Genomic DNA, 71522 nt, shown 5'->3' with positions numbered 1-71522 from the left:
AATTCAAAATGGGCTAATCGAAAATTAATTTAGATGACTAAAAAGTCGAATGCCTTCACTTACAATGGCATTTTTGTACCAAAGTGTAACTTCATTTCTCTTCGAATTGAAAACCCTCCTAATAAGTCAAAGAGATTCATAATTTTAATTTTGTATATATAGTATAACTATTTCACCAAAAAAAATTCAGATAAACTTCTTACTCCTATCGAGGTACGTCCTTGCTCCAAGCTCCCACATATTGGCGGATACATGATTTTCAAAAAAATAAATTATTATTTGCTCTATCTATGCAATTTTTCGTCCTTCTAGCTCCGCCCCTATCCCACTTCTCCTCCACAATGTGGTCTCCACGCATTTATTTTCTTCTAAGGAATACAAAATGATGAGAGGTCAGAATAAAAATAAATATATATATATATATATATATATATGAGAAACTAGAAAATAAGTTAATTAATATAATATAAATAAATAGAAGTGGATAATGAAAAGGGATAGGGATTGAATATCCACACATGATTATTGAGGAATATAAATAAATAGGTGTCGGTGATATATAATATTCATCTTTTTTTCCCTTTAATATATCCACAGGAAGAGCCAAACAGCACGTTACGCCATGTGAGATTTATGACTTACTCTAAAGATTTAAAGATAGCCAACTCATATTGTTGGGTCATTTAGTGATATAGTTAAACGTTGTCTCGTTTATTCTTTTATATGTCCTCATTTTTATTATTTCTTTTTTTATAATATTTTGTACTTTTTTTCTTGATCGGAGGATCTATAGGAAACAATCTAGACGTACACTTTATTCTCTTTTGACCACACTTTTATGGGATTACAAGTATTATGTTAATGTTATTTTGTTGGTCATTCTTTTCTCTCAACCTGTAGAAGGAAATTTATCGATGAATATGGTGCGGGCCATTACTAATCTCCTGTATCAACAACTTAGGGTACAAACACCTCTTGTATTATGATCAGTCTAGCAATAATTGAATTATTGCTAATCACGATATTTATAAAGATTTTATGCTAGTGTTTGTTGGAACAAAATTTACTTTTCTTAAAAGATGGATGATCGATCAGTTTGCTTGTAAATATTTAAGCAAAGTTTAAGTAATATACGTCGTTAGTGTAGAGAAATTTACACCAATATGTAAAATTTCATATCCTATATTTTAAGGAGATAATAGATTATAGTTTATATGAAAAGGTGAATTACACTTTTTCATATTAAAGGGAAGAATTAAATAAGAATTAGTAATATTATTATAGTAATTTTGCATTACAAAGAATTAAAAGAATATACATTATAAAGTCTTCATTTGATTTTGGTTTTAGGTCACTAATGTGTTTGAACCATTTTTATCTATTTCGTATAATTTTTAGGAGAGCGGTCCTTCTCCGAACCTTACGTGATTGGTTAATTAAGTGTTATAGCTCACAACTAGCTAGATAGCTAGATGCACGTGGCATCATTAGTTTTGTCCGATACCCTTATTTTTAGTCTTACAATTAATTAATATTACATCCAAACAGACAGGCTGGTTGTTACAACTAGCTTAACAGCTTTTACTTAATTAAGTTATTTATAGTGTAAAGTTTTTAGTTACAGAGAATAACAACTCCATGCACATGCAAAAGTGCACCCTACTGACACGTGAACAGGGCCGGATCTAGAGAGTCGGGAGGGTGTTCATCCTATTTTCTCGATAAAATATTTATATTGTATATATAGATTTTGAATCTCTTAGATATAAAGTTGATTTAGTTATTTAGGAGTTCAAAATTAACGATCTTTATGAAGTTTCAAATTCAAATCTTAGGTATTTTTATTTTTTGAATTTTCTAAATGAAAATTCTATATTTGTCACTGCACGTGAAGTCATTTAATAGTCTAAAATAATCTTATTTTTATTTTGATATCTTGTCCGATATACAAAATAGAGCCTGACTAATTTGAATTCCTGCATTGACCTGATCTGATTTTCCTTTCAAACTTTTGCTCTATGACATTAAGCCTTAATTTTTAAATGATTCAAACGATAAATTATTAAGTGGTGTATTTATTATTTTACAATTTATTTACGAATCTGAATAAATTTGGATTATTTAAATTTTGAAAGAGTGTTAAAATTATTTAGAGTCTATTAATTAGTTGAAGATTTGATCATCAATGATTTAAAGCTACAAAATTTATCTTTTCCATCTTAAAAATAGACTTTAAAATTTGGGATAATTATTGTTATACCCCCCAAAAGGATATTATTTACTATTGGATACCCTATTACTTTCATACCCCTTGTTTTTAACTATCTCGCGCATTTGATACCATGAGAGTATATAATATACTCTGATGGTATCAAGCAGTTTCGCTGAAACACTGTCTCTTCCTTCTTGATACCATTAGAGTATATTATACTTTGATGGTATCAAGCAGTTTCGCTGAAGCACTGTCTCTTCCTTCTTGATAAATTGTTTGATGTCATCAAAGTATAATATATTCTGATGGTATCAAAAAGGAACAAGGGAAGGGGCACTGGCGTAAATACACGTTTGATACCATGAGAGCATATATATACTCTGATGGTATCAAGAAGAAATCAAGAAGAAACTGCTTGGTACCATTAGAGTATAATATACTCTGATAGTATCAAAGAGGAGCAGTGATACTGACGTCAGCATGACATCATGCGTGAAATTAAAAGGAAAAAAGTGGGGTAAGAGGGTAAATAGTTTGGGTCATGAGTCTATTAAGGGTAAATAGTTTGGGTTAGGTCTAATTTGGGTAAATAGTTTCACAATTGATCTATTTTGTGTAGTTTTCCCTTAAAATTTGGTGGTATTCTACGAGATGAGTTCTATTCCGGTTAGGGTTTTTGGAGACTACTAAATCATAAACCCTAGTTCGTGCATATACAAAGAGGTAATATATTGCTTAACTCAATTTTAAATCATTTGTACAAATTAAACTTCCATTTATTTTATTTCAATATTCAACTCGACGACATATTAACGCTCAAGATCTTTCTTTTTCTCCTTTTAATGTAATTTTTTGTTGAAAGGAATATCCTTTCTACCAAACCAAAATATAGATAACTAAATTTTGTTGTCAATATATTTTGGCATTGCATGTACGCAACTCTCTTTTAACTTGATCTTACCCGATATTTATGTCCTTCATTTTTGAACATGTATAAATAGTCACTTAAATTTATATAAAATCGAATAATTAAATACACACGTTTTACATAGCATCTCACACAAATCGACACGTAAAATGCCATATAGATGCATATGCCTACACTTATTCAACTTTATACATATTTAAACATAAATATCAGCGGAGATCAAATTCAATATGACAGATTTATGTTATTATCAAATGGATACAAATTACTTTCTGAATTAAGTCACTTGTCTATCATATGAACAACTTGAAAATAACTAGACATAATTTATGCAAGCTCAACTAGGGTTACACATGTCAATTTTTCTATGTTAAAAGTACAGATTTTACAGCTATTTCCAACGTATTTATGACCATAGCCATATATGCTGTAGTGACAAAATCTGCAATGAAAAAGTGTTTTATAATTGTAGCCTTTTTGAGGAGTGATTCATAATCATGACTTTGAAAGTTGGTGGTCTTGATTTTTTTTCCTTTCCTGCTTGTCTCGTGGGATAATTCTTAAATCGAAAGTCTATTAAAAATAATTTATCTATCTTTTAAGATAGAAATAAGATCTTGCATATATATTATTTTTTTTGACCTTATTTATGAAATTATATTAAATATGTTATTGTTGTTGTTGTCGTCGTTGCGACTTGTCTCATGGAATAAATTTCATGGTCAACAAATTTTGTGTTTTGACTTTGTTTACTAATGAATAAGCGATGATTGAAAGTTCAAAATTATCCATTTTCAAAGACACTAAATGTAATTTTCGCCTTTTTTTACATGTTAAATTCGTGGCTAAATTGAGTTCCCTCGGCTAGTAGTATTTCCCCACACATTGCATCGGTAAGCAGATTCAAAATTTTAAGCTTATTAATTTTTAATTTATTGATTTTGATATTAAATATTGAGACAATTTCCAACTATTCAAATAACTTGATTCTGTTCCATTCATGATCATTTTGAATTTTCTGTGTTTTTTTTTGTTTAAACCAATTTATTATTTATGTATATTCTTCTGGAGGATTTTTAACTTTTAAAAATTATTGTGCATGGGGTAACAAAAACACTCAATAATTTAAGTGTGAAATTTGCAAAACTATAATAGTTTTGAAAAATTATGCATATTAATTAACTCTAAGTTCAAATGAAATGTGTTGTGCCACTTGGCATATTTTCAAAGTGATTTAGGAGAGTGAAATACACATGTCAATAAATATTGAAGTAGGAGGAACTTAATCTCTTAAAGTTATAACAGAAATATTTGATAATTTAGATATAAAACACGAAAACATAATATTATATATTCGATAATTTAAGTAGAAGGGAGAGGGGGGAGCGGAGTTTAGCCATTAACTCACTTATTTATATATTCACTATCAAATGGCTCAAAGATAACTGGAAGTACATAACACTAATAATAAGGCATGAAACTTTCTTACATGTTAAAATTCACACCGCTAAGTTCTTTATACTGACGGTGCATATAAGTTAAAATTTTGTGGCTATAGAGGCCTCTGGTCCACTGGTATTATTCCCACAACTTTTCTTAGAAATTTCATCTCTAAGAGTTAAATTCAAGATTTTAAGTTCGTTAATTCTGAATTTGCTGTCCTTTTTACTAACTACATTCAAAATAAATAAAGCTAATAGGTTCGACATCAGACACATAACATGTATTGTAGATCCACCCTTGGTCTACCCCACCATAAATATCCTCTCTTTATAAATTAAACCCACCCCAATCTATGCCTTTAAATTTTTTGAGCATATACAAAAAATAGGAAATGGTGAAGTCACCTTGTTGTGAAAAAATTGGGCTAAAGAGAGGAAAATGGAAAGATGAAGAAGATGAATTATTGGTGAAGTACATCCAAGCTAATGGAGAAGGTTCATGGAGGTCTCTTCCCAAAAATGCTGGTAATTAATAAATGTTTTTTGTCTTTTTAATCATGTTAATATATAGCTTATTTGGGTTTCTCATTTGGTGTTCAGCATCAACTAGGGTTCGCTATCGATTTTTGTTCATATTGGAGTAAAAACATTCCTTAATAAAGGTGACTTTTTATAGGGTTCGAATTAGAAACCTTTGATGAAAGAGTATTTGACACTTCATCACAACGTTTGTTGGTAATCATTTTAATAATAAGTCTCTTTTTTTTCCTTCATGAGAAATTTATATGCCAGTACTCTTGGCCTCTAGCTTAAGAGGACTGACTATCTTTCTCTGTAACATTTTAAAAGTCAAAGAAAAATCTCTATTTTGAAAATGATCACGTTATTGACTGATTGTTTATCTTTTGAGTGGGTTAAATACCTCTAACAAAGTATAAAATATAGAGAGTGTCTAGATAGAAATTTATAGGTTAATTTCTTACAAAATATTTATTTTATAATTACATTTTGTTTTGCTTCAACAATAGTTTATAAGGATGAGAGTTTGTTTATTATCTTGTGTATGTTACATTAATTAAGATATTATGATTATTTACCAATTATGGTAATTAATGCAAGTGTTTTTACTTGATTAAATGAAGGTTTATTAAGATGTGGAAAGAGTTGTAGATTAAGATGGACAAATTATTTGAGACCAAATTTGAAGAGAGGCAATTTTACTGCAGAAGAAGATGAAACCATTGTCAAATTGCATAGCTCAAATAGGTTATTTTTTCTTCATTTTTTTCTAAAAAATTGTATTATTCTAACAACATAGTTTGTTTGAATATATTTTGACTGCTATAACGAAATATTGCTATAAAAATATATAATATGACAAGATATAAAAAAAAATTGGATCCAAAGAAAACTTAGCGGTTATAGTAAAAGGTTTGTTATAGAGAGGTCTGACTGTGTACGTACAATATTTTATGATCCCATTTTTATTTTAGATATATATATATATATATATATTCCAGTCTTTTCTTTTTGGTCCGAAAGAAAACTATTGTATCAATTAACTAGTAAACTATTGATTGAAATATATTCCAATATTGATGCATGACAATGAGGGGATTTCATGTTTTTTTAATGAATTGTTATTGACATTTTAGATTATACTATTCGAAATCAAGACGTACATTTTTAGTATGTTTTAAAAAGATTTGATATATATGATATTTGGTTGCACATTGCCACAATCTCCATGATCACTTTCATGTTATGTGTTATAGGTGGTCTTCAATAGTCCAACTTTTGTCTGGACGAACAGATAATGAAATACAGAACTATTGGAATTCTAACTTACGTAGGATAATTTACACCTTTAGGAACCTCAAAAAGCTTATTAAAACCACTGCAAATGTACCAAAAATTGCAGTTGATGGTGATTGTGATGTATCCTCGAGAAAACGAGACACAACTATAGGGTTGGAAGGAGGTTCAATTGGATCTTTTTTTACCCGGAAAGGATATTGTTGATTATATAGCTCCCTCTCGAAAAATCAACTCCTCATTATGTCTTGGTAGCATGGGCGATACTACGTTGTCTGAAGGGAGTTCAATTGAATCTCTTTTGCCGGAAGATAATATTGTTATTGATAGAGGTTCCATTCGAAAAAATGACTCATCATGTCTTGGAAGCAAGGACGGAGCTATGTGGTCTGAAGGGGATTCAATTGAATCTTTTTTATCGAAAAATTATATAATTGATAAAGGTTCTATTCGAAAATACAACTCCTTATGTCCTGGAGACAAGGTCGATGCTACGTGGTCTGGAGTGGGTTCAATTGAATCTCTTTTGTCAGAAGATATAAAAACCAACTCCTCAGGTCCTAGAGGCATAGACAATGCTACGTGCTGTGAAGAGAATTCAATTGAACCTCTTTTGCTGAAAAATTATATCGTTGACATAGGTTCTAATCAAGAAACCAACTCCTCATATCCTGAAGGCAGGGACGATGCTACGTGGTCTGAAGAAGGGGGTTTATTTGAATCTCTTTTACTGAAAAATACAAAAATCAACTCCTCGTGTCCTATGTGGTCTGAAGAGGGTTCAATTGAATCCTTTTTGTTGGAAAGTTATATTGTTGATAAAGTATCTAATCGAGAAACCAACTCCTCATGTCTTAGAGACAAGGACAAAGCTATATTATCCGAAGAAGGGAGTTCAACTAAATCCTTGTGGATGAAAAATTATACTGTTGATCTAGGTAAATGGATATATCTTATTTATACATGATCTCATCTATTTCATTTCATGTGAAGGTGCTTGACTGAGTATGAATTTTAAGATAAAAGAAAGAAAGATTTTTTTAAAACTTGTACTCTTTAACTTCTCATGATATTTCTTTAATTATAAATTAAGTCATTAAAAGGATATCATTTTTTTTGGAACAACTATAAATAAAGAAGAAAGAACATCACATAATATAAATTGTTGAAGTAAAATTTCAATTACGTTACTCTTTTAACATATTTTTTTTCAAATCTTCTTATTAGAATTTCTGACTCAGTCATTTCCTGATGAAATTAAAGGACTAGCCATGCAACAACATGAATATCATGCAAAATCAACGATACATGAGCCAAGAAGTGAAGAAGAAGAAGACGGAGGAGGAGACAAGAACAACAAAGACATTCATGTTATACCTAAACAACAAGTGTGTAATGGGATATGGACCTTTGAGGACCAAGGACAACAAATACAAGGACCATATGAACAAAATGAAATTGTACTTAGTACAACATAATAATGAGTGTTTGCATGATTTTGGTAATAATAATTGGTCTGATATAAATTTTGATTATTTCTTGGAAGAAGAAAACATGGAGTTTAGACCCATTGAAGAGTGTAGATCTTGGGAACATGACATGTTACTTTGGCTATGGAATGATAAATAGAACTCTAGTACACTCTACTTGTTTCATTAAATTTTAGAAACTTTGTATTCATTGTTTTAACTTATTTACACCAATAAAATTATTAGTAATTCATAAAGCTTCTTTTTAGTTATTTAATTTTCATCTTCTTTGTTCACTAACATGTAAAAATTTACTTTTTATCCCCCCACACAAATAAAACATTCCTTTTCTCCGTTTCAATTTATTTGTTTGGTTTTGATTTTGTACAGAATTGTAGAAAGTAAAAAAAAGCTTTGGAATTTTGTGGTGTTAAACTAAAGATATGTAAAATGTACCAAAATGTCCTTACCTTTTATCTTGTGGTCTGAAACTAAAACTACGTAGAATGTACTAAAATGCCCTTTCATCTTATGGTCGTCAATCGTCATGTAGAAAATTGAAATTAAAGAATTGTAAAAAAAGAAAAGAGACTTTTAAATAAAATGAATTAAAAAGAAAAATAAGACAAACAAATTAAAATGAAAAAAGTAATGAAGACTTATTTTTTCGACCCATGGCCAAGTCACTGTCACTTTAATTTCCAAGCTATAACCAATTAACATAAGTCCAAATTTCTATCATAACATAAATTTTGAACACCATTAATCAAGATCATATATTGTATAATTACAATAAACATGAATTACAAAACAACATTACATTGAAAAGAAGTATATACCTCATGTCTAAACAAAAAGTTGCATCCAAGAAAAAAGAAGAAGAAAAATTTCAATGTTGTAAGACCATCATATATTTCATCACTATTGATAATTCTGAATTTCAGATCGAGGCTTATCTGTCATAAATATTCCGTCATAAATTTGTATTTTAATGACGATGCACTATGGAAGAATATTTATTCTTGATCCAACGCAAGCTATCGCGTATAGAATTCTTGATTTTACCTTCAATTGTATAAGATTTGTAAGAAGCAATGCGTTTTCTCCTCTTATCTTCTAATTTCTTGTATTGTTTTGTTGGTAATGTATATGAATTTGTATTAGATTTTGAAGATGATATTGTAATCTTTGGTGGATCTTCCATATGATCATAAATATCATGAGATTTGAATTCTTTCAATTGCATAATTGATTGAATATTTCAACTTTTGGTTCAATTTGGTAAAAAGGTCCAATAGATATGCATGTGGATATTTATTCATTTGTCCTTCCTCATCACTCTTATAAAATAATAATGAATGAAGGATAAAGAGAGAGGGGATTTGAAGTTTTATTGTAAAAAGAATATAATGAGGAATGTTTGAAGGAATGAAAAACAAACTTACTAGTGGTTGTTATACTTTGTTTGACTAAATATAAAATATAAAGATGAAAAGGACAAAAAATGTGTGATGAATTTTATATTTTATTTCTCCGATGTTTGATATTCATTTTAGATCTAATTCGATTAATATAAAATCATAATTTTGAAATTCTGAATCAATTTTTAGTTGTATAATTCTTTTCCTAAAAAGTCAGGGAAAAAAAATAACTAAAAAACTTCTTTTCCATTGTACATTTGGTTGTGTTTTAATGATGTGCATAAATATTTGTTTTTAGTGTCGTCATTTAATTTATATTTGTAGCTTCAAAACAACTACAACTTCATACATTCACGACAGAAGTTGTGAAATTCGCATATGAAGTTTGACTAATTTTAAATATTTTATCTGAAATGTAATCATGAAAAGATCAAAAATTTTGTCTTGTCAAGACCAATTTTGCCAAACTTGAATTAAGATTATATTCATGATAAAGCTATAAATATATAATAATTTGCTAAAACCAATTTGAAATAATTATAATTGAAGTATATAAAGAAAAATTTAACGAACTTAAATCATGTGTGTGCCTAAAGTACCATAAGTGTTGTCATTTTTGACAACTAAAGCATTTAGTTCTGATTTTGACCTATCAAAATCATATGACTATGAACGCACATGTTTGATCTTTCCAAGCATGTCCTTTTAATGTTTAATGCAATTTATTTTTTTTACGTTGTCGGTGAATTATTGAAAATAATTTTTTTATTCTATGAAGATAAAAGTAATGTAGGTATACATTCTATTCTTTTTAAATTTTATTTGTGAAATTATATTGAATTTATTATTATTGTTTTTTTTTTTTGATAGAAAAGGAGGGATCAGAGATAATATTGTTATTGTTGTTGTAATTTGACAGCTAACTTTTTTGAATCACTTTAGTTATGTGTAATTGAACTTTGAACTGCAGACATTTGTGTTTGGTATTCAACTGAATTTTTTTTGTTTGCTGTGAATAAAAATTTGTTCATCAACCTTAAACAATCCAACACACAATTCAACGTCCAAATCTACTTTAGATGAGCTCAAATTTGAAACATAAGTTCCCGAACATTAATTTATCGAAACAACAACATATCTAACAAATTCATTCTGCAACAATGATAATTGTCAGTGTTTTCAAGTCTTTTTCCAACACCTCCCACTTGATTTAAAATTCACTTTTAATTATTTGAAATTTCAGACTCACTTTTTCAAAGCATTATACTTTAGTTGCTATAAGTTTTATTAAAAAAAATACTATCATACATTAACTAAGTAAAAGAGGAGTTTATCTGAAGCTACATAAATACCAAATACCAATTATATATCTTTTTTAAAAAAAAAAATAGATACAAATTAAATGGGGCGATTAAATAAGATGCCCCGTGAAATTTTCACGTTGCTTTTTGACCTATCGAGTGGAACGAACCCACTCAATCTAGCCCATAATCGGCCCAAGCCCACACTTCTGGGCTGGTGGGTCAAACTGGTTCTCTGATGGGCTCGGATCCATCCATCTCCTCTGCAGCCCATAACTCAAGAACAAGTTACCTATATGCTCGGTCGGTAAAAATAATTACAATTTGCTAATTAAATATAAAAAAAATAATATATATATATATTTATTGATATTATTTGACTGGACGATTATTTAAATTTATTTTTCAAAAAAAAAAAAAGAATCATTATAGTTTTCATACTAATTTAGAGAATTTTAGTAGCTCATCTTCTCGTGAGGATTTGAATGTCCACCTTGGAATTTCCTCTCCATTTTTACATTATTGGTGAGCTGTGTATATAATATGAATATGAAAATAAATTAATAAAGATAAACGAAATGATCAATATGAAAAGAAGTCATTGCCACTTTTCGTTTTTTCAATTATTCTATATTGTTAATTTGTTATAGATGACCAGCTCAATTAATAGATTTTTTTATTTATTTTCTTAATGCATGGCTAATAATTAAATAACTATATTTAAAATAATTAATAAATGCCCAACTGTTTTACATGTTCAAATAAAATAAAGCTACTTATCAAATTGATGACTCAACCTTGGTCATGGGAGCTTTACTTGGGGTTTAATATTATTAGTGACATTCTTTCATAAAAAAAAAAATAATTTCTATATCATTAAAAAAAATATGTGACACAATAAATTAAGGCCTATATTTTCTTGAAATAACAGTAGTTTAAAAAGATTATCAAATATAACCATAGCTTAGTTTTATAGCAGATATATGCCGATACACTTATCACCCATTCCAAAATAATTAGATAGAAATATTGCATATGTGTAGATACTTATTAAACGCGCACATAATAATTTCACTATTGTTATGCGTGTGGGTTCAAGACTTGGAAACAGCCTCTGACAGAAATGCAGGGTAAGGCTGCGTACAATAGACCGTTGTGATCGAGCCGTTTCCCGGACCCTACGCATAGCGAGAGCTTTAGTGTACCGAACTGTCCTTTGTTATGCGTATGAATATAGTGTATATTGCTATAGAAATATGTATATGTATGAATATACTTATTATATATACAAAATACAATGTATTTTGCTATATTTTGATGGTACACTTCATAATTTTAGATTGTATCTTTTAAATTTGAAATTTTTTCTTTTGTATTTTTTAATGACCAACAATTATTAGCAAAATCTCATTATTTTTTCAGAACACAAATAGTCCAAATTACACGTTGCACGTTGCTTCCACGTTTTCTTCTATTTGTAATCAATCACATAAAATCACTTTATTATGATGATTAGAAAGTAGAAACTTCCTATATGTACGTATTTTAATTATTAATTTCTGTCGTGTTTTTTTCTTTTCTTTCTTTTGAACTTTTTGTTAATTTTGGCTCTTTTTTAAACTCGTGTACTCCTTCTGGTGAATTGACCGTACCCCAAACCGACACAGGTGAACAAATAGAGTATATTAGGGCGCTTGAGAGAACCATGTCAAAGGAACTCGGCAAAATGACCCCGTAACTTCGGGAGAAGGGGTGCTCTCCTATCTTTTGAACTTGACAAAAATGATTTTATTTATTTTAAGGCGGTTTTTAGTTTTTATTTTTAAAAACAATGTTTTTTAATTTAAATCTCTAGAGCAAAAATGGCAATAACATCAACCATCAAAGGAAGTGATGCAGTAAATGAGACTGTTGTTTTTTTAATTAGAGATTTCAAATTCGAATTATAAATATAAAAAAATCTTTAATAGAAAGCACGTCCGATCGAATGAAACCTTATGTAGCACAAATTCGAATTAATCACCTAACACAAATACTGGACATCAAATAAAAAACTAAGGAAAAAAAAGACAACAACATCGATTTCTCCACTAACAAAATAATAATCATTTTCAAAATAATATTGTACATCGTGGAAGCTACTTGTCTCCATTTCCTTTGTCATCAGACAATTTTATAAATTAAAACCCCCACCACTTAAATAAATGAGAAAATGACAAATTTGGTCCTTTATGTTTAAGAGTAGATTTAAAGTGGCTCCTCAAATATACATTAAGTTTGTTAAAAAAAAATTATAGCACTTTTAGTCTTTATTAATTATTTTATAGAATTTTAGTCTTTAGATTTAATGGAAACTATGGGGGGGAATTACTGGGAAATCACATTTGTAGGCATAATTATTGTAGTTTCTACAATTTTTTTACTTAACTCTGTGGTACTTAACTCTATAGTCTAGCTATTTAAGGTGTAATTTATATTATTTTCGTATATCAATTTGATGTTTAGTGCAGTTATTTGTGTTGCATTTTTTTTTTAAAATGTGATAAAGATCTTTTGATGTTTGACTGAGTATTTTTTTTTTTAGACGTGCTGAGATTTTTTGATATTTGACTAATCTTTTTTTCTTTTCTATCCATTTTCGTTATCCATTTAGGAAGTTATGAAACAAACGGATTATCCTTGTTTGTTATTTGTAGTACTAATAGTCGTAGTTTTACTCTAGCTAGTAGTTTTTTGTCCGTTGAGTTTGGTTATTCTCTGCAGTTTGTTTGCACTTTGATTATTATATTATCTTATTATGATTGTTATTCAGGTTGATTTGTTAAGTTGTTCATAATATTTTCATTGCTTGTTCATTTCCATTATTTTTTTCTCTATATCGATTTGGACTTTTTTTTTTCCTCTGGTGAGTTAAGGATCTGTCAGAAACAACCTCTCTATAACCTCCAAAATAAGGGTAAGATCTAAATAATTTTTATCTTTTTCAAACTTCACTTCAGTCATTATTAACAAACATAAATTGTTAAACATTGACAGGGACTAAAAATATTAACCTTTTATAATCTTAAAAGGCAAATATTGCTTGGTGTATATTTTAAAGAACTTATCCCTAGATCCATAAACACATACATAATTTCTTAGCTAATCAACTCTCTATCTTCTCCCCCCCCCCCCCCCCCCAAAAAAAAAAACAAAAAAACTTTAGAGCAAAAAAAGAAACTTTATTTAGTGATGAAGAATAAAGTGAGTTTTTTTATTTGTACTTCGATTATTGTATTATCTTGTTATAATTACTGTTCAAAATGTTTTAATCTGATTGTCTATAGTATTTTGTTATTACTTCTTAATTTTCGTTATTTCTTTCTCTATATTACTTTGGACTATTCTATCTCGACTCCTTAATGAGCTGAGGATCTATTGAAAATTACTTTTCTTACTCAAAAGTAGTGAATAAAATCTGTTGCATATATTTTACCATTTCAAATTTCATTTAATAAGATTACACTAAATTTATATCAGTTTCTATCATTTTAACAAACATAAATAGTCAAATATTTGACTGGAACTAAAAATGTTAAATTTTTTATAATCCTAAAATGCAAATATTGCTGTATATTTTTAAAATACTATTTTGAACCCACCATTAAACATAAAGGACCATTTTTGTAATTTTCTACCAAATAAATCCCTAGATCCATAAAGACACATATAATTTCTTGGTTAATTCAACTCCCCATCTTATAAACCCCTCTTTTACAAAACTTCATAGAGAGAAAAAAGAAAAAAAAGATGAGAAATATTTCATTTAGTGATGAAGAACAAAGTGATTTATTGCCAAAAACAGTCACTTTATGGTGGAGAACACCACAAGATTTTGATGAAAATGGTCATCTTAAAGTGGACATTTCTGATCTATCAAAACTCACACCAAGACTTAAAGTCCTTAGAGAAATGGAGAGATTGTCTTTTATTTCATCTGAAGGACTTGAAGATCTTAGACACAAACTTATTACTTACAGGTAAGTTTTCTATTATTATTCGTTTTGGAATCCAATTAATTCCATTCAGTTAGTGTTTGATATTAGTTTTCCAGAATTAGAACTCGAGACATCTGTTTAACCATATAGAAATAACGCTCACCGATAACTTTTAAACTCTATAATTGAAAAATAGTCACTGTCATGTCATTTCAAAGGTGAAACTCTATAAGAACGTTCTCGAGTTTCACCTGTGAAATTTAAAAATTTATGATATTGACTATTTGAATTAAAAAAGGTAGCTATTTGTAAATTTTAGGGATTAAATATCTATGTTTATAATTTGCTCTAGGTAAGCTGAGCCAAACAGAGCTAATTATTTTTTTTGGCTTATTTTAAGAACAAAATGGTTTAAGTCGGTTAAGTCAAACACTCAAAAAAAGAAAAGTTGAAAACAGTTTATAAGTCAATCCAAATAAGAGTTAGATTTCTCAGATAGTTATTATACGGCTACTAAAATTTCAAATGAAATTGAATATTACAGGGCAGGGGATTTTTGGTTACCAATAGGGGGAATAAAGAAGGAAGATATGGAAATAGCAGCAGTGATCACAATTGTACTAGTTGGATTATCTGCTTCTGGAAAAAGTTCACTTGTTAATTACATGTATAGTGTTCTTGGTAGATCTGGTCTCATCCCATTTGCTCAAACATCAAGTATGTTAACTTATTATTGTCTTTTCTATTACCATATTTGTTAGTTACGAATTTACGTGAATTCAGTAATTTTTGCTTAAGATATGAAATATATATTAGAAAGGGAAAGAAGAGCCAAATAGGTCTAACCAAAATAAGTCAAATTTACCTACCATTATGTTTCTCTATCAATAATGCGTCGCTGTTATATAACGGTTGTTCCCAAACAAGGGAAAATGGGTCAATTTTGCCTATTTTGAATAGTTCAAGGTAACTAAAATAACACATTAGTTTTGTTAGCATCAATTTACATTGGGTGGGTAGGTGGGGTGGGGGTGGGGGTTACGACATTTAAACACAATGTGAAAATGTCCCACTAATTTGCTGTCAAGGAGGGTAGAGGTATTGGCTTTTTTAATAAATGTATACAGCATAGGTTGTGCTGTGAAAAATTTATGAATCCCACCACAAGAGCAACTTGCTTTGGAGGGACCAATGAGTAATGTCTCGAGTTCGAGTCCTAAAAATGAAAGAAACTCGTGTATAAAACATTTCTTTCTTTAATTTAGTAGGCTCTATGAAGTATGAATCCAAATTACTTGATCTAGCTAAGTGAGTTTCAGATACCAAATGATTTTAGGTTCAATAATCTCAATTATCATGGATGGTCACTTCAAGTAATTTGATCTCTTATATAATACAATTTAGCTAAACTCATATGTATGTGTATTTCAAAAAGTTATAAAACAAGATTGGTACATAATAATGTAGTGGCGGTATTCTATTATATGTTGACTTAAAATTTTGAATCTGTTTCTGATTATCGACCCTTTGACACTTATTTGAATCTTGTTATATAGGTGGGAACTCACACTATACAACTATGTTCTTGGAAGAACACAATGTGTTAAGATCAATGAGAAGTGGATTTTGTGTGTATGATACAAGGGGATTAGATACTAATGATATGATCGAGGAATTAGATGAAGTTTCTACATGGATGACACGTGGTGTTCGACATAATCAACCTTGTTTTAGACATGGTGATTATAATAATAATAAGGTTAATAATGGTGGAGGAACAAATACAAGGTACACTAAGAGGAAAGTTGATTGTGCAATAATTGTGGCTGATTTATCAGAGATTAACAAAGCTTTTAGCTCTGGAGATTTGAAACATGTAGTGGCCTTGAAGAGCCTTTTCAACAATCCTTCTATAAGGAAATCAAGTAAGTTTGTTTTTCAAACTTAATTCAGCCCTCTTGTCTTGAGTAGTTAAGTAGTAATTCTTTGCCTAAAACGTATGTTGGTTGGACTTTTCAAAAATGTTGTTGGGTGCATGTCGAAATTTTTAAAAATACTACATTTTGGAGGATTAGATAGAGGTCCGCGGCAACAATCTTTGACCCGTTTGAGCAACATAGCCTAAAAACGTTGTCGGATTCTCCAAAACTCTGCTTAAAACCTATGTTGTTCGAACTCTTCAAAAATGTTGTTGAGTGCATGCCAGAATCTTTAAAAAAAAATACAGTTTTGGAGAGCCCGAGTTAGAATCACAACTTTAAAATATTATGTTTCAGAATAAACAAATATTATCTAATTGCTTTATGTTTGGTTTTTTTTCTCCAACAGACGAAAATCCGTTGCTGATACTGACACATGGTGACACGATTAGCGCGGAGGAGAGGATCAATAGCCGGCTGAAAATATGCGAATTTTTAGGGGTCCCGGAGACAACAGGGGCCTACGATGTAGCGTGTTTGACTGAGCAGGGAATATTACCAGAAGAATCAGATCCAGTTACAGCATTTGCCTTAACTGAAGCTGTGTATAGATCACTAATGCAATCTGATAGAAATCATCAGCCAAAGAAGAAACTGAAGGATTGGATTGTGCTATTTGTGACATGGATCTTGTGTTGCATTGGTGCCTTCTTTGCAATTCTTGCAAATTTCTTCTCAAAATTTAGTCAAAATCACAACAACAAACTTAAGTATTAGAAGTATACTGCACGGTAAGTTTGCTTACAATAGACTCTTATAGTCCGACGATCTTTTCCTAGACGTCAGGCTGCCTTTTTGTTCAGTGTCAGAGCTACATGTATCGAAAGGAGTTCAATTACATGTATCGAAAGGAGTTCAATTACATGTATCGAAAGGAGTTCAATTACATGTATCGAAAGGAGTTCAATTACATGTATCGAAAGGAGTTCAATTACATGTATCGAAAGGAGTTCAATTAAGCACCCTTTCTCCTTACGTTGTGTGCAATAGGGGTCGGTTTGAAATTGTTTTAGGTTGCATGTTCAAATTTCAAATGTGACATTTTTGCATTTTTTTTATTTCGGCCCTTAGAATTTTTGACTCCGCCACCCTATTTTTTTGTTGTTATTTTTTGGGGCTTGTTGATATGTTGTATTTAGGTGTGTTGGTTGAATTTAATTTCTAGCTAACCAAAAGCTGGGATAAGATTTCTATGAATGGTTTTAAGTAGCTCAACGTGGTAGGGCCATTGTGTTAATATTATTATAATATATAGTGCTAAATTGTTTATTTTTCTTTACTTGTAGAGTTTGTGTGGAATATTTTTATCATAACAAGAAGTTGAAATGTGAGACTTCCCATTTTTGTTTCTTTTAGATACTTCTCGTAATTTTATTTGTTTATTATATTAAAAATAAATATTTATTTTTTATTTTTCTGATTTGGAGAAAAAATTAAGAAATAATTTATTATTTTATTCTTAATATTAAATACTATTAATTTTTTTACATTTAGATTACTCAATAATTAGGAGAAATGCAGAAAAAATACTATTTTATTTATTATTTTTTACAAAAATTGTCAAATCAAACATGGATGAAGGGAGTATCATTAAATACATGGAGGAATAAGTCACGTTAATTACTCCTTAAGGTTAATTGGCCACTTTCTTGCCCTTTTTTTTAAAAAAAAATATGGATTATCGTGAAGTTTTCAAAGTCATTGTCATGCAATTTCGATTTTCACAAATGAAACTCCATTACAATTTTTTTGAATTAAACGTGTGAAATTTAAAACTTCATGAAAATAATTTTAATTTCGATAATTTTGGTTGTAAACTCGTCATTTGTGAATTTTACCCATGTTAAGGTGTGTTTGATTCTGATTTATAGAATGTTTTAGCTTAACATGGTACATTAAGAATTAAAATAGATTTAGTTTTAGGATTTCTCTTGATGCGAATATTTTTATGCATACTTCTTCTGGTTGATTCATATCGTCTTCTAATATGATGCACATTAACTAACAATTTGCTTGCAAAACATCACGTCATAAACACATTGAGAGCGGTCTTTTTGTGTTGATGAGTAGACTTTCACCATGGAGAAATATAACTCGATTGAAAAATCATATTTTAAAAAATTACTGATCAATTAACTCGATCATTCTTATTGGCCTATGCACAACCTTTGGTGGCATAAATTACTTCTTACTTGTAGGATATGTGTATAGTATTATTATTTTTTCCCTCCTTTAAAGGTTAGTAACAAATTGAATTGTTAAGTAATTTCCTCTTTTGTTTTTATTGATATCATCACGTGAATAAAAAGATACATATAATAATTAGGTGTTGTTTTTTCTTTTTCTTGTCGTTTCTTTCGAAATAATATTTCTTAGTTTTAATTTCTACCATTATTGTTTGTTTGTCCCATAGTGGAATACTTCCCAAACACATTTTGTGACATTTGATTCCATTCTTACTAACAATTGAATCTAGATTCTCAAATAACGATATCGACGGATATTATTATACCGATTATGAAAATAATTATAAGAATAGGAGGGAATTCGATACCAATTGGAGTTTGGTTTTAAGTTATGCACTTTTCGTCATTATCAATAGGAGAACATGCAATTGCTTAACGTTATATACCAAATACAAACAAGTTCAATACACATTATTATATTCGATAAAAAGAATAATGAAAATTTGGAAGATGAAATTTTTCTTCTTCTTGACATTATTAAATGCCCCCTATTTTTCAAACATTATTCATTTGCTTTAATTTCAACGATTATATTAAAAAGATTTCATTTTTTTCATGGTCTAAAACACTATGTGCAATTATTTAATTATAAGTGATTGTGTCTTACAGATTAATTTAGGATTTAAAGTTTATGTATCTTTATAATATTCAAGTAAATATTCATAATAATAATTGATTTCAGAGTTAAATTTTTATAAATATTTTGTGAATTTTTTAATATATACCAAGGTCTAAACAAAACAGCTAAGTCACACATAAACAAATCCATGATTTAAATTCTATTGATTTAACCTTTAAGTCTTTTAGTATTGGCCTAGTAAAATTTTAAAATCGTGAATTCATGCCTATTATCGGTGGCAATTTTAATAAATTTGTACACATACATTTATACCCCACATAGGAAATATAGAATTCAAATGAATCCACACTATGGAGTCATGTGAACCTGTAGCTTACGTGATGGATCCAGTTCTCAGTCCTTTCACACAGTGGCGGAGCCATCTTGTAGTTAGGAAATTTATCTGAACCTTTTTCGATAGAAAATTATACTATTTATATATGATTAAAATAATTCTTTATGTATATACAGTAGATGTCGATCGCTCTTCAACTAATTCGTGTGTCTACTTCTTCAAATTTTGAACCCTCTTAATCAAAATCCTGGCTCCGCCACTGCAGTCTCACGTACTCTTTCTATTTCATTTTGTTTGTCATGTTTATTGATTTAATATGAAGTTTACAAGAGTAATTTTTTTTTTGAATCTTGTAGTCTTGAATTAAAGATAAATATGTAGATCTTGTGACATTAAACATGATATGTGAAAAGCTAAAATTTAAAAGTTGTCAAAAATTGAAAGAAACATTCAAAACTAATTTTTAACACAACTACTTCTCAATAACAGACAAACAAATTGAAAGAAAAAAAATATTAAACTTATGTATTATATTGATTTGTATTTGCATAATATTTACATGATATTAAGTTAAATAGAGTAACATGTACTAATATTTATAATTGTGTCATAAATTACTGTTATCATTCCAATATACCAATGTAATCTCATATATGATATCTAAAGAGGATAGTATCTACATATCCTTATTCCTATCTTACGAAAAGATTGTTTCCGATATACCTCGATTCAAATAACGTGAAAATCCTAATTTTTTAAAATAAAGCGGCATAAATGAAATTGTCTCAAATCTCAATTCCCAAATTTTAATAGCGCCATTTTCAGTTTTTTTTTGGCGGGAAAAAAAGGTTGTCAGAAAAGGACAATTTCGTCTTTTCACAGTCGCGCGCAACTAGGGTTTTTCGTATACTCCTTTATAAACCAAAGATTCCAGTTTTTGTCCGCCCGAAATCGCTCACTTCACTCTTCTCTTATCTATCTATACTTTAGCTCGAATTTCTTCTTTGATTCTTTGCGTAAAATCACTTTCTGAGTTGTGGGTGTTTGATTGTTTTTCTTTTTATTCGATCGAGGTGAAAAATCAAGTGAAGTTTAGGTTGTTTTGGGTCTTTTTAGCGGTTTTCTTATTGTGTAATTGCTGGTGGAGTTTACTCATTGTGATCATTTAGTTGGGATTCTTCTGAAAAAGTGAGCAAAAATGGTGGATCTAAGTGATAAAGTAAGTGATCACTAGTTACCATTTTCATATTAGATCTAAATCAAGTGTGATTTAGCTTAATTTGAGTCGTTTTTTTACTTGATCAAGGACTAAAATCATGTGTGGTTTTTGCTTGTTTTGGGTCTTTTTTAGCTTGTTTCCTGTAATGGGTATTGTGTAATTGCTGGTGAGGTTTACTCAGTTGAGATTCTTGTGAGTTTATAGTAGAGTTGTAGGGGGGTTGACTGATGTTCTATTTGAATCGATTGAGCTCAAAAACCAAGTGTGATTCAGCTTGTTTTTGAGTCTTTTTGACGGTTTCTTTTGTGGGTCTTGTGTAAATTGCCGGTGGAGTTTACACATTGTGATCATTCAGTTGAAGTTCTTCTGAAAAAGGTGATAAAAATGGTGGATCTTAGTGATAAAATAAATGATCACTAGCTACCCTTTTCTTATTAGATCTAAATCAAGTGCGATCAGTTTGTTTTGGGTCATTTTAGCTGTTTTGTTAAATGGGTCTTGCGTAATTGTTGGTAGAGTTTGCTCATTGTGATCATTCAGTCGAGATTCATCTTTGTCAGGGTTTAGTTGTTGATCTTTTTTCTTGATCTCAAAATCAAGTGTGATTGAGTTTGTCTTCGGGTCTTTTTAGCGGGTTTCTTTTGTGGGTCTTGTATAATTGCTGGTGGAGTTTACACATTGTAATTATTCAGTAAAAGGTGATAAAAAAGGTGGATCTAAGTGATAAAGTGATCACTATCTGCCCTATTCTTGTTAGGTCAAAATCAAGTGTGATTTTGCTATATTTTGAGTCTTTTTTACTTAATCAAGGGCAAAATCAAGTGTGACTCTGCTTAATTTGAGTCTTTTTACTTGATCAAGGGCAAAATCAAGTGTGGTTGAGCTTTTTACTTGATCAAGGGCAAAATCAAGTCTTTTAGCTTGTTTCCTTAAATGAGTATTGTGTAATTGCTGGTGAAGTTTACTCATTGTGATTATTCAGTCGAGATTCTTCTGGGTTTATAGCAGAGTTGTAAGGGTTAAATTTTAGTCTTTTTACTTGACCAATAACGAAAATCAAGTATGATTCAGCTTGTTTTGGGGTCATTTTAGTTGTTTCCTTTAGTGGGTCTTGTGTAACTACTGGTGGAGTTAACTCATTGTAATCATTCAGTTGAGGTTCTTCCGATTAGGTGATCGATCCAAAATGGTGGATCTAAGCGATAAAGCAAGTGATCTCACTAGGTAATCTCTTCTTATTAGGTCAAAATCTAGTGTGATTCTGCTTAATTTGTGTCTTTTTTAACTTGGGCAAGGGCAAAATCAAGCGTGATTGAGCTTGTTTTGGGTCTTTTTAGCTTGTTTCCTTAAATGGGTATTGTGTAATTGCTGGTGAGATTTACTCATAGTAGTCCTTCAGTTGGGATCTTCAGATTAGGTGATCCAAGTGTGATTCTGCTTAATTTGAGTCGTTTTTTCTTGATCAAGGTCAAAATCAAGTGTATTGTTCAGCTTATTTTTGGGTCATTTTTAGCTGTTTCCTTTAATGAATATCGTGTAACTGCAGGGGAAATTTACTCATTGTAGTCATTCAGTTGGTGATTTGAATTGTTTCTTATGTTGCAGCAGGGTTTAGGATCTGAAGAAATGAGTAGTGAAACAAATTCACTGGAAACTAGCCAAAGTAATGTCAAGACTTGTGCTGATTGTGGTACCACAAAAACACCTCTTTGGAGAGGTGGACCTGCTGGTCCTAAGGTTAGTTCTATCATCTTATTTATCATTTCAAGTTGAACATTGATCTAATTTTTATAAAGGAAGAATAAACCATGTTATAGAACTACAAGTTAGTATAAGTTATGCAAATACCTGTGAGATAGTGGATTGGTATAAGAAAGAGAAAGATTGTTGGCATATTTTACAAGTCTCCTTAGAAACTGTGACACTTGAACATGCAAAAGCGAACCCAAATTTAAACTTTATTGGTTTAATATTTGGTTTCTGATTGTAGAACTGTTCTGTTTGGTAATTATTAGTTTATATCTGCTATTTGTTGCAATTTGAGTGTAAATTTACACAAATTTTTGCTTCATATAAAAAAATATTGGGTTTAGATGATCACGAAATCAGTGCTGCTATGTTGCATCCGCCTTTTAAACATGTCATGGTGTTTCTTGGTTGTAATTACTTGTTATTAGAAGTAAAATATGGTTTTTTGATACTCAAATTTGAGTTTATGATTTTTTGATACTCAAATTTGATGATTATGATCCACTGTGAATGCAGTCACTATGCAATGCTTGTGGGATCAAAAGTAGGAAAAAGAGAAGAGCCTTTCTTGGGTTGAACAACGAAGACAAGAAATTGAAGAAATCAGTGGCACTTGGACATAAAAGCATTGGACTACAGCACCATTTGAACCAAAGTTGTAGCAGCAGCAGCAACAGTGAAGATAGTAGAAACAGTAATTTTGTAAAGAACATTGTTTCTTCTTCATTGAAAAAGAAATTATTACCTTTTGGTTTAGAAGTAGTTATGCAGAGGCCAAGATCAAGATCAAGATCTACTCAGAAGGGGAAGCTGGGAGAAGTAGAGCAAGCAGCAGTCTTGTTGATGGCTCTTTCTTGTGGCTCTTTTTACACTCAGGGAAGAATGAAAATGGAAAAGGAAGGAAAGAATGAGAAATGTTGTACTCTGGGCAGTAAAAGTAGTACTTTGTGGGTTGGTTGAATGAGTAGGTATTCGTTTCAGTTCGGAGAGGTCTAGCTTGATTTGAGAAGTGTTAATTCAGTTTGGAAGACTATGAGTAGTAGGTAGAATTATCAGAATGAGAGCTTAATCAAGTTGAGAGCTCTATGTTTTCATTTCATTAATTTTATACTACTATTTTAGTTCATTGATGAAGTTATTTTCTAATGTTGATGATGAATTAATTGATGAAATTATTTCCTAATGTTTATTACATGGCAGCAACCTTTATATGTTTAATCAAAACAGAAAGTGCAATAAATAGTTTTCCTAAATATTACCTACACATATATTAACCTGTCTAGAATTCATTTATATTCTCAAAGTTTGGATATATGAAAGAATGGCCTTTTCAACCCTTTTGTTTAGTGGTTAGGACATGTCTTTTATGCTTGATTCTCGTAAGGAATTGACAATCATTCTCGATTGCTTTCGGTTAGTGTTCATTATTAAGTGATTGTTCGTTCTCTGGTTGAAATACATGGTCTATAAGCTTCCTTTCTCCTAATATAATAATACATGGTCTATAAGCTTCCTTTCTCCTAATATAATAAATAAACGAGATGAGATCATCACTTCTCTTGATAATGAACTTTCGATAGGTTAGCCTTATCTCTATTTTTATTTATTTATCACCAAATGCTTTGCTAGCATACCACTACATTAATAAGAGGAATCTTGATATCTTGTTACCCAAAATCTAAACACAACTCTCCTTCCCCTGTTCTCTTTTGTTCTCTCCCTCATCAATGGTAAAACACCACAACAATACTGAGATAAAAAGGACAGCCTGATGTACAAAATATCCTGTGCTAGCAGAAATGGCCGCACCCAAGAGCGGAGTCAACATAGGACAAGAGGGTTCCATTCGACAAAAAATTACACTGCTTATACATGTAAAAATTATTTAATATATATATATATATATATATATATATATATATATATATATATATATATATATATGTGTGTGTGTGTGTGTCAAACCTCTTCAACTAATTCGTGTGTTTATTTTTTTATATTTTGAACCATCTTATTGAAAATCCTAACTTCACCACTAGTTTGGGGTCTACCGTAATGCAAGCACTAGTGGCTGCTTCCACAGCTCGAACTCGTCACCTATAGGTCATACAGAGACAACTTTACCATTGCTCTAGGACTCCCCTTCACATACAGATAAAAACACAGCAACATAATGTAGTAGTAAATAGATTCAAAACACATTGTTAGTTTTATTAGCTGAATCAAGGTTAAAAGCCAAGCTTTAGAAAGAATGTATGCCTTTCAAATCAACTAATCATACAAAGAAGAGAGCATGAAAGAAAGCAAAAAAAAGGATCAGCTAAAAGAATCTCAGAGACTTGCAGTTTATGACAAACCAAATTTAGTCTGTACATCAAGATCAACTCCTGAAAGTGAAATAGAAGCAATTACATCGGGTTATTGGAGTTAGTAAATAACTCGAATGTTTTAAGAGAATCCCTACGCCAAACGCATTGCATCCCACAAACAGAACATTTCCACAAAATTACTTCTAGGATGTGCAAATTGTCCTAAATTTCACCTAGCTATATAGAAGTCAAAACTTTGCATGTACGCCTTTGCGATACCATGCAGAAGTATCATACACAAATTACCCTTCATACTTGCTGTCTAATTCCAAAAGAATCAAGAATCAGACCGGAAGATGCAGCCAGACGAGAATCCAACATCAAGAATTGAACGATGAGCTGAAACTCCACCGTTTTTGTTCACAGAAGTCAATTTTCAGCTGTAAAGACAACTATGTACACTAGTGACTCTGAATTATGTTACAAAGAGTGTAAGCTTACAGCAACTACGCTCTTTTAACATCTTACACAGGAAGATTGTCCAGTGGAGAATATCCATCAAAGCCAAATTCAGATTCAACTTGTCCGACACTTTCTTGCTGTTGGAAATTCATAAAACGCAAATTATCAAAAAAAAAGAATGCCATCAGTAAAATTAAGATTCTGAAGCAAGCTACACTACAGATAAGAACACGGACTAACCTGCTTCAGAAGGGCACTCATGAGATCATCCTGTCCAAATTGCTCCGGAAAAAATGTATTTTGATAGCTCGTATCAGAAAGTTGTTCACTTTTAACAGTAAGCAAATTTCCACCAGAAAATAGGTTAAGTTGCGGTCCACCCATAGGAGAATTCCCATTTTGTCCATTCTTCTTCATTGAAGAAATACCTTGTTGAACTAACATGGACGGTGGGACATCTAAAGTTCCTGGTATACTTGAATGATCAGAGGCACCGAAGGTTGATCCGACATTCGGTAAACCCCAATCCTGCGGTTTTTGCTGATGCAGTTCTTCAAAAATATCATAACCAGGAGGGAATCCTCTAGATCCTTTAATATCAGAGTTAACTTCTTCCTGAAGCAATCTTTTAGATGTCAGAGTTGACATCCCTGAATTACTACTCACAAGAGGAAAACTGTTGTTTTGCAACTCCGTAGTTTGATTCAGCGAGAAATCTACCATTGAAGATGTTTGGGAGACTGGATTGTATACCGGCCCTCGGACATTTTCAACAATGCTATTACGTGATAAGACTGTAGCAGGTTGTGGCATGGACAATGACGGCAGTGAAATTTGACCATTATTGGTTTCATTTAGCATTTGAGCCCTAGACGGTTGTTGTTGTTGTTGTTGTTGAGACATATGCATTAGCAGAGCATTATTTTGTTGCATTCTAGCGTTCCCTTGCATATTCATAGCCACAAAGGACTGAGAGGACTGGTGCAAATCTGCTAGCTGCTTCGGTTCCATGGTTGTTGGGATCCCATGAAGCAAGTTAATTTGCTTATTGCTATTATTTAATTGTTGCTGTCCCTCAGAAAATCTCAACTTGGGATTTTCAAAGCTGAAAAGGTTTCTTTGATCTACTATAGGCATAGATATGGCAGATTTTGTCGCAGACCTACCTAGTGCAGCCGCCTGGAGGGTAGCAAGACTTTGTGGGGGTAGTTGACCGGTGGCAGCTAAAGCTTGAAGCTCTAACCCATTGAAAGAAGTCATCGTCCCATATGGTGCTTCCGGGTGTCCCAGAAACGAGTTATTCATTCCATTCTGATGCTGTGATACACCACTCAACCTCCTCAGGTACAGCCGATATTTCTGCAATACATGATATACCACCAATAAGAACTTTACTAAGAAATATTATCAACTATATGTTGCAAAGCAAACATGAAGTCTTCCACTAATCAACTAATTGTCATGAAACCATATATTCTTGAAAACAGAAGAAGTAAAGTTGCTCAGTACCTGAAGGTGGCTAGCAACATTTTCTCTGGTTAGCCCAGGAACATTCATCAGCTCGAGAATTTTCTTGGGAACAGCCTCTGAATTAATAGCCAGAATTAGCAATGAAGAATAGATGAGTAAGTATCTAGAATATAGGAAAACATTCCTTTCTTGATTCAGCAGAACTCATTTCTAAGATATAGACAGTGCACTACAGTTAGGCTAAGCAATTTGGATGAAGAAAAGTTGCAAATGTTAAACTAAACCTGACAAAAAAATTTAGACAACTATCAAATATTAAAGATACTGGAGAGATGTTAAATGAACGTTATTCTTGTGATATACGTTACCAATATCACTAAGAAGTCAAACAGTTTTCAATCATATCCAGGAATTAAAGAACCTTGAACATTTTATTTTATCAGCGATGGTTAAGAGTAAACAGAAACTGCAATAAAACTAGGGTACAAATCTAGTAGAGACAAAAAATACTAGGTGATTCTTCTTATCTGTCTAAGACTTGGTGGCATAGTAACACAGTACTTGTGCTCGTGGGAGATAGCATGTACGGAGTGGAATAGTCGCGATGCGCGCAAGCTGGCCATGACATCACCGTTATAAAAATATTTTTAAAAAGATTGACTGCATTTTGGGTAAAGATAGGTTACAGAACCACACAAGAAAACTTACAGGAATATAGGCCACTAAGGACACTGGAGAAAAGTGAAATGAATGTTATTATTGTAATACCGATTACCAATGTCTTCACGCATCACTCATAATCAGGTGATCGCCAAGAATCAGGTACTCTTCCATTTGTTATATCAGAGTGGGGACGGGAGTAGGATGTCAAACACAAATTATGTACCCTTTGTTTAGCACTAATATGCGATGACAAAGTAACAAGCTTATGACTAAGCAGAGGTAATTTGACTAATTGATGTAGCTCAGAGTTTCCACTTTGCTCCCAAAATCCCAATTTCTTGAGCCACTTCCCAAGTTTACCTGTCCAAGGTGTTACTTGATCCCTGTCATTACAAAGAAGTTTTCCATCTTTAAGTCTCAACTACTTGAATAATCAGTTGAGCTTTGATCTAAAATGTTATTCAAGTACTAACTTCAACATATGTGTGATTTAGTGTAATTGAGTAATCTGTTCAAAGTCTCATTTCTTAATCTCTAAAAGGGTCCAAGAGGACCAACTAAAAGGTGTGAACGAAGATAGCATGTAACCTCCCACCCTTCCAGAGAGGAGGGAGATGGAAAAAAGATTCATAAATTCATGGTAACTTCCCAAAAAAACATGTAGAAGTCATTGTTTTCGGTATATCAAGCTCTACTAAGCACAGAGGCAAAGCACCTAGGAACTTAGTTCAATGTAGCTCTGAGGATACATAGCTCTATTAATGAGTATGTATTACTGGAATGAGGTTTCTCCACCCCCAAACCAAACCCAAAAAAAAGAGAACAAAGGCGGGTGTCACAAAGGTACTATATGTTAACATATCAAAAGGATAAAATAAATACCCCAAAGAGAAGGTAAACTTCACGTAAATATTGTAAAAATCCCAGCACAGAGAATAAGGAAAACATAACACATCTGTAAGTTCCCCTTACGCTAGGCAAACCTCAAGTTCAGCGTTTTATGTTGCTTAGGCAGTGCATTAATGTAGACAACAAGGCACTAAGGCATATACCTCATCAGCCATAGCCCATAGGCTCGTCTTTAAAAGGGCAGACGATAAATATAGTTGATAAAGTGCTATTAACTGTTAAAACTGATAAATATCTTTTTTTTTGTTTTTTGGTAATTAGCAGTAGGAAATTAGAAATTTAGTATAAAGCAACTGGTCTAAAAATTTAAAACTTGAAACGAACTACAGATCTTCTGAATAGACTTGAATACGACAACAACAACAAAACCAATGTAATCCCCCAAGTGGGGCTTGGGGAGGGTAGGGTGTAATGTAGACCTTACCCCTACCTTTATGGGATAGAGAAGTTGTTTCCGAAGGCCCTGGGCTCAAAAGGAATGTTATCGAAGCAGGATTGCAAGATAAATACAACCAAATAGCAAGATATAAGCAAATGAAGCAACAAATAGTACCACATATAGAAGAATAAGAGACTATGCGATTACTAAATAATACTAACATTAGTGAGAAGAGGAAAGGACGAAGCTATCCCCCTAGTTCTCCCACATAAAATGCGACAACACCCGGCTACCTACTAACCTTCTACCCTAATCCTCGACTTCCATAGCTTCCTATCTAGACTTGAATGAAACCAGAAATTCAGTGGTGGAGCTAGTTGCATTGATGAGGAATCACATGAATGGAACGGTATCTCTGACTGAAAAAACATCCTCGTCCCCCTCCCCAACGCCAGAAATCCACAAAAAGAAAAATGAAAAAGGGAACATTAGCAAAATAGTACATCAATTTGGTTACGCCACGAGGTTAGCTCAGCTAGGAAGAACTCTTTCTTTCAGGTCTAAAGATCATAAATAGGCATATACTCCTCTGGACCTGAAATACCCCAAGTAATATGGAAGCACAGCCACATCGAAATACAAAGGTAAAGAAATAGCCACGAGAAGTAAATGGTCATACTGTCAATTCCAAGTTGGTTGACAGCTTGTACAAACTGTTGATGAAGCTCCACCGACCAAACCACACGTGGCTTCTTTAATGTGGATGAATCATCCCTTTCTTCAGTTTCATCTTCCTCCTCCTTTCTTCGCTTTGAGCTTTTCCAGTTCCCTTCATTAGCTGAAGATGAATAATCGACATCTTCTGGCGGTTTCTGCTGTTGATCTCCATCTTCCACGCTTGTTGATTGATCAAAATCTTTGTCCTTCCACTCGTGCTTCTTTTTACGAATCACATGCTGCCAAATGTTCTTCAATGCCTCGATACGCACCGGTTTGATCAGATAATCACATGCACCATGAGTAACACCTTTCATAACGACATCCTTACTGTCATCCGCAGACATCACTAGCCAATGATAATTGGAAATCAGATACCATCAATTAGTACGCCATCAGCAGTTACAAAACTTGGAAAAAAAATACAGTTTTTACTATGAAACGGGATACTCACTAATAACAGGCAGGTCCATTTCCAGACCAACATGCTCAAGAAGTTTGAAACCATCCATGTCTGGCATGTGCACATCACTAATAACAATGTCAAAACCATTTCTGTTTTCTCGGAGCATTGATAATGCAAGCTCTGCTCGATTAGACTTGGTGACTGGAAGAATCACAAAATTGGAATGAATTATGAGAGAAAACAATGAATAATCTCGTGTAAATCAAATCTTATATCAATCATACACTTTATTGATTTATTCTATCCTTCAAATCCTTAATCCTACATGCTTCTTAACTCCAAAGCAACCAACCTAATTAAGCACAAAAACACATTCTCTATCCTCTCCACAAATTCAAACTCAACATGAAAAAAGAAAAGAATGACAGACGTTGAACTTTAATAAACTACGAAGCACCAAGAGGGAGCACCAAGAGAAGGTCAATAGGAGATCCAAAAAGAAGTCTTCTTCAATCATGAATTCCCATCTTATCATTTCAAAATCTCACGAAAATCAAATCTTGTACATCAATCATACTCTCTTTTGATTTATGCTAATCCTTCGAATCCAAGGAAACCAACAAAATTAAGTTAAAAAAACACATCCACTATCCTCTCCACAAGCTCAAATTCAGCATAAAAAAACAAAAAGAAGAATACAAAGACTTGAACACTAAGGAGCACCGAGAGAAGGTCAATAGGAGATCCAAAAAGAAATCTTCTTTCATTATGAACTCCCAACTTATCATATCCAAATCACATGAAAATCAAATTCTACACATCAATCATACTCTCTATTGAAACCCATAGGAACCAACCAAATTAAGTAAAAAAGACACATCCACTATCCTCTCCAAGCTCAAATTCAACATAAAACAAGAAAAAGAACAGCAAAGACTTCAACTTTAATAAACTAAGGAGCACCAAGAGAAGTTCAATATGAGATCCAAAAAGAAATCTTCTTTCATCATGAATTCCCAAACTTATAATTTCCAAATCTCATGAAACCAACTAAATTAATTTTAAAAAACATATCCACTAAGGAGCAGAAAGACTTTAACTTTAATAAACTAAGGAGCAGAAAGAGAAGTTCAATATGTGATCCAAACTTTTATCATCAATTCCCAACTTATCATATCCAAATCTCATGAAAATCAAATTCTACGCATCAATCATACTCTCTATTGAAATCCAAAGGAACCAACAAAATTAAGTACAAAAAACACATCCACTATCCTCTCCACAAGCTCAAACTCAACATAAAAAGCAAAAAAACAACAAAGACTGGAACTTTACTAACTAATGAACATCAATATAAAGGTCAACTCTTGAAGAAACACTCAAAGTACCATTCTTGATTTACAAAATACATAGTTTATATAACCATCAAAAAGGTGAAATTTTTAATACCTTCATAGTGGCAATTCCTAAGCATCTTCTCCAAGATCCTTAGACAAGTAGGATCATCATCTACAACAAGTACTCTTAAACCTGCCGGAAACTGGTCGGAAACTTTATCACTACTACCGGATTTCCAAGAAACACTACAACTAGCACCAGACATGTTTTTCACCACTGACCCAACACCAAGATTCATACTTTCTTCAAATTTTTGAAATTTTTTCAACAAATTTACATGGAAATATGTATGAAAAATTGAAAAAAAAAAGAAAAATACCCACAAACAAGAACAAAAGTATCTTAAAAGTTAATAGTACATATCTTAATTGGTACATCCATAAGGAATCATATCAGTACCCTATTGAAAGAAAATTTCAAGAAAGAGAGAGACAGGAAGAATTTTTAATTTTTTTAAAATTTTTTTAAGAAGATATTTTTTTAATTTTTTTTTTTGGGGGGACTTTAAGAGGAAGAGAAGAACAAAAAGAGAAAACAAAGGGATGAAAATTACAATTTATATATTTTTATTGTGTATGCTGGAAGAGATGAAGAACATGGGTGTTTGTGCTTGGAGTTGTCAATTTTTTTTATTTTTTGGGGGGTTTTATCTTGTTTATATTATTATTATTATTATTAAAATAAATATTACTATCGAATTTATATTTATTTTTTTAAAATAATATTTTTTTATAGTAATACAGTATTGTGGGGTCTCTCCAGTGAGCGTGGATCCAGCTCATATATGAGCCTCAATAACCCCACACCAGCTAAAATTATTTTTTGTATTTTTTAAATCATAATGGAGTAATAATTTTATTATTGTTTGTGGATTTTAATAAATACACCATTATCTAAAAAATTATCTACCTGTAACTTTAGGGAGGTCCATTAGACTATTACCACGTTACTGTAGAAGTTACTTCGTAAAATTAATTAAAGTGTGCACCTTTGACGTAGGACTATACGTGAATTTGGTAGATTTTGTGTCTGTATTAAAAAGAGAATAATATAATTAATATTAACGAACTCAGTTATTAACAAGGTACAAATTTGATCGATTTCAGTAATTTTTGCTCAAATAATGACTTTGTGTTTTAATTTTTTTTTAATATGTGTTAATATTAAGTTTAGAATTTGGCTGTGAACACTTGAAGAAATCATTTTAAAATTTAAATTCATAAAATTAAAATTTTAACTCCGTCATTAATTATTAATGTATATTAAGTTGAGATTACCGTAAAAATTCATAAAATTCAATTTCTGTAAAAATTCATAAAATTCAGTTTCTGAATTTATCATTATAAAAGTATTCTACTAGCCAATCTTTTTTCATATTTTTATTTGAAGGAAAACATTGTGTCAAAGTGAATCAATATTTTAGTTGATAGAGTAAAATTTGTACATGTACTCTATTGTTACATATAAATTAAACTATCTAATTATTACTCCTTTTTTCTCTACAATTTCTTTTCTTGTAGTTGTTAAGAGTAAGTTGAATTAGTTAATTAGGTTTAAATTAGTGTTAATTAAGTACTTGATACATCTTATTAATTGCTTAGCAACATGTCTCTAAGTCAAACTTGTAGGTTGGTTCTAATTACATCCTTTTTTCACATTATTAACAAAAAAAACAAATTAAACATCTTTAATTACTAATATAAAGATTTTGTGGTGTATTTTTTTGGTAACAAACAATTAATCATTCTCAATACTTCATAGAATAAATCTGAAATATTGCATATTGTGCAGAATGCTTGAGATCCCAGAAAAATTATATTGAAAGTGTCGCACTTAGACACGTGCGAATTCAAATACAAATCGAATTTCAATACTCACGTTGTGCCATTTCCTCCTCAAAACTTCTTTTATTGCTTTAATACCTTCATGGTCCACAACTCCATATTATATAAGCAAAACAATAATAAAATAAAGGATAGTAACAGGATAAATAAGGAAATTAATTAAAACTATGGTCTACAATGATATTGAATTGGAAAAAAAATATTTTTTTATCCCAATAAAATAGTTTATTAGCTTGGTTAACTGTCTTATTTGACAAATCCATTTTGATTGTTCATCTGATTCTAATAGCAAAATCACAGCTAATTAATACCATATAAATAATTGTTAATTTTTATTTATGTATTAATTTAGCAACTGTTGATAACTAACTTCTTTTTTTATTATTTTTTTGAATCAAATTAGTCAAGATTATAATTAATAAAATAATAGCTCATAAAAAAAGAAGTTGAAACCAACTTGGTTATATGATGTCACTTGATGAATTATTCTGGTACGTTTATATTACTCCTCGTTTCAATTTATTTGTATAATTTTGACTTAATACAAAATTTTTAAAAAGTAAAAAATACTTTTGAATCGTATGATCTTAAATTAAAGACATGCAAAATATAATAATATCCTTTGATCTCTTGATCTTCAACATATTATGTAAAACATTATAATTAAAGAGGTGCTAATAAAGCGAAGAAACATTATTTTTTAAACGAATTTTAAAAAAATATGACAAACAAATTGAAACGAAGAATACTTAATTTTATTGAAAATTTATATAATACTTTCCAAACAAAACTATTTATACCAACAACAACAACTTACCTAATGAAATTTCATAAGTGAAATATAGAAAAAGTAGCGTTTACTCAAAAATAATTTTTATAACTTATAAAGATAGAGATGTTATTTTTGAAATACCTCCGATTTAAATAATGCATATAAAAGAAAATAATGAAGAAAAGGAATACAAAACAAAAATAGGAGGAAGTATTACATAACATACAGAAAAAAAGAATTGTAACAACGATAAAATAAGATGATAATCAAAACACAAAAAAACAGTCTTAGTAGCTGAAATTTCTAGACAAGAAACTTTAAATTATATTTATATTTTTATGATCAAGTGCTTGATTGGAACCATTTTGTCATTTTATTTTATTTTATTATTACAAAAATTACTTACTAACAGCATCAAACAAAAGACCAAAACAGTATATTCTCAAACAATCTTTTCTCTATTCCAATGAGTAAAGTAAAAATTTAACCATAAAAGAACTAATTCCAATAAAATACCCCCAAAAAAGCCTGTTTCACAATAGACTTCCACGTCAGCATATTTCAGTTAAAATCATAATGAGGTAAAAAAATTAAAATAGCTAAAGTTATCTTGGTTTCCACAGAAAAGAATGTTTTTTTCACTTTTAATTTTAATTTATTATATTTCTTCTCATCTTTTAATAAAATCCACTTTGACAAATTTAATTAATTAGTGAAGTCATAAAGGAGTCTGAGGAGGGTTTAGCTTTTTATGAAGGTTTAGATGCTTTTAAGGAGAAAACAAATGTGTGGCAGTGATTGTGATCATGCTTTCATGCCAAAATTGAAAAATGTATTGATATGTTCTAAAAAATCTGACGTTATAAATTTACTGATTCGATTAATTTAAATTTAATTGTATTAAATAAATTTATTAAAAATTTATCAAGCTTTGTTACGATAGAATTCTTTACTCTCGAGGCTTATATTCAAAATCTCTCGCTAAAAACAAAAAAGTCACAACCATCTCATTACACCTCTTGATGTTGATAAATTTTGAAATTTGGCATGTGAATTATGGTGACAGACGGACCAAGTTGGAACTTAGTGGAAGAGATGATAGATGCGTGAACAAATTAAAAGCATGTGTGATTGATTGTTACGTATCGTTTCATAACGTATTACATTATATTTTATTGTACTATATTGTAATATAACTCTTGGATAGATTATATTATTTTTAGTCATTACATAAAGCTACACATTTCTAATTTGTAGAATAAACTTATAACGATAGTTTAAAAAGGATGACACAAGTATTAAAAAAATAGTGTGATAGATAAATCAAGATTATTAAAAAAGTAAAAGTAAGAGGAAAATAAAAATAAGGTATCGCTGCAAGTACACCAAATTATTTCTTATTTAGAAGAAGATTTTTCATTGTTACTTAACGATGAATTTAATGTCGAAATAAGTATTATATTCAAATACAAATACTGGACTTTATTATTTACATTTTCTTTTTATAAAACAAACGTGACGTGTTGAAGCAAAATAAGGGTGGACACGTGGCGGTGTGGGTAAATTGTAGGTTAAATGGGCCCGTAGCATTTGTAACATGGCTAAGTGGTCCAAGAGTACTTTGAGCTGGGCCCATTTGTAGGCCCACTGTACTAACATCTCCATCATTATACTCTAGACTCCTAGAGCATTGACTAATCAATTAAATCACTTAGTCTCGAGTTTGAACTTTGGATATGTAATCGTTTTTTTAGAGAGTGCTCCACTGTCTAAGTAAGATTTTTTTGTGCAACTTCAAAATTGAATTAGTCAAATCACAAAGCAAGTATTGAATACCGATCGAAAAATCAGAAAAAATAAGAAGTTACATACACTTTATCAATGTACCAAAATAAAAAAATATCCCTTTTGTCCTATATTATGCCAAAAGATCCGGATTATAAAAATCAAATTATCTTATTTTGTTATAAGTTCGAACATAGAATGTACATTGTATACAAACCTTATACCAGATCTATCGGAGGTAGAGAGATAGATTTTAGGAAGACATACAAGTAATTACGTAATTATTTACAATGTAAATCATGGTTGAAACATGTTTATGATATGAACTTAAAGGGTCTTATGATGTAGTTCATATAGTGATAGATAGGGGGTGTACATGAACCAGGTTGGTTCGGATTTTTTACAAATCAAACCAAACCATTTCTGTCGGGTTATTAAATCTATAAACCAAACCAAACCAATAAAAGTCGGGTTTTTCAATATCAATTTTTCTCGAGTTTTTTGGGTTTTTTTGGGTTTTCGGTTTTTCATAGTATCTAATAAAAAGCACAGAGCAGTGCTTCTTAAAAAGAGTTCTAGTACAAAATATCAACATATAAGATGGAGGCAAAACACTGTTTGAAATTTTAACTTTATAATATAACTTTATAAGATGAGCTTTTTTTGTATATTATTTAGATGAGCTTCTCAAGTCCAAATCTAAATGTAAGAAAGAAAACAAAAATTATGAAAAATTTTAAAAATATATTTATAAATTACATTTTAATAAATATTTTTATGTATAACATAATTTAAAAGTAGTATATCTATAATCGGGTCGGTTTGGGTTCGGTTTGACTTTTTTTAGTTGAAACCAAACCAACCCTATAATGGTCGGATTTTTTTTCCAAACACCAAACCAAGTCAAACCAAACAACTAGTCGTTTTTTTTTCTGGTTTGGTTCGATTTGTCGATTTGGTGCGGTTTATCAATTTTTCCTGTACAGCCCTAGTGATAGAGTTAAGAATTTCACTAAAAAACTTCAAAATCTAAAAAAAGAAATATACGAAAAAGGTCAAGAGATTTAACATCTAGTATATATACAATATAATTTTTTGAGAAACTGTTCCTCAAATGGACTTCTCTTAAAAGGAGACATAAAAATTTGTAATAATTAATTAAATGCTGAATGCATATTTATTATTAATAAATTCTATTTTAAGATTTAAAATTGACAATTGATCGAGAGGTGTGAAATTGGATTGTACTTGGTGTGACATGTGGGCCAACTAAATGGGCTTTTTAGGGCCCACAAATAGCAGGCTTTAATTGGTCTGTCAGCTTGGAACATGGGCTGTGCGGGCCCAATGAAAGAGGTCCAGAATTAATAAGTTGGACCTCTAACTCAAATAGCAACAATAAAGTAAAGGGCGTTACACATTTGATCGTTCGATGAAAAATATTCTCTCATACGATTTATCTTAGATTAGGGAGATCCTCAGTAATGGTGAATGGTGACCCATTCACTCTTTCACAGACTGATACGTGTACTATATGCTTTAGCCATTGTACATAAATTTATATTATATATTATCGTCTATTATTTGTTATGAACGATTATTTATGTCAGTTTACCAACCCCAAAAAGTAGTAACACAAGATGTCATGAAATTAAATCACTACTATGAGTTTCAAAGGATAAATGCATTGCCTCGGTAGCTTTAAAGTTTTAGAATTAGAAGCAAATTAAAAATTGTAACAAGTCATGTTCGACTTAATAGATTTTTACTATTAAAATTATTACACAGTTAGAATTATGAGTTCAGATATAATATTTTTGAAATTATTATAAGTTTTTACATAAAAATCTATATTGCATATCGAAAATACTGAACTTGGATGAATCGGATGCCAAACTCAATTGTTTCTTATAAGTGAGCAAGGTGATTTTGACATTTAATTTGTAATCTAAGAGTCTTACAAGTTTCTTCACGCGGAAGCGAGTTCTTTTTAACCACGACTTAAATTATCAATCACTTATAATTACAATCATGATTTAAATTATCGAACACACGAATTATTATCAAACAAATAAATCTCTTGATCTCCACAATCACAATATTCTTTAAAAGCGTAGAGAATGCTCTTTATAAATCTTAATAAAAAACATTAAATTTTTCCAACACTTCTATGATGTATTTATATCGTAAACATGTCGTTATGCAAATATGCCTAGCTTGAGAAAAACGTGTCGGCTAAATAAATATTGTCCTGATCTTTGTGAAAACCTCACCAAACATGGGGCATGCCTTGTTTTGTTAGAAGCGGTATCAGAATCAAAATTTTCATTAAAAGGGGTTAATATGAAAACGTAAACACACAAAAAAAGTTAAAAAATTATTTTAATCATTCATAAACAATGTAGCTTTCATCGAAGGAGGTTCATATGAACTCCCTTAGCCCTTTAGCTCCCCCTTGGACTAGAAGAGTCAAGTAATTTATTGACATGATTATACTTACATGATTATTCTATATGTATAATCTTTTATAGCCAGTTACAATTTAAATAGAAGAAAGATTTGTTGAATTGTGGTCGAACCTGATCATTTAAAAGTTTAAACTATTAGAGAAAACATAAGTTTATATATTTAATTTTATCTTCAACATGTCTCTCACAAGCGGAGCTAACGCGATTTTGAATTCGAATAAACTCAACAGCTTTAGTCCATACTTTATACTTGTATCGGAATTGGATTGGATATTTTCTCGATTTGACTGCTGGGATCTCAATCGATCTGCATCAGCGGAAAATGAAACTATCGAATCACACCACTCAATTGCGCTAACTAAGCCCTCCATAGAAGTTTAAGGAGTATTAAAAAAATCATGAAATATGGATAAGTTTTAAATTTAAAATCCACAAACTTTAAAAGATTAAATTTTCGAACCAAAAAAGTTCAAATCATGTTTTCGCTTTTGACCTCGTGTGCGTGCTTGATTCTGTTTTATGAGCCAAACATGTGAAAATTCTTTTTTATTCTGTTTGAATTATTTTTATTAAAAAAATAAAATTTTAAAATAATAATTATTAATTGAGTCATCATCGAAAAATCAAATCATAGGAGTATTATTTAAAAGTATCGATTTGCAAGTGTCTTTAAAGAAAAGAGTCTACATAGAAACTCAATTCCTATTTTACTACTCACATTTTGTGGTTCTTCATTCAACATTGTACTATTAATAACAACTACCAAAAGTCATATTAATAAGTAGGCCCTTTCCCACATTGGACAATGACATTGTAAAGCAACATATTTTCAAATAATTTTGAAAAATAATTCAGCAGTCAAATATTGCATATTCCTTTTTATTAGCCTGAGTTGGACTTTTAATTTCCCTTTCTTTCTTTTGGTTAAAAAGAAACCTACATTTTCTTTTGGTTAAAAAGAAAATTTAAAAAGAATTAGTCCTCGTTTATGACTTTCTCTTGGAATTTGAACTCCAATTCCCATGATTTTTACCTTCTTCTAACCATTATAGAATTATTTTATTTTCGAGCAGATGAAAGAAAATCACCTACCAACTCGATCAAAACTTTAGGCTCCAAAATGAGACTGAAATTAAACAAATACAAACTCAATTCCTCTTGACCAAAATTAAGTCCAAAAATGTAATGCTGCCCATGTGTTTTAATTCAACATAGAATTTTAAATTCCACATAGAAAATTAACCAAATTTTTTTTTTCCAACCTATATATATATATGCCACTTCTTATATAGCCAATTAACCATAATTACATACAATATCAGCACAAATCATCAATTTCTAAATTAGCCACTAATTAAACATTTAGTTCTAATAGACCAATTGATTATTAATAATCATTATGGGTGTTACAACTTTTACTGAAGAAATTACTTCCCCTTTAACACCAATTCGTTTGTTTAAGGCTTTAATTGTGGATTCAAAATCCCTAATACCAAAGTTACTGCCTCAATTTGTTGAAAATGTTGTTTTGTTACAAGGAGATGGTGGAGCTGGAAGTATTGAACAAGTGAACTTCACAAAAGGTTAGTGAAATCAATTTTATTTTTTTGTCAGTGTATGGTATCTGTATTGAAACTTTTATTAATTCATATTCACACTATATAAGGTATATTTAAGAGAGAGCCACTTTCTACATTGGATTCTTTTTCATATTCAGAGTTCGAATCGAAGATCTCTGACTTAGAATAGAGTCGTAAGGGAATTTAAAAATTTAACATAATTTAAGTTCTTCTATAACTTGATTCGGAACTTTGGTTCGAATATTTCACCCTAATATTGTTTGGAAATGAATTTTGGGGATATATATGTCAATATTTTTTGGCAATCAAGTACCAAAAAATGCTTCTCGAGAAAAATATTTCCTTGAAAGATGATATGAATTCCGCCCATATGTATGTGAAGTTATTTTCTCCCAAAGATGAAACATTAATGTTTTTCTTGAAAAATATTTTTCGACATTTTTCAGCAATCGATACTGAAAATTATATATCTTTCTCATGAATTTTTTTCTCCTTGTAAAATGACTTTTGTTGTATCAAACATGCAAACAACCCCTCAAAAGAAGCTTAAGGAAAATCAATTCTATCTCCCATAATCTCTTATCAAATGGTCATATTGTAATACTTTAATTTACCTAATGATCTTTTTTTATTTAATTTTCCTAATTTCATAAAGAAAAGATTAAGGCTGCGTACCTGATTTGCGTAATTTCACGGAGTATATTGTATATTGTTGTTGACCCTTTTTTGGTTTAATTTGCAGGCAATCCTTTTGAGTTTGTGAAACATAGAATAGATGAATTAGACAAAGAAAATATGGTGTGCAAATACACAATGATTGAAGGGGATCCATTGGGAGAAAATCTTGATTTTATTTCTTATGAAATAAAATTTGAAGAATCCAATAATATTATTGGAGGATGCATTTGCAAGATGACAACAAATTATCATGGAATTGGTGATTATTTTGCCAAAGAAGAAGATATTAAAGCTGGAAAAGATAGTGCTATGGGAATTTATAAAACAGTTGAAACCTACCTCATTCAAAATCCAAATCTTTATGCTTAATTAAATAAAAAGAATTGCTTCATGCTATTTAAAATGAAGCCAATATGGGCTAATTTTTGTTGTTTTTGAAGATATATAGTAGTTCAACCATTATAAAAATAAAGAAACATTTATTTATTGTTAAAGACAACATCATTAAATTAAAAGTATTCGTACGCTTTATATGTAGTTTCCTTTTTTTCTTCCAATTATCAATATAAAATTATATTTGAATGCCTAACAATTTCCCATTCGAACTAAGTTTCGCATAGTCCATCATTGATATTTATAGTTTAATATGGTGATTTGGATTGTGTCATCCACCTTATTCAAGTATTTATGGATATTGAAGCCCACATGCAAGTGTTTTTATTTTTATGTAAGCATTTAGCTCAGCGTTGAAATTGCACGAATTATCCGTAAAATAAATTGATCCTTACTTTTTCTCCCTAAATGAGTTGGGGCTTTTTTTTGGTCCTTTAGCAACTAAATCTATGCTTGGTGAGGCATACATGTTTTAGAAACTAAAGTCAAACGGAAAATAACAAGAAAAATATTATAATAAGAAAATATATACTTATGCCCTACAAAAAAGTTTTTGTTATGATAATGTCCCCTTTAAACTAAACCCATGAGATTTTCAATAAAATATGTCACACTATTAAAAGTATTCCTACATATTATATGTTCATTTTTTTTAATCTAACATTATTTTTTCTTTAAAAAAAACAAGAAAAGAAAAGCAAAAGATACATCATATCGTATGTTGCTGTGAATTAGATTCCTTCTTAGCTTTATATATGTTAGCTAGTTAATATTCCTTCAATTTGAACTAAATATAAGTTGATTCATCATTAGAGAGGAATTAAGCATATGATTAACTAACTAATTAATGAACATCAATATAAAGGTCAACTCTTGAAGAAACACTCAAAGTACCATTCTTGATTTACAAAATACATAGTTTATATAACCATCAAAAAGATGATTTTTTAATACCTTCATAGTGGCAATTCCTAAGCATCTTCTCCAAGATCCTTAGACAAGTAGGATCATCATCTACAGCAAGTACTCTTAAACCTGCCGGAAACTGGTCGGAAACTTTATCACTACTACCGGATTTCCAAGAAACACTACAACTAGACACAGACATGTTTTTCACCACTGACCCAACACCAAGATTCATACTTTCTTCAAATTTTTGAAATTTTTTCAACAAATTTACATGGAAATATGTATGAAAAACTGAAAAAGAAAAGAAGAAAAATACCAACAAACAAGAACAAAGGTATCTTAAAAATACCCACGCTTGTTGATTGATCAAAATCTTTGTCCTTCCACTCGTGCTTCTTTTTACGAATCACATGCTGCCAAATGTTCTTCAATGCCTCGATACGCACCGGTTTGATCAGATAATCACATGCACCATGAGTAATACCTTTCATAACGGCATCCTTACTGTCATCCGCAGACATCACTAGCCAATGACAATTGGAAATCAGATACCATCAATTAGTACGACATCAGCAGTTCCAAAACTTGGGGAAAAAAATACAGTTTTTACTATGAAACGGGATACTCACTAATAACAGGCAGGTCCATTTCCAGACCAACATGCTCAAGAAGTTTGAAACCATCCATGTCTGGCATGTGCACTTCACTAATAACAATGTCAAAACCATTTCTGTTTTCTCGGAGCATTGATAATGCAAGCTCTGCTCGATTCGACTTGGTGACTGGAAGAATCACAAAATTGGAATGAATTATGAGAGAAAACAATGAATAATCTCGTGTAAATCAAATCTTATATCAATCATACACTTTATTGATTTATTCTATCCTTCAAATCCTTAATCCTACATGCTTCTTAACTCCAAAGCAACCAACCTAATTAAGCACAAAAACACATTCTCTATCCTCTCCACAAACTCAAATTCAACATGAAAAAAGAAAAGAATGACAAAGACGTAGAACTTTAATAAACTACGAAGCACCAAGAGGGAGCACCAAGAGAAGGTCAATAGGAGATCCAAAAAGAAGTCTTCTTTCAATCATGAATTCCCATCTTATCATTTCTAAATCTCACGAAAATCAAATCTTGTACATCAATCATACTCTCTTTTGGTTTATGCTAATCCTTCGAATCCAAGGAAACCAACAAAATTAAGTTAAAAAAACACATCATCTATCCTCTCCACAAGCTCAAATTCAGCATAAAAAAACAAAAAGAAGAGTACAAACACTTGAACACTAAGGAGCACCGAGAGAAGCTCAATAGGAGATCCAAAAAGAAATCTTCGTTCATTATGAACTCCCAACTTATCATATCCAAATCACATGAAAATCAAATTCTACACATCAATCATACTCTCTATTGAAACCCATAGGAACCAACCAAATTAAGTAAAAAAGACACATCCACTATCCTCTCCAAGCTCAAATTCAACATAAAACAAGAAAAAGAACAGCAAAGACTCGAACTTTAATAAACTAAGGAGCACCAAGAGAAGTGCAATATGAGATCCAAAAAGAAATCTTCTTTCATCATGAATTCCCAAACTTATAATTTCCAAATCTCATGAAAATCAAATCTGATACATCAATCATACTCTCTATAGGTTTATCTATCATTCAAATCCAAAGAAACCAACTAAATTAATTTAAAAAAACATATCCACTAAGGAGCAGAAAGACTTTAACTTTAATAAACTAAGGAGCAGAAAGAGAAGTTCAATATGTGATCCAAACTTTCATCATGAATTCCCAACTTATCATATCCAAATCTCATGAAAATCAAATTCTACACATCAATCATACTCTCTATTGAAATCCAAAGGAACCAACAAAATTAAGTACAAAAGACACATCCACTATCCTTTCCACAAGCTTAAACTCAATATAAAAAGCCAAAAAAAACAACAAAGACTAGAACTTTACTAACTAATGAACATCAATATAAAGGTCAACTCTTGAAGAAACACTCAAAGTACCATTCTTGATTTACAAAATACATAGTTTATATAACCATCAAAAAGATGAAATTTTTAATACCTTCATAGTGGCAATTCCTAAGCATCTTCTCCAAGATCCTTAGACAAGTAGGATCATCATCTACAACAAGTACTCTTAAACCTGCCGGAAACGGGTCGTAAACTTTATCACTACTACCGGATTTCCAAGAATACTACAACTAGCACCAGACATGTTTTTCACCACTGACCCAACACCAAGATTCATACTTTCTTCAAATTTTTGAAATTGTTTCAACAAATTTACATGGAAATATGTATGAAAAATTGAAAAAAGAAAAGAAAAATACCCACAAACAAGAACAAAAGTATCTTAAAAGTTAATGGTACATATCTTAATTGGTACATCACTAGCCAATGACAATTGGAAATCAGATACCATCAATTAGTACGCCATCAGCAGTTCCAAAACTTGGAAAACAAATACAGTTTTTACTATGAAACGGGATACTCACTTATAACAGGCAGGTCCATTTCCAGAACAACATGATCAAGAAGTTTGAAACCATCCATGTCTGGCATGTGCACATCACTAATAACAATGTCAAAACCATTTCTGTTTTCTCGGAGCATTGATAATGCAAGCTCTGCTCGATTCGACTTGGTGACTGGAAGAATCACAAAATTGGAATAAATTATGAGAGAAAACAATGAATAATCTCGTGTAAATCAAATCTTATATCAATCATACACTTTATTGATTTATTCTATCCTTCAAATCCTTAATCCTACATGCTTCTTAACTCCAAAGCAACCAACCTAATTAAGCACAAAAACACATTTTCTATCCTCTCCACAAACTCAAATTCAACATGAAAAAAGAAAAGAATGACAAAGACGTAGAACTTTAATAAACTACGAAGCACCAAGAGGGAGCACCAAGAGAAGGTCAATAGGAGATCCAAAAAGAAGTCTTCTTTCAATCATGAATTCCCATCTTATCATTTCCAAATCTCACGAAAATCAAATCTTGTACATCATAATCTCTTTTGGTTTATGCTAATGTTGGGTTTAATTGATAGGTTGAATGGGAAATGAAGGGAAAAGAAGTGGAGGGAAAAAAATGATTTGTTCTATCTTGCTTTATGAAATAAGCATTAGTCCAACATAGGTGGTGGAAAGAAAAAGTCTCCTATTTAAAAGTAGAAGCACTCCTTCATGTTGCTAAAGGGTCATGAAGAGGGTCTTCTCTCGCGCCGTCGTCGTCGTCGTCGTCGTTGCTCGCTCGGCTCGGCTTCGGATTTAATCTTTTTGGACCAAATTTTCTTTAATTTTTTAATTAATTAATATTATTTATATATTTATTTAATTAAGTGAAAAATCCTGACCCGTGACCCGACCCGTTTCTTTTCCGTATTAATTTAAAAATATTTTCCTCCGTTTTTCCAACGGATTTTTTGAAAGGTTGCAACCTTGTCCGAAAAGTTGCAAACTTTTTTCCAACAGGTCTCTTTTCTTAAAAGGTGCAAACAGGCTATATATATCTGTTAATCCTCAGAATGTTCAATACGAAAATTCTGATAGACATCTTCTTCTTCTTTTTTGCACTTCTTAAAAACTCGTGTGATATACTGCCTTTGAGTGGTTCGCAGTCACCAGAATTTACAGTACCTCTATTGTCTGATATTCTAAAGTATTAAGACAGTTTGTCAATTTTTGACAGTAAAAAGAAATGACAAGTGATACTGCTACTACTTCAGCGACTGTTGCTGCAACAAGCCGCACTTCTGTGCCACCAGCGAAAAAACCAGTAAATTTTCTGGAACAACTTCAAAGGATGGTAGCAAAGGGTGTTCTTTTGGCTTACCACTCTTGGTATGCAGAAGTTCATCAACGAAGACCCTCCTGTGCCCGCTGCTGATATGACGGCCAATGAAAAATTTATGATTACTGAGGCATGGACACAGGCGGATTTTCTATGCAAGGGCTACATCCTAAGTGCTTTGGATGATGATTTGTACAATGTGTACAGTGCTATGAAAACTTCTAAAGAATTGTGGGATGCACTTGAGAAGAAGTATAAGACTAAAGACGCATGCTTGAAAAAATTTGTAGTTGCTAAGTTTCTAGACTATAAAATGATAAATAGCAGAACTGTTGGAACCCAAGTTCAAGAACTACAACTTATTTTTCATGACCTTATTGCTAAAGGTATGGTAGTTAATGAAGCATTTCAAGTGGATGCAATGATAGAAAAGTTGCCTCCTTCGTGGAGAGATTTCAAAAATTATCTAAAGCACAAGCGTTCCCTTGCATATTCATAGCCACAAAGGACTGAGAGGACTGGTGCAAATCTGCTAGCTGCTTCGGTTCCATGGTTGTTGGGATCCCATGAAGCAAGTTAATTTGCTTATTGCTATTATTTAATTGTTGCTGTCCCTCAGAAAATCTCAACTTGGGATTTTCAAAGCTGAAAAGGTTTCTTTGATCTACTATAGGCATAGATATGGCAGATTTTGTCGCAGACCTACCTAGTGCAGCCGCCTGGAGGGTAGCAAGACTTTGTGCGGGTAGTTGACTGGTGGCAGCTAAAGCTTGAAGCTCTAACCCATTGAAAGAAGTCATCGTCCCATATGTTGCTTCCGGGTGTCCCAGAAACGAGTTATTCATTCCATTCTGATGCTGTGATACACCACTCAACCTCCTTAGGTACAGCCGATATTTCTGCAATACATGATATACCATCAATAAGAACTTTACTAAGAAATATTATCAACTATATGTTGCAAAGCAAACATGAAGTCTTCCACTAATCAACTAATTGTCATGAAACCATATATTCTTGAAAACGGAAGAAGTAAAGTTGCTCAGTACCTGAAGGTGGCTAGCAACATTTTCTCTGGTTAGCCCAGGAACATTCATCAGCTCGAGAATTTTCTTGGGAACAGCCTCTGAAATAATAGCCAGAGTTAGCAATGAAGAATAGATGAGTAAGCATCTAGAATATAGACAAACATTCCTTTCTTGATTCAGCAGAACTAATTTCTAAGCTATAGACAGTGCACTACAGTTAGACTAAGCAATTTGGATGAAGAAAAGTTGCAAATGTTAAACTAAACCTCACAAAAAAATTTAGACAACTATCAAATATTAAGGATACCGGAGAGATGTTAAATGAACGTTATTCTTGTGATATACGTTACCAATATCACTAAGAAGTCAAACAGTTTTAATCATATCCAGGAATTAAAGAACCTTGAACATTTTATTTTATCAACGATGGTTAAGAGTAAACAGAAACTGCAATAAAACTGGGTACAAATCTAGTAGAGACAAAAAATACTAGGTGATTCTTCCCATCTGACTAAGACTTGGTGGCATAGTAACACAGTACTTGTACTCGTGGGAGATAGCATGTAGGGAGTGGAATAATCGAGATGCGCGCAAGCTGGCCATGACACCACCGTTATAAAAATATTTTTAAAAAGATTGACTGCATTTTGGGTAAAGATAGGTTACAGAACCACACAAGAAAACTTACAGGAATATAGGCCACTAAGGACACTGGAGAAAAGTGAAATGAATGTTATTATTGTAATACCGATTACCAATGTCTTCACGCATCACTCATAATCAGGTGATCACCAAGAATCAGGTACTCTTCCATTTGTTATATCAAAGTGGGGACGGGAGCAGGATGTCAAACACAAATTATGCCCCCTTTGTTTAGCACTAATATGCGATGACAAATTAACAAGCTTATGACTAAGCAGAGGTAATTTGACTAATTCATGTAGCTCAGAGTTTCCACTTTGCTCCCAAAATCCCAATTTCTTGAGCCACTTCCCAAGTTTACCTGTCAAACGTGTTACTTGATCCTTGTCTTTACAAATAAGTTTTCCATCTTTAAGTCTCAACTACTTGAATAATCAGTTGAGCTTTGATCTAAAATGTGATTCAAGTACTAACTTCAACATATGTGTGATTTAGTGTAATTGAGTAATCTGTTCAAAGTTTCACTTCTTAATCTCTAGAAGGGTCCAAGAGGACCAAATAAAAGGTGTGAACGAAGATAGCATGTGAACAATGTAATGGTGTCAACTTTACCTCCCACCCTTCCAGAGAGGAGGAAGATGGAAAAAGATTCATAAATTCATGGTAACTTCCCAAAAAAACATGGAGAAGTCATTGTTTTCGGTATATCAAGCTCTACTAAGCACAGAGGCAAAGCAACTAGGAACTTAGTTCAATGTAGCTCTGAGGATACATAGCTCTATTAATGAGTATGTATTACTGGAATGAGGTTTCTCCACCCCCAACCCCAAAAAAAGAGAACAAAGGCGGGTGTTACAAAGATACTATATGTTAACATATCAAAAGGATAAAATAAATACCCCAAAGAGAAGGTAAACTTCACGTAAATATTGTAAAAATCCCAGCACAAAGAATAAGGAAAACATAACACATCTGTAAGTTCCCCTTAAGCTAGTTCAGCGTTTTATGTTGCTTAGGCAGTGCGTTAATGTAGACAACAAGGCACTAAGGCATATACCTCATCAGCCATAGCCCATAGGCTCGTCTTTAAAAGGGCAGACGATAAATATAGTTGATTAAGTGCTATTAACTGTTAAAACCGATAAATATCTTCTTCTTTTTTGTTTTTTGGTAATTAGCAGTAGGAAATTAGAAATTTAGTATAAAACAACTGGTCTAACAATTTAAAACTTGAAACGAATTATATAATATACTTCTCTTTAAACTCTTTTGTCCAAATAATTGTCCAAATAATTATTGTTTGCACTTATATTTATTATTGGCGTTGTCTATTTAATATTTTTAGTACTTTGCTTTTACTTCAAGAAACAGTAGTTCTTCTGTATGCTTTTCGCCTTTGACATCTGTGTCAGTCTACAGGTCTTCTGAATAGACTTGAATACGACAACAACAACACAACCAATGTAATCCCCGAAGTGGGGTCTGGGGAGGGTAGGATGTAATGTAGACCTTACCCCTACCTTTATGGGATAGAGAGGTTGTTTCCGAAGGCCTTGGGCTCAAAAGGAATGTTATCGAAGCAGGATTGCAAGAAAAATACAAACAAATAGCAAGATATAAGCAAATGAAGCAACAAATAGTACCACATATATAAGAATAAGAGACTACGCGATTACTAAATAATACTAAAATTAGTGAGAAGCAGAAAGGACGAAGCTATCCCCCTAGCTCTCCCACATAAAATGCGACAACACCCGGCTACCTACTAACCTTCTACCCTAATCCTCGACCTCCATAGCTTCCTATCTAGACTTGAATGAAACCAGAAATTCAGTGGTGGAGCTAGTTGCATTGATGAGGAATCACATGAATGGAACAGTATCTCTGACTGAAAAAACATCCTCGTCCCCCTCCCCAACGCCAGAAATCCACAAAAAGAAAAATGAAAAAGGGAACATTAGCAAAATAGTACATCAATTTGGTTACGCCACGAGGTTAGCTCAGCTAGGAAGAACTCTTTCTTTCAGGTCTAAAGATCATAAATAGGCATATACTCCCCTGGACCTGAAATACCCCAAGCAATATGGAAGCACAGCCACATTGAAATACAAAGGTAAAGAAATAGCCAAGAGAAGTAAATGGTCCATACTGTCAATTCCAAGTTGTTTGACAGCTTGTACAAACTGTTGATGAAGCTCCATCGACCAAACCACACGTGACTTCTTTAATGTGGATGAATCATCCCTTTTTTCAGTTTCATCTTCCTCCTCCTTTCTTCGCTTTGAGCTTTTCCAGTTCCCTTCATTAGCTGACGATGAATAATCGACATCTTCTGGCGGTTTCTGCTGTTGATCTCCATCTTCCACGCTTGTTGATTGATCAAAATCTTTGCCCTTCCACTCGTGCTTCTTTTTACGAATCACATGCTGCCAAATGTTCTTCAATGCCTCGATACGCACCGGTTTGATCAGATAATCACATGCACCATGAGTAATACCTTTCATAACGGCATCCTTACTGTCATCCGCAGACATCACTAGCCAATGACAATTGGAAATCAGATACCATCAATTAGTACGACATCAGCAGTTCCAAAACTTGGGGAAAAAAATACAGTTTTTAATATGAAACGGGATACTCACTTATAACAGGCAGGTCCATTTCCAGACCAACATGCTCAAGAAGTTTGAAACCATCCATGTCTGGCATGTGCACTTCACTAATAACAATGTCAAAACCATTTCTGTTTTCTCGGAGCATTGATAATGCAAGCTCTGCTCGATTCGACTTGGTGACTGGAAGAATCACAAAATTGGAATGAATTATGAGAGAAAACAATGAATAATCTCGTGTAAATCAAATCTTATATCAATCATACACTTTATTGATTTATTCTATCCTTCAAATCCTTAATCCTACATGCTTCATAACTCCAAAGCAATCAACCTAATTAAGCACAAAAACACATTCTCTATCCTCTCCACAAACTCAAATTCAACATGAAAAAAGAAAAGAATGACAAAGACGTAGAACTTTAATAAACTACGAAGCACCAAGAGGGAGCACCAAGAGAAGGTCAATAGGAGATCCAAAAAGAAGTCTTCTTTCAATCATGAATTCCCATCTTATCATTTCCAACAACAACAACAACAACAACAACAACAACAACAACAACAACAACAACCCATCTTATCATTTCCAAATCTCACGAAAATCAAATCTTGTACATCAATCATACTCTCTTTTGGTTTATGTTAATGTTTGGTTTAATTGATAGGTTGAATGGGAAATGAAGGGAAAAGAAGTGGAGGGAAAAAAATGATTTGTTCTATCTTGCTTTATGAAATAAGCATTAGTCCAACATAGGTGGTGGAAAGAAAAAGTCTCCTATTTAAAAGTAGAAGCACTCCTTCATGTTGCTAAAGGGTCATGAAGAGGGTCTTCCCTCGCGCCGTCGTCGTCGTCGTTGCTCGCTCGGCTCGGCTTCGGATTTAATCTTTTTGGACCAAATTTCCTTTAATTTTTTAATTAATTAATATTATTTATATATTTATTTAATTAAGTGAAAAATTCTGACCCGTGACCCGACCCGTTTCTTTCCCGGATTAATTTAAAAATATTTTCCTCCGTTTTTCCAACGGATTTTTTGAAAAGTTGCAACCTTGTCCGAAAAGTTGTAAACATTTTCCCAACAGGTGCCTTTTCTTAAAAGGTGCAAACAGGCTATATATATATGTTAATCCTCAGAATGTTCAATACGAAAATTTTGATAACATCTTTTTCTTCTTCTTTTCTGCACTCCTTAAAAACTCGTGTGATATACTGCCTTCGAATGGTTCGCAGTCACCAGAATTTGCAGTACCTCTATCGTTCTATCCTAGGAGGAAAGATTCCAAAACATCAGGTATTTTGAGGGGAATAATTTCCTTAAGAACACACTGTGCATTCAGTGAGCTCGATTTTTATTCTGACATTAATTTTTTAGATACTGTTATTATTTTCAGTTTCAGTCCAAATTCTGTTTTTTATTACTTTCAGTAGTTATTGTTACTGTTTTAATATTTACAATACAATTTACTAACAGCTAATCCTTCGAATCCAAGGAAACCAACAAAATTAAGTTAAAAAAACACATCCACTATCCTCTCCACAAGCTCAAATTCAGCATAAAAAAACAAAAAGAAGAATACAAACACTTGAACACTAAGGAGCACCGAGAGAAGCTCAATAGAAGATCCAAAAAGAAATCTTCTTTCATTATGAACACCCAACTTATCATATCCAAATCGCATGAAAATCAAATTCTACACATCAATCATACTCTCTATTGAAACCCATAGGAACCAACCAAATTAAGTAAAAAAGACACATCCACTATCCTCTCCAAGATCAAATTCAACATAAAACAAGAAAAAGAACAGCAAAGACTCGAACTTTAATAAACTAAGGAGCACCAAGAGAAGTTCAATATGAGATCCAAAAAGAAATCTTCTTTCATCATGAATTCCCAAACTTATAATTTCCAAATCTCATGAAAATCAAATCTGATACATCAATCATACTCTCTATAGGTTTATCTATCATTCAAATCCAAAGAAACCAACTAAATTAATTTAAAAAAACATATCCACTAAGGAGCAGAAAGACTTTAACTTTAATAAACTAAGAAGTAGAAAGAGAAGTTCAATATGTGATCCAAACTTTCATCATGAATTCCCAACTTATCATAGCCAAATCTCATGAAAATCAAATTCTACACATCAATCATACTCTCTATTGAAATCCAAAGGAACCAACAAAATTAAGTACAAAAGACACATCCACTATCCTTTCCACAAGCTTAAACTCAACATAAAAAGCCAAAAAAAACAACAAAGACTAGAACTTTACTAACTAATGAACATCAATATAAAGGTCAACTCTTGAAGAAACACTCAAAGTACCATTCTTGATTTACAAAATACATAGTTTATATAACCATCAAAAAGATGAAAATTTTAATACCTTCATAGTGGCAATTCCTAAGCATATTCTCCAAGATCCTTAGACAAGTAGGATCATCATCTACAACAAGTACTCTTAAACCTGCCGGAAACTGGTCGGAAACTTTATCACTACTACCGGATTTCCAAGAAACACTACAACTAGACACAGACATGTTTTTCACCACTGACCCAACACCAAGATTCATACTTTCTTCAAATTTTTGAAATTTTTTCAACAAATTTACATGGAAATATGTATGAAAAATTGAAAAAAAAAAAGAAGAAGAATACCAACAAACAAGAACAAAAGTATCTTAAAAGTTAACAGTACATATTGGATGATGTTAAAAAAAAAAAAGTTTTTAGAATTTTGAAGTAGCGAAAGTTATTTTTATAAATAAGTTGTTTGGATGTGACTAGGAGGTCACGGGTTCAAGCCTTGGAAATAGCCTTTGGCAGAAATGCAAGGTAAGGCTGCGTACAATAGAGCCGTGTGGTCGGGCTCTTCACCGGATCCTGCGCATAGCGGGAGCTTAAGTGCATCGGGCTGCCCTTTTAAGTTGTTTGGATAAAAGTGATTATGATGTGAATTTAACGTTAAAAGAATAAAAAAAATAGTTTGAAAATTTAGTTAAAATATAAATATCTATGGTCAAAAAAATGACTTTGCATTTTGGAATAAAAAGTAATTTATTTTTTTTGGTTTTTTTTTTTATCTTGTTTATATTATTATTATTATTATTAAAATAAGTATTACTACCAATTTTATATTAGTTTTTAAAAAATAATAATATTTTTTATAGTAATGCAGTATTGTGGGGTCTTTTCAGTGAGCGTGGATCCAGCTCATATATGAGCTTAAATAACCCCACACCAGCTAAAATTATTTTTTGTATAATGGAGTAATAATTTTATTATTGTTTGTGGATTTTAATAATAGACCATTATCTAAAAAATTATCTAGCTGTAAAATTAATTAAAGTGTGCACCTTAAATGTAGGAGTATACGTGAATTTAGTAGATTTTGTGTTTGTATTAAAAAAAGAGCAATATAATATTAATGAATTCAATAATTTTTGCTCAAATAATGTCTTTGTGTTTAAAAAATCTTTAAATATGTGTTAATATTAAGTTTAGATTTTGGTTGTGAACACTTGAAGAAATCATTTTAAAATTTAAATCCATAAAATTAAAATTTTAACTCTGTCACTAATTATTAATGTAAATTAAGTTAAGGTTACCGTAAAAATTCATAAAATTCAATTTCTAAATTTATCATTATAAAAGTATTCTACTAGCCAATCTTTTTTCATATTTTTATTCGAAGGAAAACAACCATCTCATTATACCTCTTGATGTTGATAAATTTTGAAATTTGGCATGTGAATTATGGTGACAGACAGACCAAGTTGAAACTTAGTGGAAGAGATGATAGATGCGTGAACAAATTAAAAGCATGTGTGATTGATTGTTACGTATTGTTTCATAACTTATTATATTATATTGTATTATACTATATTGTAATATAATTCTTGGATAAATTATATTATTTTTAGTCATTACATAAAGCTACAGATTTCTAATTTGTAGAATAAACTTATAACGATAGTTTAAAAAGGATGACACAAGTATTAAAAAAATAGTGTGATAGATAAACCAAGATTATTAAAGAAGTAAAAGTAAGAGGAAAATAAAAATAAGGTATCGCTGCAAGTACACCAAATTATTTCTTATTCAGATGAAGATTTTTCATTGTTACTTAACGATGAATTTAACGTCGAAATAAGTATTATATTCAAATACAAATACTGGACTTTATTATTTACATTTTCTTTTTATAAAACAGACGTGACGTGTTGAAGCAAAATAAGGGTGGACACGTGGCGGTGTGGGTAAATTGTAGGTTAAATGGGCCTGTAGCATTTGTAACATGGCTAAGTGGTCCAAGAGTACTTTGAGCTGGGCACATTTGTAGGCCCACTGTACTAACATCTCTATCATTATACTCTAGACTCCTAGAGTATTGACTAATCAAGTAGACCACTTAGTCTCGAGTTTGAACTTTAGATATGTAATCGTTTTTTTAGAGAGTGCTCCACTGTCAAAGTAAGATTTTTTTTGTGCAACTTCAAAATCGAATTAGTCAAATCACAAAGCAAGATTTGAATACCGATCGAAAAATCAGAAAAAATAAAAAGTTATATACACTTTATCAATGTACCAAAATAAAAAAATATCCCTTTTGTCCTATATTATGCCAAAAGATCCGGATTATAAAAATCAAATTATCTTATTTTGTTATAAGTTCGAACATAGAATGTACATTGTATACAAACCTTATACCAGAACTGTCGGAGGTAGAGAGATAGATTTTAGGAAGACATACAAGTAATTACGTAATTATTTACAATGTAAATCATGGTTGAAACATGTTTATGATATGAACTTAAAGGGTCTTATGATGTAGTTCATATAGTGATCGATAGGGGGTGTATATGGATTAGGTTGGTTCGGATTTTTTATAAACCAAATTAAATTATTTCTGTCGGGTTATTAAATCTATAAACCAAACCAAACCAAACCAATAAAAGTTGAGTTTTTCGATATCAATTTTTCTCGAATTTTTTGGGTTTTTTCGTGTTTCTCAAGTTTTTTCATAGTATCTAATAAAAAGCACAGAGCAGTGCTTCTTAAAAAGAGTTCTAATACAAAATATCAAAATATAAGATGGAGGCAGAACACTGTTTGAAATTTTAACTTTATAATATAACTTTATAAGATGAACTTTTTTTTGTATATTATTTAGATGGGCTTCTCAAGTCCAAATCTAAATGTAGGAAAGAAAACAAAAATTATGAAAAATTTTAAAAATATATTTATAAATTACATTTTAATAAATATTTTTATGTATAACATAATTTAAAAGTAGTATATCTATAATCGGGTCGGTTTGGGTTCGGTTTGACTTTTTTTAGTTAAAACCAAACCAACCTTATAATGGTCGGGTTTTTTTTTCCAAACACCAAACCAAGTCAAACCAAACCACTAGTCTTTTTTTTTCTGGTTTGGTTCGGTTTGTCGATTTGGTGCGGTTTATCGATTTTTCCTGTACAGCCCTAGTGATAGAGTTAAGAATTTCATTAAAAAACTTCAAAATCTAAAAAAAGAAATATACGAAAAAAGTCAAAAGATTTAATATCTAGTATATATACAATATAATTTTTTGAGAAACTGTTCCTCAAATGGACTTCTCTTAAAATGAGACATAAAGATTTGTAATAATTAATTAAATGCTGAATGCATATTTATTGTTAATAATTTCTATTTTAAGATTTAAAATTGACAATTGATTCAGAGGTGTGAAATTGGATTGTACTTGGTGTGACATGTGGGCCAACTAAATGGGCTTTTTAAATTGTGGTCGAATCTGATCATTTAAAAGTTTAAACTATTAGAAAAAATACAAGTTTATATATTTAATTTTATCTTCAACATGTCTCTCATAAACGGAGCTAACTCGGTTTTGAATTCGAATAAACTCAATAGCTTTAGTCTATACTTTATACTTGTATCGGAATTGGATTGAATATTTTCTCGATTTGACTGCTGGGATCTCAATCGGTCTGCATCAGCGGAAAATGAAACTATCGAATCACGCCACTCAATTGCGCTAACTAAGCCCTCCATAGAAGTTTAAGGAGTATTAAAAAAATCATGAAATATGGATAAGTTTTAAATTTAAAACCCACAAACTTTAAAAGATTAAATTTTCGAACCAAAAATGTTCAAATCATGTTTTCGCTTTTGACCTCGTATGCGTGCTTGATTCTGTTTTATGAGCCAAACATGTGAATTTTTTTTTTATTATGTTTGAATTTTTTTTATTAAAAAAATAAAATTTTAAGATAATAATTATTAATTGAGTCATCATCGAAAAATCAAATCATAGAACTATTATTTAAAAGTATCGATTTGCAAGTGTCTTTAAAGAAAAGAGTCTACATAGAAACTCAATTCCTATTTTACTACTCACATTTTGTGGTTCTTCATTCAACATTGTACTATTAATAACAACTACCAAAAGTCATATTAATAAGTAGGCCCTTTCCCACATTGGACAATGACATTGCAAAGCAACATATTTTCAAATAATTTTGAAAAATAATTCAGCAGTCAAATATTGCATATTCCTTTTTATTAGCCTGAGTTGGACTTTTAATTTCCCTTTCTTTCTTTTGGTTAAAAAGAAACCTACATTTTCATGACGGTGGTGTCTGTTCAGCTTACCCACACAATTTATATATTTTTGTGATGGTGGTATCAAATACATAAACAAATGGAAATAATTCTTTTCTGAATAGATGCGGAAAAAAATATATCTCTTGATAATTTTATTCTATATAGTATCTCGTTAGACAATCACTATGTTTATATCATTTCTTTCTCATACAAAATATGTATACACTTAACAAAACCACTTATTCTTTGAATAGTAAAAATAGAAATAAATAAAAAAAGACTCTACCCTCTTCAATATCACCTAATTAGAGGTTTCTGATTGAATTAGAAAATTTAAAAAGAATTAATCCTCGTTTATGACTTTCTCTTGGAATTTGAACTTTAATTCCCATGATTTTTACCTTCTTCTAACCGTTATAGAATTATTTTATTTTCGAGCAGATGAAAGAAAATCACCTACCAACTCGATCAAAACTTTAGGCTCCAAAATGAGACTGAAATTAAACAAATACAAACTCAATTCCTCTTGACCAAAATTAAGTCCAAAAATGTAATGCTGCCCATGTGTTTTAATTCAACATAGAATTTTAAATTCCACATAGAAAATTAACCAAAAAATTTCTTTCCGACCTATATATATATATGCCACTTCTTATATAGCCAATTAACCATAATTACATACAATATCAGCACAAATAATCAATTTCTAAATTAGCCACTAATTAAACATTTAGTTCTAATAGACCAATTGATTATTAATAATCATTATGGGTGTTACAACTTTTACTGAAGAAATTACTTCCCCTTTAACCCCAATTCGTTTGTTTAAGGCTTTAATTGTGGATTCAAAATCCCTAATACCAAAGTTATTGCCTCAATTTGTTGAAAATGTTGTTTTGTTACAGGGAGATGGTGGAGCTGGAAGTATTGAACAAGTGAACTTCACAAAAGGTTAGTGAAGTCAATTTTATTTTTTGCCAGTGTATGGTATCTGTATTGAAACTTTGATTGATTCGTATTTACACTATATAAGGTATATTTAAGAGAGAGCCACTTTCTACATTGGATTCTTTTTCATATTCAGAGTTCGAATCGAAGATCTCTGACTTAGAATAGAGTCGTAAGGGAATTTAAAAATTTAACATAATTTAAGTTCTTCTATAACTTGACTCCGAACTTTGGTTCGAATATTTCACCCTAATATTGTTTGGAAATGAATTTTGGAGATATATATGTCAATATTTTTTGGCAATCAAGTACCAAAAAATGCTTCTCGTGAAAAATATTTCCTTGAAAGATGATATGAATTCCGCCCATATGTATGTGAAGTTATTTTCTCCCAAAGATGAAACATTAATGTTTTTCTTGAAAAATATTTTTCGACATTTTTCAGCAATCGATACTGAAAATTATATATCTTTCTCATGAATTTTTTTCTCCTTGTAAAATAACTTTTGTTGTATCAAACATGCAAACAACCCCTCAAAAGAAGCTTAAGGAAAATCAATTCTATCCGCTCTCCCATAATCTCTTATCAAATGGTCATATTGTAATACTTTAATTTACCTAATGATCTTTTTTATTTAATTTTCCTAATTTCATAAAGAAAAGATTAAGCTGCATACCCGATTTGCGGAATTTAACGGAGTATATTGTATATTGTTGTTGACCTTTTTTGGTTTAATTTGCAGGCAATCCTTTTGAGTTTGTGAAACATAGAATAGATGAATTAGACAAAGAAAATATGGTGTGCAAATACACAATGATTGAAGGGGATCCATTGGGAGAAAATCTTGATTTTATTTCTTATGAAATAAAATTTGAAGAATCCAATAATATTATTGGAGGATGCATTTACAAGATGACAACAAATTATCATGGAATTGGTGATTTTTTTGCCAAAGAAGAAGATATTAAAGCTGGAAAAGATAGTGCTATGGGAATTTATAAAACAGTTGAAACCTACCTCATTCAAAATCCAAATCTTTATGCTTAATTAAATAAAAAGAATTGCTTCATGCTATTTAAAATGAAGTCAATATGGCCTTGTTTCCTTTTTAAATAATTTTTGTTGTTGTTGTTTTTGAAGATATATAGTAGTTCAACCATTATATTTATAATAAAGAAACATTTATTTATTGTTAAAGACAACATCATTAAATTAAAAGTATTCGGACGCTTTATATGTAGTTGCACAATTTTCCATTCGAACTAAGTTTCGCATAGTCCATCATTGATGTTTATAGTCTAATATGGTGATTTGATTTGTGTCATCCACATTATTCAAGTATTTATGGACATCAAAGCGCACATGCAAGTGTTTTTATTTTTATTTTTATGTAAGCGTTTAGCTTCAGCATTAAAATTGCACTAATTATCCGTAAAATGAATTGATCCTTACTTTTTCTCCCTAAATGAGTTGGGACTTTTGTTTTGTCCTTTAGCAACTAAATCTATGCTTGGTGAGGCATACATGTTTTAGAAACTAAAGTCATACGAAACATAACAAGAAAAATATTATAATAAGAAAATATATATTTATGCCCCACAAAAAAGTTTTTGTTATGGGAACATAAATCAACTAAAAATGCACCCTTACCATGTTATGATAATGTCCCCTTTAAACTAAACCCATGAGATTTTCAATAAAATATGTCACACTATTAAAAGTATTCCTACATATTATATGTTCATTTTTTTTAATCTAACATTATTTTTTCTTAAAAAGAAAAGAAAAGAAAAGCAAATGATACATCATATCGTATGTTGCTGTGAATTAGATTCCTTCTTAACTTTATATATGTATTCCTTCAATTTGAACTAAATATAAGTTAATTCATCATTAGAGAGGAATTAAGCATATGATTAACTAACTAATTAATTAAGTTCCTCCTAAAAGTATATATGATCTTTCCAATCTCCCTTTTATATACTTTATAAACAAAAGAAAAAGAAAAAAAGTAATTAATTATCAACGAACCTCTTTGGCATCTAATTATGGACTTATGGGGATATTATTAAATTGTTTTCAAGGGAATATTGTGTTTTCCAATATCCTATGATTAATTATCATCATGATTAGATGTATGGCAAAAAATGAAATAAAGAATTAGCAATGGGCAATTTCTATCGCTAAATAATATTGACGAATTATCAAAAAATTCTGTTAGCTATGAGCTATTTAGCAATACATTTAGCCATGAATTTCATAATTAAGTTTTTTGTTTTTAGTCATGACCACTAGTTAGTTAATATCATTACATAGCACTATGGGTCACCAACGTATGCATGATTAATATATAGGGTAATTCACAGAAATCTAACTAATTTAGGAGTTAATTACTTAGATACAAGCTAGTTTATAATATTACTAATTTTACCAGGTTTTGGTGCGACCAGATACATCCACATACATATATATCGAGATATATGAGGTCAAAATTAGATGTAATTTGTTCTAGATACAATGTATCCAAGTGGATTCGTATGTATCTGGATACATAGACAAATCTCGCTCGCCTCCCTCCTATCTTGTTCAATCACCCTCCTATCTCGCTCGCGTATCTGGTATTCCAGATACATGCGAATCACATCATATATATGTATCTAGTGTGTATCTAATATGATTCGCATTTTATCTGGGATACAAAGACAAATCTCGCTCGCCTTCTTCTTGCTCTCGCTCACCTCTCTCCATATTTGTGTAATTAAGCAGTTTCTCCTAATATATAAGAACATCTCATTTAACTATTTAGGTTATTTCAACATATGCAAATTGGAATGTGTATATAATTGGAGAATGGAATCTTCTTACAAAAAAAAGAATATCTATATATATATTGAATACTTAATCTATATATATAAAAAAAATTAATCTGATTTCCCCACTTATGGCTACATTGTTTAAACTGATCTTTCTTTCGGCAGGAAAAGAATCTTTTGTTTTAATTAGAAACAAATTATATATATTCAGTATTTGGCATTTTATTTTCCTTTTTCCTTTTCTAATTATATTTCATTTGGTTTTGATGACAATGTCCTAATTGGTACGCTCTCTATAAGAAATGAGATTTTTAGCGATGACTTTTATTTGGTGACTTATTGAAGTCGCTACAAAATACAAGTGTTTTCGTGACAAATGTGTAGGTCGTTAGAAATTTTTTTAATATTTTCGTACTTTCCACGATAATTTTTTTAAGGAAGCGCTATGTATAAAGATTAAATTTTTCGCCCCCATTTATGTGGTTGATCTTTTCTTATTATGGAGTGTTTTTAATTGATTTTTATGGCGGCTTTAGCCATGAAAGAAAATGACTTTTTATAAGAGTTGTCACAAACACCCTATCGTTGTCACGGATAACCTTACGTGGCGATTTTTGAAAATTTTCGACTCGATTTTAGTCACCAAAGAAGATTTTTTGTAATATGCACCTATTCCCCTTTTTATTGATCTTTTCTCCACAGCAGAAAATAAATAAAAAAATAAATTTAAACTATATGAATAAGTACATACTTGAACATGCTCTTTCAGTCTCAGAGAACAGCCTTAGCATCTATCACCCTATTTTTGCAATTAAATTAAAACAAAAGAATTAGTTATGAGTTGCAAAAAATTATAGATTAATATATATTAAGTTTATAACTTATTGAACATACAAAATGGAATTTCATTGTTGAATTCAAGAAATCAAGCATTGAACTATTGCCTATTGAATATCAAGGGCAAATACACTATGCAATGTATGATTCACGTTAATCGATGATCTTTCTATAAAACTAGATATATTATGTATTATGTATATATATTTTAGAATTGATCTAATATATTTAGTTCTTCGGTCCATTTTTACTTATTCAGTATGTTAAAAATAGATATTCACTTCAAGAAATCATGATATTATTTACCACTTTATACCTTTTTAAACTTTTACCCATATAAGTAATGCTTTAGTTATTTTCAATCCACTTTCCAACATTAGATGACTTACATTAATAATTAATTAAGGGTGATATAATAAAATTATCATTTTATCTGTTATTTTTTTAAAGGGTGTGTCAAGTCATAAATGAACAAGTAAATATGAACGGACGCCTAATGATATTTTTGATCAATTTGATCGCATTTCATTCTTTCTCACTCTTCAAAACAGTGAAGCTTTCAATCAATATCCTCTCGCCTCACTCTTTTAGGGGCGAAAGAATACCTGGTAACACCAGACTCTACAAAAAAGCTTAATGGTGTACTTGATTGAAAGTTGAGTAACTTACCTTGAGGAACAAAGCCCAATTTCCACTTAATGCATTTTTTTCCTTTTATTAATAGTGTAACGGTCATATTCTAGAAATTCTAAATTTGCGCCAGTGAAAAAAGAGAAACATTGCTAAAGTAATCATGAATAAAAGTAGGGGAAAAAAAGAATTGAAGGAGCATAGTTTAGCATTTAAAAGTTAAATATATAACATCACTCATATATATACTAGACCATCATCATACGCGTACAAGTAGCTTCATCGACTATACATGCAAAAGGTGTATTGACAAACTAAAAGCAAACAAACATACCAATTATGAACTCAAAGAGATGAATCTAGAGCTGGTTCTGCATATAAAGTTAAGCCCATTACGTATGTTTACGTATCGATACAAAATCACATGCATATTTTTGAACTCACTGACTCTGATTCCTAAACTCACTTATGCTCAGTAATAAGTCATCATAGCTTTTGGTTTTCTCTTGTAATAATCACAAATAAGAACTCCTCCATGTAACTTTCACAGCTTCATAACTATTCATAACTCTCTCTTCAGTTGGTTTGAACTGAACAACATGAGATTTTTGTGATTGATACTGATTATAATAAAAGTAATTTGTGTTTGTTGTTTTAACAACAACAGTAGGAGGAGGAGGAGGAGGAGGAGCTCGAGGCCTATTTTTTCCCTTTGTTGCATAGAGGAGTTGTTCATCAAGAAGACCAAAGGCTTCTTGGCCTATCTTTGATATGTCTTTCTTGTTTGGTGCCATTGTATTTGAGATTTGGTTGCAATTTTTTTTTCTGTGTAAAGAGTTTGGTGTTTTGGTTGCTAGTAGAAAGGAGAGACTTTGTTGGTTGTGTTTGTTGAGAGGGCTAATGGATATATAGGACTCCTATTTATAGGCATCAAAATGAAAAAAAAGAAGGGGAAACTCTAAAGAAAGTGTTATCTCAAATGGTGCTTGCCTACCATTTTTTTTATACTAATGTTAGTTCCATATGTATTTTGAGGTCCGATTAATTTGAATTTGGGTAGGAAATTCTCACTTTGAAGCATAAAGCGCTTACAATTATGTTATCAGGATTCAAATATGAGATATTTAATTAAAGATGACATAGTATTTAATATTTACCATTCCATCACAATCTTATATAGTGGTCGTATAGCCGTACCAAATCCACAATCGGTTGTCGTAATTTTTTACAAATTTAAATGCTTTTTCTCTTTAAATACACTGTTTAACTAGAGATGGGTTAATTCAGAAAGAAAATAACACTTTTAAAATTTATTGTCTAAAACAAGTTTTAAATATTTGTGCAGTTATAAATCATCTCATTATTAATAAAGTAAAAAATTTAAAATTAAATTATTTTTAAAATGTAAAAATATGACATTCTTTTGAGACAATCTCGGAAAGATTACACCCGTTGTTATTGTTGTTTGAATTACGTACTACATGTAGACTTTCGGTGCAAATTAAATATTCCATGAGTCTTTGTTTAATTTAATTTTACCAAAATACAGTAATATTGACTAGCTATATAGCAACTAAACCTATAATTCCTTTATTCTTGTCACACTTGTCAATGTTAAAATTAAGAATAATCACGTGGAAGATGGTAACAATTAATATTAAAATCAAGATTTTACCTAACATTATTGTTTCTCAACAAATAAAAAATGAAAAGAGCAAAATATACACTTTATGTTGGTGTGTATTAGATTCATTCTGAGCTTCATTTGTTAGTTAATATTCCTTTAATCCAAATTAATTAATTAAAAAAGAAATTAATTCATCATTAGAGGAATTAAGCATCTGATTAACTGATTAATTAAGTCCCTCCTAAAAGTATATATATATATATATGATTTTTCCAATCTCTCTTTTACGTACTTTAAATAAAAGAAACAGAGAAAAGTAATTAAATGCTAATCCATATGGCATCTAATCAGAGAGTTATACAAATAATTATCATTATGATTACACGACTAATAACGGATTATACAAATAATTCCACTACTTTATAACTTAAATTAATATCATCTGGACAAATATCACAAGTTATATATATGTTCGATTAGATTCTATATACAATATACGGTTAATATATATTTTCTCTGTCTCAAAATACTTCTTGTCCTTACTAAAATATATTTGTCTCAAAATACTTATCATTTTAGAAGTTCAACACAAAATTTATTTATTTTTCATAATTTACCCTTAGTAATAATTGTTCTTCAAAGGTACAAACACTTTAATTATGATACATAAATAAAGTAAATACTTATCTCTTAATTAATATTTTCTTAAAAGAAGTGTAAATGAAAAACACTAATTTGAAAGTGGAAGGAATATATCATAAGAACATCTCATTTAGATATTTGGATTATTTTTACATATGCAACTTGGAATATATAAATAGAAAAATATCACAAATTATATGCTCAAACCGGCAATGGCGGCTTACATTTATATTATACGTAAAAAATCACTATATTTTCAACAAATATTAGATTTGAACTTGTAATTTTAAAATACATTAATTAATGATTAATTATATAAGAATATGTCATCAGGTATCTGTTTAATTTGAACACATGCAAATTGGATTATATAATTGGGAAAGGGAATACTTTGTATACTCTAATATTCGTTATGGATCGATCAGGTCCGTACAATTTTTTCTCAAAAGGTATTACATTATTAGAAATATCAATCAATAATTTGTTTTCTTTTTAGCTATTAATGTGGATTTTGTTCACACACCCAATAATCCTCCCTCTCGAACTAAGTTTCACATGACTCATTATATGAGGTAATCTAGAAATTAATTATGCGTCACCCACATCATTCGAGTATTTATAATCATCAAATTAAAAAACATAAGCTTCTTGTTGTTTGTATTCTTCAAATTATGAATAAAGATAGTAAATCGATCTACAAACAATTGTAAGCTGGTGAATTATCATATAGACCATTGTTGCACATGGGAGTTGGGACATTACAGTATGTAATGGCAATAATTTTACACTTCGTGGCATGCCATCCATATTGATATTTGGAATATCAAATTATACGGAGTGATAAGGCTAAGATGAAAAAAGATTTTAAAAAAGAGGAAAAATTGCTAGAGTGCAGATTAAACTATATATGACACTAGAAGTAAAAAAAAATGAAGCACAATTTAGCATTATTTAAAAGTAGAATATATATATATAAAATGCAAAGGTATACATGTTGACAAACTAAAAATAAACACTCAAGACGCTCATTAACATATCCGGATCTAGCGGATTCTGGGGATTGAGTTGAGCTCATTACATATGTTTATATATCGGTACAACAAGACCACATACATAATTCTATGGTTCCTAAACTCACTTATGCTCAGTAATAAGTCATCATAGCTTTTGGTTTTCTCTTGTAATAATCACAAATAAGAACCCCTTCATGTAATTTCACAACTTCATAACTATTCATAACTCTCTCTTCAGTTGGTTTGAACTGAACAACATGAGATTTTTGTAGTTGATATTGGTTATAGTAAAAGTAATTTTTATTTGTTGTTTTAACGGCAACAACAGAAAAAGAAGGAGGAGGAGGAGGAGTTCGAGGCCTATTGTTTCCCTTTGTTGCATAGAGTTGTTCATCAAGAAGAGCAAAGGCTTCTTGGCCTATATTTGATATGTCTTTCTTGTTTGGTGCCATTGTATTTGAGATTTGGTTGCAAATTTTTGTTGTGTAAAGAGTATGGTATTTTGCTTACTAGTAGAAAGGAAGAGACTTGTTGGTTGTGTTTATTGCGAGGGATAATGGATAGGACTCCTACTTATTGGCATCAAAATGGAGAAAAAGGAAACTTTAAAAGAAAATGTTATCTTAAATGGTGCTTGCCTACCATTTTTATTTTTGACTTTTTACTTAGGTTCAATATTTATTTTGGATTTGACTAATTTGAATTTAGGCCGGAAATTAAAGTTTTACTTTGGAGTGTAAAGCTCTTGCGACTTTATTTTTAGGAGTCGAATCTGAGATATTTTATTTAAAATGGAAGAGTATTTAGTACTTACCATTTCATCACAATTTTATATAGTGGTCGTCTAATATTATCCTACCATATTCACAATCCTCTCATAATTTTTTACAAATTTAAATGCTCGTTCTGTTTAAATTTATTTGACACTATTTAATTTGTGAGAGTTAATTAAAAAGGAAGATAAGTCTTTTGAAACTTGTTATCTAAAACAAGTCTTAAATATTTGTGCGGCTATAAATAATTTTCTTAAAATTAAATTATTTTTAAATATAAAAAATATCTTAATATTTTTTTGAGCCAGTTTGAAAAGAGAAATATGTCACATAAAACGTAAGTAATATATGCATATTGATTTATGGTTGATTTGTACATACAATCCAAAAATGGAGTTAAGTGGTGGTTCTCATTTTCAAATCTGTTTTTAAAAGCATTTTTTTTAATCGAGGGTCTATCAAAATAAATCCGTTCAAAGGTAAAATTTATGTATATTTTATTTTTTTAGATTTTATTTATGAGATTGCACCCGTATGTTGTTATTGTTGTTTGAATTATGTACTACATGTATACTTTTGGTGCATTCAATCGAGGGTATATTGAAATCAATCCATTCAGAGGTAAAATTTATGCATATTTTATTCTTTTCAGATTTTACTTATGAGATCGCACCCATATATTATTATTGTTGTTTAATTTAAATTACATACTACATGTATACTTTCGGTGCAAATTAAATATTCCATGAGTCTTTGTTTAATTAATTTGACCATAATACAGTAATATTGACTAGCTATATAGCAACTAAACGTATAATTCCTTTATTCTTGTCACACTTCTTGATGATTGGGAAGCCTTAACTCCATAATTAATATGTTAAAATTAAGAATAATCATGTGTATGTGATAGCAATTACTATTAAAATCAAGATTTTACCTAGCATTACTTTTAATCAATAAATAAAAAAAGAAAAAGAAAAAGATCATTGAATTTTGTTGTGAATTAGATTCCTTCTGAGCTTCATTAGTTAGTTAATATTCCTTTAATCCTAATTCATCATTAGAGGAATTAAGCATCTGCACCTCGAGGATTAGGATGATTAGACATGACATGACACACATATATAGCTTATTGAAAATATGATCCTAGATAAAAGAAATGAGGTTTGAGAATTAGGTTAAAAAATTAGTAGGTAGTCAAACATTGTCTAGTTTTCCTTCTCAGTATTATTACTATATTACTTTCCTTGTAATTATCTTATTATTTGATTGGTGTTATTATTTATTGTTTTCTTTGCTTAAATTATCATATTATTTGGTGTTGTGGTAGAAAAATTAGCATCTGATTAACTGACTAGTTAAGTCCCTTATAAAAGTATATATATGTATGGTCTTTTTAATCCCTCTTTTATTTACTTTATTTATTAATTTAAATAAAAGAAACAGAGAAAAGTAATTAAATGCTAATCCATTTGGCATCTAATCAGGGAGTTATAGGGATATTATTAATTGTTTTTTCCTAGGGAATATTATGTTTTCCAATATCCTAGTCCTAAGATTAATTAACATAATGATTACATGACTAGTAACGGAGTACCAATAATCCACTACTTAATTAATATCATCTAGACAAATATCACAAGTTTATATGCTCGATTAGATACTACATACAGTGTAATATTAATACATATTCCATTTGTTACAAAATATTATCGTTCTTATTAAAAATATTTATCTTAAAATATTTGTCATTTTAGAAGATTAAGGCAAAATTTATTTATTTTTCTTATTTTATCCTTAGTAGTAATTGTTCTTCAAGACTACAAACACTTTAATTATTGTACGTAATAGAGTAGATATTTGATGGAGAAAGATATTATCTTAAGATATAAATAAGTGTAAATAGTCAAACAATTGTCCTAATTAATATTTTCTTTAAAGAGTGTGTAAACGAAAAACGACTGTATTTTGAGACCGAAGAAGTATAAAAACATCTCATTTATATATTTGGATTATTTTTACATATGCAACTTGGAATATATAATTGGAAAAATATCACAAATTATATGTTTAATCCGGCAAAGGCGATTTACAAATTCAAGGTATATAAATGATTAATATATATAAGAGTATGTCATTAGGTATTTGGATTATTTAATTTGAACATATGCAAATTGGATTATATAATTGGAAAAGGGAATATTTCGGATACTCTAATATTCGTTAGGGTCAGGTCTGTGTAGTTTTTTCTCAAAAAATCTCACGCCATTAGATGTATCACTAAACAACACCTTTATTTTCTTTTTAGTTATCAATATGAAATTTTATACTCACACCCAACAATCCTCCCTCTTGATTTGAGTCTCACATAACGCATCACCTTATGAAATAATCTGAAGTTTGACTATGTGTGAACCACATTATTTGAGTATTTATAACCACCAAATTAATTAAAGCACATAAGCTTCTTGTTGTGTATATACCTTCAAGCTACGAGCAAAGATAATAAACCGACCCGTAAACGATTATAAGCTGGCGAATATTTATCATAGAGATCATTGTTGCATGGGACAATATGTAAGGGCAATAAGTTTACACTTCTTGGCATGCCTTAACCATCCATATTGATATTTGGAACATAAAATTATAAAGAGTGAATGAGTGATAAAGCAGGGATGGAGTAAAGTGCAGGAGGAGGTTTATTCGAATTCCTTTCGTCGAAATATGTTGGATATATAAGATTAAATTCATTTTTTTGGATATATAAATAGCTTCATCGACCATACAAATGCAAAAGGTATACATGTTGAGAAACTTAAAAAAAACACTCAAGATGCTCATTAACATAACAGATCTACAACGGGCTCTGCAGATTCGATTGAATCCATTACGTACTATGTGAACGTATCGATACAATAAGATCACATGCACACATAATTTTGAACACAGTGATTCTAGATTTTGAACTCGTCTCTGCTTAATAATAAGTCATAACTTTTGATTTTCTCTTGGAATAATCACAAACAATTCCCTCCATATAACTTTATAGATTCATAACTATTCATAAGTACTCTATCTTCAACTGATTTGAACTGAACAAGATGAGATTTTTGGGGTTCGTATTGGTTATAATAAAGGTAATTATTTTTATTGGTTGTTTTAACATAAGGTCTTGTATTTTTTCCATTGAATTTATCAAGAAGAGTAAAGGCTTCTTGGCCTATCTTTGATATGTCTTTTCTTGTTTGGTGCCATTTAATTTGAGATTTGGTTGCAAATTTTTGTTGTTGCTAAAAGAATTGGGTATTTTGCTTTCTAATAGAAAGGAGAGAATTGTTGGTTGTGTTTATTGTGAGTGCTAATGATATAGGACTCATATTTATAGGCATCAATTAAACCAATGGAAAAAAAAGGAACTTTTAAAAAGATTAATATATTATCTCAAATGTTCCTTGCCTAGCTATAGTTTTTTTTGTTTTGTTTTAAATTGGTGTTTGATATTCGTTTTGAATCCGATTAACTTCAATTCAGACCAAACAATTTTACTTTGAGAGGTAAAACTCTCATGTATCTAATCTCAAGGCTCAATTCCGAGAGATTTTTTAAATAAAGATGGAGAAGTAATTATCATCACACCACTACTTTGGTGATTATATATTGTTGCCCTTCTAACTGTACGGTCATGATCTCTCATGAATTTTCACAAATTTAAATAATCTCTCTATTTCAATTTATGTGACGCTGAGAACTCTAAAGTTAAAATATTTTTAAATATAGAATTGTAATATTTTTTTTGAGATAAACTAAAAAAAAATACTCCACATAAACTAGGACGGATGGAGTACATCATTTACGTAAATAACATATGCATATTAATTTATTTTGATATGCATATATTATACAATTCAGAATGAAGTTAATTAATTACAACAATGACATATATGTGATTCTCTTTTGGGAACTGGAATATAATTACATACTAAAGTTTAAATGTATCCTTTCGGTGCAAACTAATATAAAAAATAATTAATTAGATCAATCAACTATTCCATGAATCATGGTTTACTTTAATTTATCCATATTAATACTACAGTAAGACTAATTAACTAGCTAGAAACAAAATCTAACTCTATTTTATGTGTTAAGGTTTAGAATAATCATGTGAAGGTGGTGACAGTAATTAATTACTATTAAGAAGAAATTAGAGCAAAAGATTCATTATTAGATTCCTCTAATGATTAATATATATAAACTATTTGAGCATCTCATAGATATTTGGATTTTAGCATATGCAAAATTGGAGTATATAATTGGAAAGGACACCACTTTGAATACTTTAATCTGAATATAGTTTTAAAAATTGGGAGAAAGGAATAATACGAGTTTTTCTAAAGACTACATTGTATGCAATGCTTAGATTGAAAAAACATATAATAAAAAATTAAACATGGAATTCGAGGATAACCCACCGCGGTTATAATTTCTTTCACAGCTTCTGTCCTTCGGGTGAGCATTTTGTGGTAAGCACTGGATAAACCTCCCATCGTGTAATAACCTGCAAACCACATAAGAGATGTAAACTGCACTAAGCAAGTCCTATGAGACAAACTCGACTCAAAAGACATTGAGGGGGATCTATCCCGAGTCATCCATGTGGATGACCACCCTCCAAACATTCCATGCGGCAAAATATAAATATTACTAACATGAATTGATCGGTGGTATTTCATATTAGTAGTAATGAATGTCCTTATGGAATTCTATTGTGTATATTAGTGTTGATATTATTGTATGATGGATGCCCTTATTGTCACGACCCGAATCCGGGTGTGATGGCACTCATCTCAATCCACCGAGATAAGTCAGCCTAAAACTCAATGGAAAGTAAATGCGGAAGTAATTGAGATAAAGCAAGGTTTAACTTAGTCAAAAATAAATAAATAATCTCAAAATCCCCCAAGACTGGTTGTCACATATACAAGCCACTAATGTATTATCGAAGTACGAAAAGAAATACAGTCACAATGTCTTCGTCTCTAGAATAGGACTAAAACATAATAAAAGAGTAAGAGGTGTCCGTTAGATGGATGTAACAGCTACCTCAACACTCGAAATTGATAACCTCGACTGTAGTGGAAAACAGTAGAAGATCAAGCAGGTCCGGACTCACAACCTACACAAGTGTGGAAGCAAGGGGTGAGTACCAAACAACACGGTACTCAGCAAGTGGATAGCTAAAACTAAGCAAAGCTTAATAGATACAAGTACTCCTGTCCTCCCAACCGAACCTCCTTAACTACAACCTGCATAAAATCAGCCCAACTCTACACTTGTACAATAACAACAGTAATACAGTCCACAAATTCTCATCAATGAATCATACCAAGTCAAGTTCAACATACATAGAGCAATATAGGGGTAAACACAAATTCACAAATGTCAGAAAGGTGCAATGCAATGAAATGATGCATGTCTGTCCTATCGGTACACATCCGCTGAATCACAGTTCGGAACCCATGGGGGACATTTCTGTCCATGTAACCTGCCACGGAACGTGTGGCCCGTCCCCTCAACATATATATCTTGCCACGGAGCGTGTGGCCCGACCCCTTTATTTCATAATACCTGCCACGGAGCGTGTGGCCCGACCCCTTTGTTTCATATACCTGCCACGGAGCGTGTGGCCCGAC

At 30.9% G+C, this 71522-nt stretch overlaps 7 protein-coding genes across 14 annotated transcripts; 5 read left to right on the top strand and 2 right to left on the bottom strand.

Annotated features, from left to right (window-relative positions):
• Positions 1-4966: 4966 nt before the first annotated feature.
• Positions 4967-8123, top strand: LOC129878517 (transcription factor MYB35-like). Of its 3 annotated transcripts, none has more exons than XM_055953465.1 (3): positions 5045-5107; positions 6358-7335; positions 7661-8123. In XM_055953465.1, the coding sequence occupies exons 2-3, from the start codon at positions 6654-6656 to the stop codon at positions 7873-7875; spliced, it is 897 nt and encodes a 298-aa protein (XP_055809440.1). In that variant the 5' UTR covers positions 5045-5107; positions 6358-6653; the 3' UTR covers positions 7876-8123. The 3 variants fall into 3 exon arrangements, with proteins under 3 accessions (XP_055809441.1, XP_055809440.1, XP_055809439.1); XM_055953464.1 differs by having other exon boundaries at positions 7625-8123; XM_055953466.1 differs by lacking the exon at positions 6358-7335 and having other exon boundaries at positions 4967-5107.
• A 6194-nt stretch (positions 8124-14317) lies between these two features.
• Positions 14318-17813, top strand: LOC129881010 (uncharacterized). Its single transcript, XM_055955313.1, has 4 exons — positions 14318-14607; positions 15110-15282; positions 16122-16490; positions 16894-17813. Exons 1-4 carry the CDS (start codon positions 14378-14380, stop codon positions 17259-17261), a joined length of 1140 nt encoding a protein of 379 aa, XP_055811288.1. The 5' UTR covers positions 14318-14377; the 3' UTR covers positions 17262-17813.
• A 2840-nt stretch (positions 17814-20653) lies between these two features.
• On the top strand, positions 20654-23822 carry LOC129881009 (GATA transcription factor 15-like). Of its 4 annotated transcripts, none has more exons than XM_055955309.1 (3): positions 20654-20923; positions 22532-22660; positions 23189-23822. In XM_055955309.1, the coding sequence occupies exons 1-3, from the start codon at positions 20903-20905 to the stop codon at positions 23630-23632; spliced, it is 594 nt and encodes a 197-aa protein (XP_055811284.1). In that variant the 5' UTR covers positions 20654-20902; the 3' UTR covers positions 23633-23822. The 4 variants fall into 4 exon arrangements, with proteins under 4 accessions (XP_055811284.1, XP_055811283.1, XP_055811287.1 ...); XM_055955308.1 differs by having other exon boundaries at positions 22529-22660; XM_055955312.1 differs by lacking the exon at positions 20654-20923 and adding an exon at positions 20944-21651.
• A 1166-nt stretch (positions 23823-24988) lies between these two features.
• LOC129881008 (two-component response regulator ARR2-like) lies at positions 24989-32004 on the bottom strand. Its single transcript, XM_055955307.1, has 6 exons — positions 31437-32004; positions 30036-30188; positions 29544-29930; positions 26953-27029; positions 25684-26802; positions 24989-25580 (listed from the first exon to the last, which is right to left on the bottom strand). Exons 1-6 carry the CDS (start codon positions 31621-31623, stop codon positions 25506-25508), a joined length of 1998 nt encoding a protein of 665 aa, XP_055811282.1. The 5' UTR covers positions 31624-32004; the 3' UTR covers positions 24989-25505.
• Positions 32005-39552: 7548 nt separating this feature from the next.
• On the top strand, positions 39553-40990 carry LOC129878501 (pathogenesis-related protein STH-2-like). The gene is made up of 2 exons (XM_055953463.1): positions 39553-39837; positions 40577-40990. Exons 1-2 carry the CDS (start codon positions 39654-39656, stop codon positions 40879-40881), a joined length of 489 nt encoding a protein of 162 aa, XP_055809438.1. The 5' UTR covers positions 39553-39653; the 3' UTR covers positions 40882-40990.
• A 775-nt stretch (positions 40991-41765) lies between these two features.
• Positions 41766-52622, bottom strand: LOC129881007 (two-component response regulator ARR1-like). 3 transcript variants are annotated; one of them, XM_055955304.1, is made up of 9 exons: positions 52329-52621; positions 49967-50119; positions 49474-49860; positions 46704-46780; positions 46361-46553; positions 44345-44497; positions 43912-43992; positions 42444-42596; positions 41766-42337 (listed from the first exon to the last, which is right to left on the bottom strand). In XM_055955304.1, the coding sequence occupies exons 1-9, from the start codon at positions 52513-52515 to the stop codon at positions 42054-42056; spliced, it is 1668 nt and encodes a 555-aa protein (XP_055811279.1). In that variant the 5' UTR covers positions 52516-52621; the 3' UTR covers positions 41766-42053. The 3 variants fall into 3 exon arrangements, with proteins under 3 accessions (XP_055811279.1, XP_055811280.1, XP_055811281.1); XM_055955305.1 differs by lacking the exon at positions 43912-43992; XM_055955306.1 differs by lacking the exons at positions 42444-42596; positions 43912-43992 and having other exon boundaries at positions 52329-52622.
• A 4613-nt stretch (positions 52623-57235) lies between these two features.
• Positions 57236-58657, top strand: LOC129878485 (pathogenesis-related protein STH-2-like). The gene is made up of 2 exons (XM_055953462.1): positions 57236-57499; positions 58240-58657. Exons 1-2 carry the CDS (start codon positions 57316-57318, stop codon positions 58542-58544), a joined length of 489 nt encoding a protein of 162 aa, XP_055809437.1. The 5' UTR covers positions 57236-57315; the 3' UTR covers positions 58545-58657.
• The last annotated feature ends 12865 nt before the right edge of the window (positions 58658-71522 follow it).

Source organism: Solanum dulcamara, chromosome 2, assembly GCF_947179165.1.
Source record: "Solanum dulcamara chromosome 2, daSolDulc1.2, whole genome shotgun sequence".
Taxonomy (NCBI): domain Eukaryota; kingdom Viridiplantae; phylum Streptophyta; class Magnoliopsida; order Solanales; family Solanaceae; genus Solanum; species Solanum dulcamara.
Note: the sequence above shows the minus strand (reverse complement) of the source record. Positions and strands in the feature narration are given on the sequence as shown.

Excerpts from the sequence above, each read along its gene's own strand:
- LOC129881009 (XM_055955308.1), top strand. The coding sequence starts at position 20,903 with ATGGTGGATCTAAGTGATAAA. Across the intron at positions 20,924-22,528 it reads TGGTGGATCTAAGTGATAAA|CAGGGTTTAGGATCTGAAGA; the intron begins GTAAGTGATCAC and ends CTTATGTTGCAG. Across the intron at positions 22,661-23,188 it reads GTGGACCTGCTGGTCCTAAG|TCACTATGCAATGCTTGTGG; the intron begins GTTAGTTCTATC and ends CTGTGAATGCAG.
- LOC129878501 (XM_055953463.1), top strand. The coding sequence starts at position 39,654 with ATGGGTGTTACAACTTTTACTGAAGAAATTACTTCCCCTTTAACACCA. Across the intron at positions 39,838-40,576 it reads ACAAGTGAACTTCACAAAAG|GCAATCCTTTTGAGTTTGTG; the intron begins GTTAGTGAAATC and ends TTTAATTTGCAG.
- LOC129878517 (XM_055953464.1), top strand. The coding sequence starts at position 6,654 with ATGGGCGATACTACGTTGTCTGAAGGGAGTTCAATTGAATCTCTTTTG. Across the intron at positions 7,336-7,624 it reads AAATTATACTGTTGATCTAG|AATTTCTGACTCAGTCATTT; the intron begins GTAAATGGATAT and ends TCTTCTTATTAG.
- LOC129881008 (XM_055955307.1), bottom strand. The coding sequence starts at position 31,623 with ATGAATCTTGGTGTTGGGTCAGTGGTGAAAAACATGTCTGGTGCTAGT. Across the intron at positions 29,931-30,035 it reads AATGGACCTGCCTGTTATTA|TGATGTCTGCGGATGACAGT; the intron begins GTGAGTATCCCG and ends ATCATTGGCTAG. Across the intron at positions 25,581-25,683 it reads TGAGTGCCCTTCTGAAGCAG|CAAGAAAGTGTCGGACAAGT; the intron begins GTTAGTCCGTGT and ends AATTTCCAACAG.
- LOC129881010 (XM_055955313.1), top strand. The coding sequence starts at position 14,378 with ATGAGAAATATTTCATTTAGTGATGAAGAACAAAGTGATTTATTGCCA. Across the intron at positions 14,608-15,109 it reads CACAAACTTATTACTTACAG|GGCAGGGGATTTTTGGTTAC; the intron begins GTAAGTTTTCTA and ends TGAATATTACAG. Across the intron at positions 16,491-16,893 it reads TCCTTCTATAAGGAAATCAA|ACGAAAATCCGTTGCTGATA; the intron begins GTAAGTTTGTTT and ends TTTCTCCAACAG.
- LOC129878485 (XM_055953462.1), top strand. The coding sequence starts at position 57,316 with ATGGGTGTTACAACTTTTACTGAAGAAATTACTTCCCCTTTAACCCCA. Across the intron at positions 57,500-58,239 it reads ACAAGTGAACTTCACAAAAG|GCAATCCTTTTGAGTTTGTG; the intron begins GTTAGTGAAGTC and ends TTTAATTTGCAG.
- LOC129881007 (XM_055955304.1), bottom strand. The coding sequence starts at position 52,515 with ATGAATCTTGGTGTTGGGTCAGTGGTGAAAAACATGTCTGTGTCTAGT. Across the intron at positions 49,861-49,966 it reads AATGGACCTGCCTGTTATAA|TGATGTCTGCGGATGACAGT; the intron begins GTGAGTATCCCG and ends GTCATTGGCTAG. Across the intron at positions 44,498-46,360 it reads CCTCCAGGCGGCTGCACTAG|TCACCAAGTCGAATCGAGCA; the intron begins GTAGGTCTGCGA and ends TGATTCTTCCAG.